Source organism: Helianthus annuus, chromosome 15, assembly GCF_002127325.2.
Source record: "Helianthus annuus cultivar XRQ/B chromosome 15, HanXRQr2.0-SUNRISE, whole genome shotgun sequence".
In the NCBI taxonomy this organism is placed as follows: domain Eukaryota; kingdom Viridiplantae; phylum Streptophyta; class Magnoliopsida; order Asterales; family Asteraceae; genus Helianthus; species Helianthus annuus.
The window spans coordinates 93,922,440-93,994,528 of NC_035447.2; the positions used below are offsets into that span (position 1 = coordinate 93,922,440).

Here is a 72,089-nt window from a genome sequence, read left to right on the forward strand (position 1 = left end):
TAGACTACCGTAAACTCAACAAGGTGACCGTGAAGAATCGCTATCCTCTTCCACGCATTGACGATTTGTTCGATAAGCTGCAAGGGTCAAGCTATTACTCGAAGATTGATCTGAGGTCAGGTTACCATCAACTGAGAGTTCGTGACGAGGACGTCTCCAAAACAGCATTCAGAACTCGCTATGGCCACTACGAGTTCCTGGTCATGCCATTCGGGTTAACAAACGCGCCTGCAGTTTTCATCGAACTTATGAAGAGAGTGTGCAAGCCTTATTTGGATAAGTTTGTTATTGTATTCATCGATGACATCCTGATCTATTCTAAGAGTCAGGAAGAACACGAGCAGCATTTACAACTCATTTTGGAACTCCTTCGATCAGAACAGCTGTACGCCAAGTTTTCAAAATGCGACTTCTGGCTTCGTGAAGTCCACTTTCTAGGCCACGTGGTAAACAAGGATGGGATTCATGTTGATCCATCCAAGGTAGACTCGATTAAGAACTAGCCTGCACCTCTCACACCAACGGAAATACGCCAATTCTTGGGTTTGGCGGGTTATTACAGAAGGTTCATCAAAGACTTCTCGAAGATTTCACAGCCGCTTACTCTATTGACTCAGAAAGGGGTCACCTATCGTTGGGGTGATGCTCAAGAATAAGCGTTTCAACATTTGAAGAATAGACTTTGTAGCGCACCTATTCTCTCATTGCCTGAAGGCACGGACGATTTCGTAGTTTATTGCGACGCATCAATTCAGGGTCTGGGTTGTGTTTTGAGGCAACGGGATAAAGTCATTGCGTACGCCTCACGCCAGCTTAAAGTTCATGAAAGAAACTACACTACACATGATTTGGAGCTGGGAGCTGTTGTCTTCGCACTTAAGATATGGAGACATTACCTGTACGGTACCAAGTGCACTATCTACACCGATCACAGGAGTCTCGAGCATATCTTCAAACAGAAGGAATTAAACATGCGTCAACGACGATGGGTCGAGCTTTTGAACGATTACGAATGCACAATAAAGTACCATCCGGGTAAGCCAATGTTGTGGCCGACGCTCTTAGTCGAAAGGATACTGCACTGAAACGCGTGCGAGCGTTGCAACCTACCATCGAGTCTAGTCTTCCTGCACAGATACGAGATGCTCAGATAGAAGCACTGAAACCAGAAAACGTCAGGGCAGAAGCCTTACGCGGCTCAAGGCAATGGTTAGAACAAAAGGAAGACGGCGCATACTATGTAACAGGACGCATTTGGGTCCCATATTATGGAAACTTACGCGAGCTAGTGATGGATGAAGCACATAAGTCTCGCTACTCAGTACATCCAGTTTCGGATAAGATGTACCACGATCTCAGAACTACGTATTGGTGGCCTAGCATGAAATCTCACATAGCAACTTACGTCAGCAAGTGTTTAACTTGTGCGAGAATCAAGACAGAATATCAGAAACCATCAGGCCTACTCCAACAACCAAAGATACCACAATGGAAATGGGAGGAAATTTCCATGGATTTTGTTACTGGCCTACCAGATCTCAACGTGGGAATGATACTATTTGGGTGATCGTAGATCGACTCAAAAAGTCTGCATACTTCTTGGCTATCAAGGAAACAGACAAGTTCTCTACCTTAGCAGACATTTACTTAAAGGAAGTGGTTTCGAGGCACGGGGTGCCAACCTCCATTATCTCCGATCGTGATGCACATTTTACTTCGGAATTATGGCAAGCAATGCACAAATCTTTTGGCTCATGATTAGACATGAGCACAACTTATCACCCTCAGACGGATGGGCAGTCTGAGCGCACTATTCAAACTCTACAAGACATGCTTCGGGCATGTGTGATTGATTTTGGCAACGGCTGGGAAAAACATCTCCCGTTAGTGGAGTTTTCGTATAACAACAGTTACCACACCAGCATCCAAGCCGCTCCATTCAAGGCATTGTACGGGCGTAAATGCCGATCACCTCTTTGTTGGGCAGAGGTGGGTGATAGTCAGATCACGGGTCCAGAACTTGTAGTAGACGCAACAGAAAGAATTGCTCAGATATGACAACGAATGGCGGCAGCTCGTGACCGTCAGAAAAGCTATGCTGATAAGCGCAGGAAACCATTCGATTTCCAGGTTGGGGATCGAGTGTTACTCAAAGTCTCACCTTGGAAAGGTGTAGTTCGTTTTGGCAAACGAGGTAAACTTAACCCACATTACGTTGGACCGTTTGAAATCATCGAGAAAATAGGCAAGGTGGCCTACAAGCTGAACCTACCAGCAGAACTTGGTGGAGTTCACAATGTTTTTCACGTGTCAAATCTGAAGAAGTGTCTGTCAGATGAGACCCTTATAGTTCCCTTGAAGGAGCTCACTATCGACGATCAGTTGCGATTCGTCGAGGAACCAGTTGAAATCACGGACCATGATGTCAAGGTCCTCAAGCACACCAGAATACCTCTTGTTCGAGTTCGTTGGAACTCCCGTCGTGGCCCAAAGTTCACCTGGGAATGAGAAGACCAAATGAAACTCAAGTATCCCCAGTTGTTCAAGGACAATGCAACTACTACTAAGGCTGAAGCTACTACAGAATTTCGGGACGAAACTCCAAATCAACGGGGGATGATGTGACACCCCAGGAAAACCAATAAACTACACGACACAACTAGCTTCTTCAGTAACCGCATGCTAAATTTCGGGATGAAATTTCTTTCAAGTTGGCGATAATGTGACAACTCGGGTTTCCAAGATTCCATCTTCGCATTAATTGCGCATTAACTATTTAGTTGTTTGATTGTTTGACTTGTAACTGTACACTGGATTATAAGTTGAGATGGTTGTTTGATATGTTATCTGTTTAATATGAGTAAAGTGTTTGGTTGCTTGAACATGAACTTGTAAACTATTTAAGATTAGAACTACCCGACGAAACAAAGAGTTTCGCCATCAACCACTTCGATGAAACAGGAGTGTTTCACCATAAGTCACCTCGATGAAACAGGCGTGTTTCGTCACACACACCTCGACGAAACGAGGTGTTTCGCCGGCCCATGATTCGCCGAAGCCCATTAGGGCCAGTACGTTGCGTCATATGTTTTTATTGGGAATCATTGTTCCACTTGCCACACTTTAACAAATAAGAAACCCTAGAACTCCCTCTCCCTATTGTCGGCGACTGTGTGTGTCCTCGAAGCCCCTGAGTCGATCAAGTTATTATTCTGTTCATCGCGGTTAGTGTTTAAACCTTGCCTGATTGTATAATTGTTATCATTGTCATCTGTTAAATTGAAATCAATAGAGATTGATGTTAAATTATACGTATGTTCATGTTTAGATGATGAATTGGTTAGTAGGAACCAATTATCGATTACGGTTTCATGTGTTGCTTGATTGATGATCTACTAAATAGATAGAGTTGATGTCTTGGTTAGATTAGGGCTTGATGTTCTGTGTTCTGTCTTGAATCATTTGGAATGATATTGTAATGCCACCGTCTAGGTTTGATTTGATATTTGTACACATGATCATCACTGGATTGTATGAATGCATATATTAGCCTTGAGGGTATCAATGATTTCTGGGTTGTATGTTTCTGCATGATTGAATGAATTCTGTAAACAGTTAATCGGCGGATTAGGGTTTTTGTGTAAATAGTTAATGACGTAACTGGCATTGTTGACGAAACGCAACTCACGGCGAAACGGGGGGTGTTTCGCCGAGAATTCATACGACGAAACAAAGGATGTTTCGCCAGGGGGATCACGACGAAACACCTATTGTGTTTCGTCGAAGGGTTACACGATGAAACGTATGTTTCGTCGAAGGTTTAAACTGCACAGTGACTAAGTTTACTTCTATTAAGGGTTAACTGGGTTAGCTAACTGATGTTAAATGATAAGCATGATTTGTATGAGTTTGAATACGTGCTTTGTGCTATTTAGTGATCACTGATTCAATGCCCATTGTGATTGTACTTATACGTGAACTTCGTGAATACAAACTGATTATGTACACATGTATACCATAGGCCTTGACTGATTATTTGTGAGCACATACCTTAGCATACCGAGCAAACCAAGGTGAGTTCACACTCTTCCAAGGCATGGGATTCCCAGTGGGTTGGGAATGAGATTGTATGACTACCTGTACTTTCATCACTACTAGACTACCTACTTACCACGATCCTCGGTTTGGGAAGGACGCCAGTGCTAGAACCTACGTAAAACCTACGTACTATTGTCCTCGGTTTGGGAAGGACACCAGTGTTAGAACCTACGTAAAACCTACGTACTATTGTCCTCGGTTAGGGAAGGGCACTAGCGCTAAACCTGCGTACTTGATACGTACTACTGTCGTCGGTTAGGGAAGGGCACTTACGTAAAACCTACAGAAACTCATACTTACCATTGTCCTCGGATTGGGAAGGACACCTATAGATACGACTAGTGTAGTACATACAACATGGGAAGCCCCCACTTACTATTGTAAAGGTTTGGGAAATAAGGGTACTGGGTAACGCATGTGTTGGTGCACTACATCTGTCGACTTCGTCTTGTATCGAGTCTTAGTCTTAGAATGTTAGATTAGGGCACATTGTACGAGATTTCCCGAGAAAGTTGATTTCACATATATGGACATGTCCATATGTGGGAAACCACAGGTTCATATGTGGGAAACCACATGTCCATATGTGGGAAACCACATGTCCGTATGTGGGAAACCTAGAAGGGGGTTTCGTTTTTATGGACATGTCCGTATGTGGAAAACCTAGAAGGGGGTTTCGCTTATATGTACAATAGGGGTTCCGCTTATATGTACAATAGGGGTTTCGCTTTTATGGACATCATGTCCATATGAGCGAAACCTATTCCCTATATATACCCTAGGAGCGAAATCATTAGTAACAGTTGTGTAATTCCATACCGAGGTGCTGCCGGTGTGAAGACTGAGTTGTAATTGTTTTCCAATCAATACAATCAGTAGTTAATAGTGAAATCAAGCTAAACAAGGACTGAATCTATGAATTCTGCCTCTGATTCAGTCTGAGCGCTCTTCTGATCGACTCGTTAGGTCGTCTCACGATCCTATAATTGGTATCAAAGCTAGGAGCTCGATTGCACTGATCAAACACATTGATTCGTACCGGATTTCAGCGATTTCAGATCCGAATTTCTTCATCTTCTACACATTCTTTCACGTTTTTTTACTGTTTTTCGTCAAATTGAACGGGATTTTACGGTCCGAATCGGGTGATTTTTTGATATGTTGTGTGAAAACACCTGATCTATAACCCTACCAAGTTTCAGATCCAAACTCCTAGCCGTTTAGGAGAAATTTCAGTTTTTTTGTTCCGATTTTACGTTATCAGAGATGAGGTTTCGCTCATAGTGCAATCACCTGATTTCGCTCTTGTGACAGCTGATTTCGCTTTTGAAAACACCCTGATTTCGCTCTTGTGACAGCTGATTTCGCTTTTGCAAACACACTGATTTCGCTCTTGTGGTTTCGCTCCAACGGTCCAATTATTTGATCAATTCTATACTGTAGGCCTAATCAGTTTCAAACACAAGTTAAAATTGTTAGTATATGTGTTAAATAGTTGCGGTCAAATCAAAGAGTTTAATACCTGTAAATTTGTGGACTTTGAGGTCAAATAGAATTGGAACAGATTGCTTTATCATCAGTGTTGTCGGCCAGATTCAGTATAATATCAACCCATGTGATAAATTGTCGGCCATTAGCTTAATTGAAAAGGTTGCATGTGAAGTTTACACTGATCGATATTCATATTAACTGTCCAATTAATTCAATAGCCCAATAGAAGAGATGTTTGCATGTGAAACATCAAAAAGATGTCAGGACAAGATAACTCATATTAACCGACCCATGTGATTCATATATCGGAAAAATTAATTGTCAACAGCTCATTAATTTGAACGTCCCAATCAGCTGAATTTGTTTTGAATTTGTGGTCCAATCAAAATTTTTTGAAGTTTAATTGATTTGTTGTCGGTTCAATGGATACGTGAAGATTAAATCGGTATTCGGCCCAATTTAATAACAATTCAATAATATCTAGTTTGAAATGTTAAAACCGGGCACATGAAATACTGAATTTACATTGGAAGGCCTAATAGCATTAAAGAGTAGATTAAAAATCATCGACCACCATTTCAAGTTTGCATGTAGATTTCATTTGTGGTCCAATAGGAATTGTGTTGTGAATTGCTAGTTGTCGGCCCTATAGGAGTGTTTTGGTATTCAATTGAATAATAATAATTTGTGAACATTGATTGTTGTCAGTCCTTCAAACGGCCAAATCATATGTCTTGCATAAACTTTAGTGGCCCAATCAGACCCATTTAATTGAATGAGCATGTGATACAACAGTAGTTGAGATAATCATGTGTGCATGCAAGATATTAACGTTTGTCGGCTAGATAAAGTGACCATAGTAGTTTGTGATATCATTTAAAACAGTTATAGATTTAGTGGTCATTTTGTCAACCCAATACAAAGTAATTCATTAAACATTGTCAGCCCAATCAAAGGAATTTGTATGTTTGGCTAATATGTTGCAGCCCATGTGATCACATTGCTTGAATATATATCGGGTCAATAAAATCATATTCTAATCTGTTGTTGTCGGCCCATGTGTTGTTAAAGGTGATTTGTCAAGCATCGGATACTCGCCCGAGAGAATCCCCACTCGATCCGTTGTTGCCTAATCTTTGATATTCAATCGGATAGTCATTTGATTGTTTGAAATTTTTGTATTGTTTGAAAATCTGTCTTTGTGAATCTTTCAATACTGAAACATGGATTCTGAGATTTATATTGCACTGAACAAGTTTGATAGTTTTAAAGGTATTAAGGGAGAGTCTACAAAAGAATTGATCGATAGGTATGTCGAGTTGTATTTAGAGATGAGGCGTTTGAACATTAACCAAATGGATGAGACATGGGTTGATAAGTTGGCGAATGCTTTACCAATTGATGTGTGGGGAACGTATTTGTTAGCTTGGAAGAAGAGCGGAGAATATTATAGTTTCAATTTGAGCGATTTCGTCGAGAAGATTCAAGTTCAAGAACTTGAATTTCAAAAGATTAGAAAATTGAAGTCTGATTTAGGAGAGAAGAATCATGAAGTAGCAACTGATGAAGTAAAAGACAAATCTGAGGAAAATGTTCAAGAAGTAGAGGAGCAGGTTAAAGAAATTTCAGCTATCAAGACTGAGAAGAAAGCTGAAGCTGGAATGATGTCTGGGAAGTGCTCAAATTGTGAAAATCTGAAATATGAAAATGCCAAACTCTTGAGGGATTTAGAGAGTTTGTCATTAGAAAATGAAAATCTTAAAAAATCAGAAAATGTTTTGAAAAATCAAAAACAAAATTTAGAAAATGAAAAAGTAAAAATTGAGAAAGATTTTCAAAATCAAATAAAGATTTTAGAAGATGAGAAAGATATTTTTGGTAAAAGTAATCTTGAAAAACAAATTGCAATAAATTCTCATCTTGCTAAAATCATTCAGCTTGAAAAAGAAGCTGAAAGTGATCGGAATAAAATTGATGAGTTAGAAAATAAGTTGAAAGGTTTTGTGACTTCTGCACCATATGTATGTCCAGAACCGATCAATGATGTTCCAATAAGTGACAGTGTCACAAATTTTGACAAAGTCAAAATTGAGGATTGTGATGATAAAACTGATGATGAAAATGAGAAAAATGAGAAAAGAAAAATATTTTTAGAATTAAAAGAAAAATTCAAAAATACTGTTTTTCAATCTACTGAAATAGGCGAATGCTCAAAGCAAAAACCTGTTAAGAAGATTGTAGAACAGAAACAAAAAATTCAAATTTCAAAAAATTTTCAAAACGAAAATAAAAGCTCATCAGTTCAGTCATCCAATCATTATGCAAAATCACAAAAATCCGAAAACAAAAACTCACAAAAAGTTGGTAATAAGTGGTGCAGGTTTGACCACAGTGCTCAAGCATCAAATCAAGCTTATAGGAGAAGTCATGAGTACTACAAATCAAATCAATGTAATGATTTGAGTTTTTGGATTGATGGAGGAGATTGGTACAATAACAGGGTGTGTTACAACTGTGGTTTTCAAGGACACCTTGTTGTTAACTGCCAGAGACAGAGATTTGAGACAAGAAGATGTTATGAATGCCAAATCAAAGGTCACATTGCCAGAGATTGCCCAATGAGATCAAAGGAAAGATCGAGGGCTGAATCTAAGAAAAAGATAAAGAAATCAGTCAAAGTCGAAGTAAAGCCCAAAGAACAGAAACTTCAAGAACCTAAAGTTCAAGAAAAGAAAGTGAAGCTTTCTCAGGGGCAGAAAGACAGACTGCGAAAGAAGAGGAAGAAGGCGAGAGAGTATCTCGAAAGGATTTTGTCCTCGGATACAATAAGAAAAACAGATAAAAGTTCTGATAAATCGTCTTGCTCACCAAAGAACGACAAATCAAACAAAACGAATTCATCAGATACAAATCTGAGGACAGAAGAGAAAAAGGAGAAAAAGAAAGTTGTCGGTGATGAATCTAGCTCATCAAAGTCAGACAAGCCACACTCCGGCAATGATTCTGGTGCGTCAAAACCAGAAGATCCATTTGTTGAGGTAAAAGTAGAGAATTCTGGTTTAACAATGGATGATGCAAATTTTCCACCATTGTTGAACAAGAATTCAAAATCACCCAAGGACCGTCAGGCTTGGGTGAATCTGTTCAAATGAAAAACCTGACTTGCCGGAACTCCCAAGTTGGTAATTGGGGAGTAGGAATCGGCATCTTTCTTGAGAAATTCACAGGTTGGTAACCGTGATATTTCGACTTACAAGTGATTAATCAAGGACATTAAGTTGTACTTGATTTAACTATCTTACAAGTGGTATGATTATTGGAAATTGTTTTTTGTGATAAACCTACAAGTGGTTGAAAACAATGTGATGATAAAACCCCATGTTTGTGAAATGGCAGACAAGACTAATTTTCCAGAAAAAACCATTTTGATTAAAACAAACTTAAGTGTTTTGAAATCATAATGGGAAAATAGTTTGTTGTCAGGGGGAGTTCTGATTGTTTATGCCAAAGTGGATGGCGAATTGAAGCGATTCAATATCATGTTGTCACTTTATCTGTATAGTTTGTTTTCAAATTTTCCTTGAAATTCAAAATTGAAACATATTTTGATTTTAGGGGGAGAAAAATTTTAAAAAAATTAGAAAATTTGAAAATGTCAAAAACATTGAAAAATTCAAAACGAGTTTTGTTGTGAAAAAAGAGGAAATGATAGTACATCAGTGGACTATCACAGCATGCTAAAGAAATGAAATGTAAAATGTGATAAACGGTCTCACTAAAGATGTGACGATAGGCTCAGCTAGACTAGTAGATTTGCGATAACGATACAAACTTAAATGAAAAAGCGTAGTTCTAGTGGGAAAAACGGTTGAAAGCATAGTACTTAGTTTTTTCCTTCTTGACTATGTGCCTGCTCAGTAATCGCTGAATGCTAAAAGAGCATAAAAACCGGTCAGTTTGTGAACTTTCACAACTTGCTGAAAAAGTCATTATGATTGTGCATTTCATTTTGCAAAGATTTAAACTTGTTTTATTTCTTTATTTTGTTTAAGCATTGGACATCCTCTGCGTATACGTGAGTATCGACCTGGATGTTAGTGCCTAAATGTTCTGCTTTATTTTCTTTGGTGTTTCGTTTAAGCTTTGGATCACCTCTACGTATACGGGAGTATCGACCTGGTGGTTAAAGCCTAAACAATTTCAACTTGTTTTATTTTCTTATTTTGTTTAAACATTGGACTTTCTCTGCGTATACGGAAGTATCGACCTGATTGTTAATGTTTAAACATTCTGCGTTGTTTTCGCACATATCACAGTTGATGAAAGTTTAAAGGCATTACTTGAGTTAGTGTATTGCATGATGAGGGGATATGCTGAGATCGTGGGGTCCATAAGAATTTAGTGCAAAATTAATATACCTTAACGTATCGGTAAGCATTTCGAAAGCTTTTAGATTGAGCTTAAGAGGACAACTATATCGTCAATCAACGTGAATCGTTTAGAACTTAATATGTTTAAAGCTTAATGGTGCTAGTGATTTATCTTAAAAACTGATATGATCCTCTTTCACAAACTCACAAAAATAGTGTTTGTATATATTTTATTTCTGCATTTAAATTTTGTTTTTGCACTTATGTTTCATATTATTAAAAAAAAATCCAAAAAGATTTTCGACAACTGATGTTGAAAAGCTGATATTCAAAATCTCAAAGGCTAAACAAGATGAACAATTGGTTTGGTTAAGATGATGAGAAGTTGGAAGATAATCCTCAAATGTTTAGATGATTCATTAATTTGAATCACAATATTGTGTGTTATATGTTTGAGAATTTTGAGTGAATTCTTTTAGAGTCAAAATTATTTTTGTCTTACGAGAGGTTGAGATGTGTAGGTTTCTGATTCTGTTGCTACGGAAAGCCAGGCGTCGATCCTAAAAGCACGGAAGCTTGACAAAAGGGGGAGCCTGAAGAAAGAGACTACCAAGTAGGGGAGCAACTGAAGCTGAATACAGATCCACGGGGATTCTGTTTGAAAAAGAGAAAGACAAGTCGCTACGAGATTGACTGCGGCAATATCCAAGGGGGAGATTGTTAGTGCAGTAATGTCTATCGCCTTCGTCAATCCGAGCCGTAGCGAGAAACCGAAGAAATCAAGCTTTTATTGTAATATTTAGATAGAGTTAGCAAGGTGACATTTTGGTAATTAATGAGAAGTCTCATTAATTCCAAGGGATATAAATAGGAGAGTTATGACATAAGTTGTAAGACTTTTGCTCATTTTGGTGATTTAGAAGATTCAAGTCTAGAGAGAGAAAGTCTAGAGAGAGAAAGTACTCTCTACGTGATTCTTGTATTGTACACGTCATATTTGTCAATAGAATCACAGTTCTAGTACGTTATTGTGTGTTCGGTCACGCACGTTCACGGATTCCGCACGTCGAACGTTCGTTACGCAATCGAACGGTGTCAAAACCGGTCTTAGTTCTGATTGTTTATGCCAAAGTGGATGGCGAATTGAAGCAGTTCTCATCAAGTTGTCATTTTACTTTGTACAGTTTACTGCTTTGTTTTTCAAATTTTCCTAGAAAATCAAAATTGAAACAAATTTTGATTTTAGGGGGAGAAAAATTTTAAAAAAATTAGAAAATTTGAAAAAGTAAAAAACATTGAAAAATCAAAAATGAGTTTTGTTGCGAATAAGAGGAAATGATAGTAAATCAGTGGACTATCACAGCATGCTAAAGAAATGAAATGTAAAATGTGATAAACGGTCTCACTAAAGATGTGACTATAGGCTCAGCTAGACTAGTAGATTTGCGATAACGATACAAACTTAAATGAAAAAGCCTAGTTCTAGTGGGAAACACGGTTGAAAGCATAGTACTTAGTTTTGTCCTTCTTGACTGTGTGCCTGCTCAGTAATCGCTGAATGCTAAAAGAGCATAAAAACGGTCAGTTTGTGAACTTTCACAACTTGCTGAAAAAGTCACTGTGATTGTGCATTTCATTTTGCAAAGATTTAAACTTGTTTTATTTCTTTATTTTGTTTAAGCATTGGACATCCTCTGCGTATACGTGAGTATCGACCTGGATGTTAGTGCCTAAACGTTCTGCTTTATTTTCTTTGGTGTTTCGTTTAAGCTTTGGATCACCTCTGCGTATACGGGAGTATCGACCTGGTGGTTAAAGCCTAAACAATTTCAACTTGTTTTATTTTCTTATTTTGTTTAAACATTGGACTTTCTCTGCGTATACGGAAGTATCGACCTGATTGTTAATGTTTAAACATTCTGCGTTGTTTTCGCACATATCACAGTTGATGAAAGTTTAAAGGCATTACTTGAGTTAGTGTATTGCATGATGAGGGGATATGCTGAGATCGTGGGGTCCATAAGAATTTAGTGCAAAATTAATATACCTTAAACGTATCGGTAAGCATTTCGAAAGTTTTTAGATTGAGTTTAAGAGGACAACTATATCGTCAATCTATGTGAATCGTTTAGAACTTAAAATGTCTAAAAGCTTAACGGTGCTTGTGATTTGTCTCAAAAACTGATATGATCCTCTTTCACAAACTCACAAAAATATGTTTGTACATATGTTATTTCTGCAATTAAATTCTGCTTTTGCATTTGTGTTTCATATTTTGAAAAATCCAAAAAGATTTTTGACAACTGATGTTGGAAAGCTGATATTCAAAATCTCAAAGGCTAAACATGATGAACAGATGGTTTGGTTAATTGTTTTGAAATGTTGAATCAGAGTTTGAAATGTTTCAAATTTTGATAAATTTTAAATGTGAAAATTTCTCAAATGTTTAGTTGATTCATTAAGTTGAATCACAACTTTGTTAGTTTGTAATAGAGTGTTTGAGATGTGTAGGTTTCTGATCCTGCTGCTACGGAAAGCCAGGAGATACATCAGAACCTGAGAAGAGCTTAAACTGAAAAAGCCAGGATTTGATTTCAAAGGTGATAACAAATTCCAGACGGCGATCCCAGCTTGATGATAGGGGGAGGCTGACGAGAGTTAGAGCCAGAGAAAGATCTGGGTACATGATTCCAGGAAAGTTCCTGAAGAAGACCGATCAAGATTGAAGAGTAGATTCGTCATGTTGAAGACTCACACTGAAGATTCCGTCAACATTCAAGGGGGAGTCTGTTGGTGCAGTTGTCTGTCGGATACATCTTCGTTTGAGTCTTAGATAGAGAGAGAAAAGCCCAGAGACTGATCAAGACTAAAGAAGTGAAGACACAGCATTGTCGTGACTCAATAGTCGACTCGTCAACATCTGAGGGGGAGTCTGTTGGTGCACTACATCTGTCGACTTCGTCTTGTATCGAGTCTTAGTCTTAGAATGTTAGATTAGGGCACATTGTACGAGATTTCCCGAGAAAGTTGATTTCACATATATGGACATGTCCATATGTGGCAAACCACAGGTTCATATGTGGGAAACCACATGTCCATATGTGGGAAACCACATGTCCGTATGTGGGAAACCTAGAAGGGGGTTTCGCTTTTATGGACATGTCCGTATGTGGGAAACCTAGAAGGGGGTTTCGCTTATATGTACAATAGGGGTTCCGCTTATATGTACAATAGGGGTTTCGCTTTTATGGACATCATGTCCATATGAGCGAAACCTAGTCCCTATATATACCCTAGGAGCGAAATCATTAGTAAAAGTTGTGTAATTCCATACCGAGGTGCTGCCGGTGTGAAGACCGAGTTGTAATTATTTTCCAATCAATACAATCAGTAGTTAATAGTGAAATCAAGCTAAACAAAGATTGAATCAATGAATTCCGCCTCTGATTTAGTCTGAGCACTCTTCTGATCGACTCGTTAGGTCGTCTCACGATCCTACAGCATGATTATGAAACGAACTTACGATTACTGAAACTAACTCTTTAACTGAACAACCAACTGTGAACTCGCTCAACTTTGTTGTTGACACTCTGTTACATGCCTTGCAGGTCGATAGGTACTCATGGAGCTTGCACTGGGAGGCACAGTCGTTGTGGGACATGGACAGTGGATGCCATGTTAAAACATTATAACATTTTCGAACTTAATACTTATGTTGGGTTTTCATATTATGCTTCCGCTACTTAAACTATGTATTGTTTTGAACACCAATTGTATTGAGATGGATTTCATAAACTACTTTTGATTATATGCTATGTTCAATATGATTGGTGGCTTGATCCTGGTCAGTAACGCCTCCAAGTGGTTATACTCCGCGGGTGGATTTTGGGGGTGTGACAATAAATGACAGTAAGATCATGGAGGTTTACCACGCCAGAACTATCACGTTGTTGACATAGGGAGTTGCTAAGGACCCGGTGGATGTAGCGGTAGAAGGGGTCCCGCAACTGGGAGCTCTTTGTGCAGCTTGGATCATACGACCCTTCTCCAATTTGAGCCCATGCCGTTTGGCACATATTGTTCGGTGAATAAACCCAGAGTCACCCCAAATTGGACTATGGAGATTGAAAGTAGCTCCCCAACACATCTGAACTGAACCCCTTCTTCGTCAAATGGTTCTACTTTGGATTTGAACTTGAAAGTGCTGTAAAACTCCATGTTATATTCATAAACTGAATGGAGTTTTGTGCCAAGAGCCACCCGGAGTGGTCCCGTGACTAGCGTGTCATACCGTCCTGTTGCCCCACGGCTTCGAGAGTTTCATAACATGTTTGTTTCGGTGCTTCTTCTGGCCTAGTTTGGAATATGTCATATCGAGCTTGGTACTCCCATTCTGCTTGTTTGAACTTGCGAAACTTGCTGGCCATTTCTACAAAAGAGAATCATAAAACAATCAGTGCGTTATGATAAAATTTTGGAGAAAACTAAAAACAAGGAGCTGGACACGGCCCCGTGGTCACCGGCTACGCACTGTGTTCATCAAAGTCCCTGGCCACGCCCCCGTGCTCGCTGCCCACAACCCGTGGTCAGGCGTCTGTTTCTGCAAATTTTCATTTTTTGACCCGATTTTGGAAGCTTGAAAATTTTTTGGTTGAGTAGGGGCGGTTTTCCCCGAAAATGAAACCCCAAGTGTCGTTTTTCCAAAAACAAACTGTTTACCCCATCAATTTTAACTTTTTCGGATCAAGAACATGGGTTTATGGTTTTTACTTGAAATCAGGCAAATCTATGAACAATAATGGTTGATTTACTTCCTATAACAAGCATCTAAACTAGAACTACTAGATCTAAACAAAAATTTGAGGTTCGGTTCGGTTCAAGTTCAAAAACCCTAGATTTTCCCCCAAATTTTTGGTGTTAAAGTACATGCAAATCGTTAAACTATCTATAGAAGATGTTAGAATCATACCTTGTTGATGTTGAACGGAAGGAAAACGTAGAAAATTGCAGAAAATCGCGAAGGAACCAGAGAGTTTTCGGGGAAACGGGTCGTGTTGAAGTGAAGAAATGAAGAAAACAAGGGTTTTATTCCCATCTGTAGGCCGACGACGCCCCCGTGGCCAGCGGCCACGGCCCAGTGGGCGGCTATATTTTTCTTTATTATTTTTTATAGTGCACGTGTGAGTGACCTGTTTTCCAAAACTGGTTTTAGTTACCTTACCGATTTTTGAAGTTTTCCCGATGTCCATTACCTACAAGACATGATGTTAATTTACATATATATACCAACCTTCGTTTAATCATACCTCGACTTCTTGTAGCGAGATCACTTCCTCATCATCCTCAATGAATCCTTGATAGAGCTTAAGCCGTTGTCCATTGACTTTGAATGGCATACCATTATGAGATTTTATCTCGATTGCACCGTGTGGAAAGATATAGGTGATGGAAAAAGGTCCCGACCACCTAGACTTTAATTTTCCAGGAAATAATCGAAGTCGTAAATTAAACAATAGTACTTGATCTCCTACTCGAAATTCTTTAGGTTTAATATGTTTGTCATGTAAGTTTTTCATATGTTCCTTATAAATTTCGGAGTTAGAGTATGCTTGATTTCTTAATTCATCCAATTCGTGTAATTGATAAAATCGATTCTTTCCGGCGGTTTCATGGTCTGAGTTTACACTTTTTAATGCCTAGTAAGCCCTATGTGTTATTTCTACCGGCAAATGACAACTTTTTCCAGAGACAAGCTTATATGGAGTGGTTCCTATTGTTGTTTTATACGTGGTTGAAAAGCCCATAAAGCGTCGTCTAATTTATCAGCCCATTCTTTGTTATTTAACCCTATGGTTTTTTCAAGTATTCTTTTTAAACCTCGATTAGTTACTTCGGCTTGTCCATTTGTTTGAGGGTGATACGGGTTGAGATCCAATGATAGACCCCATATCTTGTTAAAAAAAAATTCAAGTTGGTGATTGCAAAAATGGGTAGCTCTATCACTTATTAATGCTTTTGAAGTACCGAAACGAGAAAATAGTCGTTTCAAGAATCTTACCATAACTCTTCCATCATTTGTTGGGAGAGCATCGGCTTCGGCCCATTTTAACAAGTAATCCACGGCCACAAATATATATTTGTTTCCTTTTGATGGTGGAAAAGGTCTCATAAAGTCTAGTCCCCACACATTAAAAATTTCACAAACAAGAATGCCATTTTGTGGCATTTCGTTTTTTGGAAGAAATATTACCTGATCGTTGGCATGCATCACATATCTTGATAAGACTTTGGGAGTCTTTATAAATGGTCAGCCAATAGAATCCTGAATCAAATACCTTTCGTGCGGTGCTAGTGGCTCCATGATGTCCACCGTATGGACCTTTATAACAATGGCAGAGAATCTTCCTTGCTTCGCTACCATATACGTATCGTCGGATAAGTTGGTCGGCACATATTTTGAAAAGATAAGGATCTTCCCAAAAATAATGCTTTAGATGGGCAAGAATTTTTTTCTTTGATGATGTGACCATCCTTTCGCGACTATCCCACTAGCTAGGTAGTTAGCGTAGTCGGTGTACCATGGTTCTTCTCGGTATTCTACCATTTCTAAGGATTCCGTTGGGAATTTTTCATTGATGAGCTCGTCCCTAGTTTCCTCCAAAGCTGGATCTTCCAAGCGAGATAGATGATCGGCAACGGTGTTTTCAGCTCCTCTTTTGTCTTTGATTTCTATGTCAAACTCTTGGAGGAGTAGAATCCATCTGATTAAACGTGGCTTGGCATCCTGTTTTTTAAAGAGATAATGAATGGATGCATGGTCTGTATAAACTATCGTTTTAGAAAGAACAAGATAAGAACGAAATTTATCAAAAGCAAATACTACAGTTAGTAACTCTTTTTCAGTTGTTGTGTAATTTTCTTGTGCATCATTGAGTGTTTTACTAGCATAGTATATTGGGTGAAAATGTTTATCTTTTCGTGACAGCTCCAACCGCAAAGTCACTTGCATCGCACATGATTTCGAAAGGTAATTTCCAATCAGGCGCTATCATGATTGGTGCATTGACTAGCATTTCTTTTAATGTTAAAAATGCTTGGTTGCAATCCTTGTCAAAGATGAATGGTGCATTTTTTCAAGTAATTTTGTTAGAGGTCTTGAAATTTTCAAAAAGTCTTTGATAAATTGTCTATAGAATCCGACATGCCCTAGGAAACTTCTGACAGCTCTAACGGAGGATGGAGGTGGTAATCGGGAGATTGTGTCTATTTTAGCCCGATCAACCTCCATTCCTTCGCTTGAGATTTTGTGAACGAGTACTATTCCCTCCGTTACCATAAAATGGCATTTTTCCCAATTAAGAGCAATGTTAGTTTCCTCACATCGGGATAGCATTTGTTCAAGGTTATCGAGGCATTGGTCATATGAATCTCCAAAGATAGAAAAGTCATCCGTGAAAACTTCCATGGTTTTTTCTATCATATTATGGAAGATGGCCACCATGCAACGTTGGAAGGTTGCGGGGGCATTACATAGACCAAAAGACATGAGTCGATAAGCAAAAGTTCCGTAGGGGCATGTAAATGTTGTTTTTTTCTTCGGGAGCTATCGGTATTTGAAAGTAACCTGAAAAACCATCTAAAAAACAATAAAATTTATGACCGGATAATCTTTCTAACATTTGATCAATAAAAGGTAAGGGAAGTGGTCTTTCCTCGTTGCCTCATTTAATCTACGATAGTCTATGCAAACTCTCCATCCGGTGACGATTCTTGTTGGTATTAGTTCATTTTTTTTCATTAGTGACTACTGTTATACCTCCTTTTTTGGGAACTACTTGAACGGGACTCACCCAAGGGCTATCGGAGATTGGGTAGATGAGTCCTGTGACAACTCGAATTTCCAAGATTTCTATTTGCATTTATTGCACGATCATGTATTGTTTAGTCGTTTACTTGCACAATTAGTTTGCTGTGAAACTGTATATGTTTTGAAATAATAGAAGTGTTTTGTGGTTGTGCATGGTTATGTGTTACTTGTGAAGGATTTGACAAATAATGGAATGTGGTGTTGAAACTGTAATAAATAATACTTAAGGGTGTTTAGGGTGGATAGTGAAACCTTAACAACTCATAACCCTAATTCCCTTCCCTAATCATTCACTAATCATTCACAAAGAATCAAAACACGTACTTTCACCTCCCCAAATCCTCTCTACAACCATCTTTTCATCAATCTTGGATTCACAAGTCTTTTGCATCAAAGTTTGATCCTTCAATCCATTTAGAATCAATCAAGGTAATTGCTTAATCATTGTTTATTGATTGTTTGATTGTCATCTATTCTTGATTCTTGTAGTATGTGTAAACCTTAGTTCTTCTTATGCTATTCTTGGTTTAATTGATTCTGATTATTGAAATATGATGATGATTAGTTGTGTAATGGGTTGATTATTGTCAAGATACAGGATATGCTAGAATTGTGATTGATAATTGGATTGCAATGGTTGCCAGTGTTTGTAATTAGGGTTTTCTGTTCGCATGAAAATAAGAACGTAACTGATTTGATTCTTTTGACTCTGTGCAATAATTGAAATTCACGCATGATTGATTTGTCTGAGTTTTGTGAATGATGCTAGTCAGAGTTTTATTGAACACTCTTATCTGAGTTTTATTATAGCATGTTAGTCCGAAGTTTTAAACAAGTTATCATGCCATCCGAGTTTTATAGAGATACCTCAAAAGTCTGAGTTTTGATATCATGTGATCCGAGTTTGTTATGATGTACCTTGTCCGAACTATGTAAACATATAGTTGTCTGAGTTTGTAATGGAAAACAATTAGATCCGAGTTCATGATATAAACATAGAGTCCGAGTATCTCACTTGTATCTTGTCCGAGTTTCATTTAATGCTTGTCCGAGTTTTAAGGGCAAAACTCATAGTCCGACTTTGTTAAGGAATGGATGAGGGGTCCGAGTTTTAACCCCCTCCCCATGTCCGAGTTTTAGTCCATCCACACATGGTCCGAGTTTAAGAAGGCTCACATGGTCCGAGTTTAAGAAGGCTCACATGGTCCGAGTTTTCTTAGCATAAGTCCGAGTTCTTTTGGTGAGAGTCTTGGTCCGATCTTTCATTTATACTTATGTCCGAGTTTTGTGGACACATGTAGTCCAAGTTTCATGGCTTTAAACCCCCCCCCCCCACACTGATCTGTCCGAGTTTGTAATAGAGCAAGGCCCTGTCCGATTAGTGTGTTGTTAAAAATGGAACTGCGATTATATGTTAAGTTGTTATATGTTATATGACTATGTAAATCGTTAACTTTGCTAAGTCACGTGCATGACTATGTAAGTGGTTAACTGTTGATAACCCAATTAGTATATCCTGCTAGTTAATTAACGGTGTGACCGTATCATTCCTGTTATGTTTGTAAACTTTGATAAGTTACTAACATCGTTAAGATTTCGACCCTCCCAAGAATGTGAATTAATAATCATGTTAGTACAAACTGTGATGGACATTTGTGTGAAACATAGATTACATGTGAAATATTGCGAATTCGAAACTGATTATTATACGTGCGTACAATAGGATTTGATTGATTACTTGTGAGTGCATAATCTAGCATACCGAGCAAACCAAGGTGAGTTCACACCCTTACTAAGGCATGGGATTCCCAAGGACTTGGGAATGGGATTAAAGGATTGTGATTGACTAGATTCGTATATACACTGTTACTAGACTACCATACCATCGTCCTCGGTTGTGCAGGACACATACGTAAAACCTACGTATACTTCTACTTACTACTATCCTCGGTTGTGAAGGATACTCACGTAAAACCTACGTGTACTTATACTTATTACTATCCTCGGTTGTGAAGGATACTGTCACACCCCCAAAATCCACCTGCGAAGTATCACCGCTTGGGAGCGTGACTGACCAGGATCAAGCCACCAATCATACAGAACAATACGTATAATAAAAGTAATTGCAATATAATCCAAATCAATTCCATACGAAAGGTGTTCCAAATCATAAGAAAGTTATCATTGTTTAGCGGAAGCGTATAATCAAAACCCATCGTAATATAGTATCAAATGTTATAAGTGTTTAAAGAAACAATCACGATCCAAGCCCACAACGACCAGCTCCTCCATGTGCAAGCTCCATATACCTAACGACCTGCAAGGCATGTAACAGAGGATCAACAACTAGTTGAGCGAGTTCACAGAAAGTAAATGCGTAATGGTAAGTTCGTATGTAACAGGTGGCTCTACTGGGCCGTTAGTACGTTCTATTGGTGGGGGCTTCCCATGTTGTATAACCACTAGACTATTCGTAACTATAAGTATCCTTCACAACCGAGGATAGTGATCAGTATAAGTATCCTGCACATCCGAGGATAGTGATCAGTATAAGTATCCTTCACATCCGAGGATAGTGATCAGTATAGGTATCCTTCACATCCGAGGATAGTGATCAGTATAATTATCCTTCACAACCGAGGATAGTGATCAGTATAGGTATCCTTCACATCCGAGGATAGTGATCAGTATAATTATCCTTCACAACCGAGGATAGTGATCAGTATAATTATCCTTCACAACCGAGGATAGTGATCAGTATAATTATCCTTCACAACCGAGGATAGTGATCAGTATAAGTATCCTTCACAACCGAGGATAGTGATCAGCATAAGTATCCTTCACATCCGAGGATAGTAATATGGTAGTCTAGTCATAGTGTCAGTAGTGTATCTATTCAACCTTATCCTTTCAATCCCATTCCCAACACCCCGGGAATCCCATGCCTTGGTAAGAGTGTGAACTCACCTTGGTTTGCTCGGTATGCTATGCTCTAGGGTTTAACAATTGCCTAAGTCCGTTACACACGACCTAGGATATATTGCACATGATATAGTGTAAGTGTTTGAAATCAATTATCAATTAGGGTTTACAAGTCTTGGCGTTCAATCAACTGTGTATGATAATCGATTACTGACTCAACTAACATGATTTGCACATAAGCGCAGTAATATACCACAATTACAGCAACATAGATATCACATCATGCAGAACAGAACATGCTGTTATTGTATCACACAGTTCATTGTTTCAATTTGAATATCACATAATATCAGACAAGACAGGGCCTTGCCCTTCTAAAACTCAGACAGTATGGGGGGTCTCCCCTGTTCAAAACTCGGATAGCACATGTAATCATCATACAACCTCGGACATACATGAAGCACACAAACTCGGTCACATTAACTTAATATACTCGGACCACTTGATTTTCATCAAATAAACTCGGCCCAACACATAACATAAACTCGGTCCAATCAAAGTATTATATTCGGACCATATGATAAACTCGGTCCAATGGGAATTTAATAAACTCGGACATATAAGAATCACTAAACTCGGTCCAATATAAGATCACTAAACTCGGACCCAAACATCATTAGATAAACTCGGACATCACTTATACATTGCATAAAGTCGGACCATTAACAAGATCAATAAACTCGGTCCAAAGATGGTACATTAAACTCGGACCATTTACAAGATCAATAAACTCGGACAACCTTTCATTAATATACTCGGACCAAACTAATTTCCTTAAACTCGGACAACCTTTCATTAACATACTCGGACCAAACTAAATTCATTAAACTCGGGCAACATTTCATTAACATACTCGGACCATATATGTTTTTAATAAACTCAGACATTCAACTATGCGTGTATTCCAAACATTCCACATACTCAACAAGATCAAAGCAGTTACGTTCTGATGTTCATACAATCAACCCTACTTACATACGTTCACAACAGAAATCAATTAAACGATTCACATGCTCATCACATCAAACGGATTGGCATTAGGCAGTCGATCAATCATACAACCATAATCATTTCATAATAAATCAGAATAACAAGAATCAATCAAAGCTCAGAACAATCACATAAAGAATTAGGGTTTTTATGAAACACATAATCAAGACTTGATACAATCAACAATCAATTAACAATGATTACACAATTACCTTGAATGGTTCTAGAGAAAGAGGAATCAAGTATGATGATTATCTAGTGCCAATGATGATGGTGATGATTGCTAGGGAGCCAAAGAAATAAGAGTACGTGCTTGAATTCTTGTGTGTGTGGTTTAGTGAATGATTTAGGGTTAAGTATAGTTTAAGTTTACTAATGGCCCTCTACACCCTTAACTATTATATTTTACAATAGTACACCATCTCAAATAGTTTCACAGTTTCACCACCAAGTTTATGCATTAGACAAGTTTATCACAATTAACACATAATCATGCATAATCACATAATCACACAACACACTTCATTGAATCAAAACATATACAAATTCCATAACAACTAATCGTGATATCAACCAACTAAATAATACAAGAACGTGCATTAAATGCGAAATAGAAATCTTGAAATTTCGAGTTGTCACATTATCCCCAACTTAAAAGAAATTTCGTCCCGAAATTTGGTACTCACTCACTGAGGAAGCTAGGAAGTTATATCGTTCACTGGTTTTCCTGGGGTGTCACAGATACTCACGTAAAGCCTACATGTATTTATACTTACTACTATCCTCGGTTGTGAAGGATACTTATGGTTACGAATAGTCTAGTGGTTATATAACATGGGAAGCCCCCACCAATAGAACGTACTATCGGCCCAGTAGAGCCACATGTTACATACGAACTTACTATTACACATTTACCTTCTGTGAACTCGCTCAACTAGTTGTTGATCCTCTGTTACATGCCTTGCAGGTCGTTAGATACATGGAGCTTGCACATGGAGGAGCTGGTCGTTGTGGGATTGGATCGTGATTGTTTATTCGACACTCTATGACATTACATACTTATTTACATTGGGTTTTACTTATGCGCTTCCGCTAAACAATGATAACTTACTTATGTTTTGGAACACCATTCATATGGATTTGGTTTGGGTTTAGTGGCAATTACTTTTACTATATATATTGTTCTATATGATTGGTGGCTTGATCCTGGTCAGTCACGCTCCCAAGCGGTGATACTCCGCACGTGGATTTTGGGGGTGTGACAGATTGGTATCAGAGCCATTGGTTATAGAGAACTTGGTTTTAATATGGGAAAACGTTTTTATTAAAACCAGACTATAACCAGAACAGTGCCCTCAACGATCCACAACGACGCTTCGCTCCACGTGCAAGACTCAACATCCTAGGTAATAAGGTTTATGTTTATTGCCTACATGCTAGAATTGCATAGAACTTTGCTCGTATTATGCTTAGATTACATTGCTCACTACCTGTTATTACTTGACCACACTTGTGTGCTTACACTCTTCTGTCATCGCACTATTCGCGAACCTCTCTCACCTATGTTGCTTTTGATGTGAAGATCAATGGTCGGACGTATTAACATGACTCAAGCCCAGCTAGAGGCTCTCGTTCAAGCTCAAGTTGCTGCGGCACTTGCAGCTGCTCAAGCAGGTAGTATACCCTGCAGTATAGACACACACTAGGATCTTTAGATCCTACATTAATTCTCGTATTTAACTTTGTCCTATTCGTACACAATAGGTCAACACGCGCAGCAGCCTGTCTGCACTTTCAAGAATTTCATGGATTGCCGCCCTAGCACGTTCAGCGGCACTGAAGGAGCGGTTGGACTCCTCCACTGGTTTGAAAAGCTCGAGTCTGTGTTCGAGATGTGTGAATGCCCTGAGGCTCGCAGGGTCAAGTATGCCACTGGTACTTTGGAAGGGATCGCGTTAACTTGGTGGAACGCGCAAGTGCAGATCCTAGGGTTGGCAGCTGCTAACGCCACCCCTTGGAATGACTTCAAGGAACTGATCAAAAGGGAATACTGTACTCGGGAAGACATCCACAAGCTGGAGGATGAGTTTTATCATTTGAAGATGACTGGGTCAGAAATCGAGACTTATACCAAGAGGTCGAACGAGTTGGCTGTGCTGTGTCCAACTATGGTGGACCCTCCATACAAGCGTATTGAGTTGTATCTCAAGGGTTTGGCGCAAGAAATTCAGAGCCATGTGACATCGGCTAATCTCGACAACATTCAGGCTATTCAGCGCCTTGCTCACCGCATCACAGATCAGGCAGTGGATTAGAACAGACTGCCAAAACGTATCAGCGCTACTGCTACCGCTACTGCTTCTACTACACTTGCTACTCCCAGTGACAATAAGAGAAAATGGGATGGGGATTCTAGCAAGGGATCAGCTTCAGTTCAGTCACAGGTTCAGCAGCGAAAGACTGACAGTTACCAGAGTCCCAACCAGCATTCTTCAGGTAGCCACAGGCAGGGGGGATATCGAGGAAACCTCCCAAAGTGTAACAACTGCAACAGACACCACAGTGGCCAGTGTAACAAGGGTCGCTGTCAGAGATGCCTCAAGATGGGTCATGAGGCCAAAGATTGTAGAAGCCCTCGACCTGCGAATCAGAATCAGCAGCAGCCACCAGCACAGCAGAATCAACAGCAGGGCAACAAAGGGTGTTTTCAGTGCGGTGCAGAGGGTCACTTCAAAAGGCACTGTCCTCAGCTGAACAGGAACCAGAATAACAACAACCATAACAACAATCAGGGCAATGGCAACAACAACAACGGTGGAAACAACAACGGCAATGAGGCGAGGGGTCGTGCGTTTGTGTTGGGGCAGGGTGATGCCAGAAATGATCCCAACGTCGTTATGGGTAAGTTTCTTCTCGACGATATTTATGTTACCGTTTTGTTTGATTCGGGTGCGGATACGAGTTATATGTCTTTGAAAATGAGTAAATTGTTAAAACGTACACCAACACCCCTAAACACCAAACATGTCGTAGAACTAGCAAATGGTAAAAGTGTAGAAGCCACACATGTAGTCAAGGGTTGTAACATCGTTCTAGCGGGTCATATTTTCTCCATCGATCTCATTCCTATAGTTCTGGGAAGTTTCGACATCGTCGTGGGTATGGATTGGTTGTCTAAGCAGCAAGCAGAGATCCTATGTAAGGAGAAGATCATTCGTATTCCTCGTTCGGGTAAAGAACCTCTAGAAGTTCAAGGCGACAAGAGTGGTGCAGTGGTTGGCATCATCTCTTTCTTGAAGGCTCAGAAATGTTTACGAAAGGGGCATACTGCCATGTTGGCACTTGTTACTGATGCAGCATCGAAAGAGAAAAGAGTGGAGGATATTCCAGTTGTACGCGAATTCCCTCAAGTGTTTCCTGAGGATTTACCTGGTCTACCGCCTCATCGCCAGGTCGAGTTTCAAGTTGAACTAGCTCCAGGAGCAGCACCAATAGCCCGCGCACCGTATCGTTTAGCTCCAACCGAACTGGATGAACTGTCAAAGCAACTACAAGAGCTCTTGGATAAAGGTTTTATTCGTCCAAGCTCTTCGCCTTGGGGAGCTCCAGTACTATTCGTGAAAAAGAAGGATGGCACTTTCAGGATGTGCATAGACTACCGCGAATTGAACAAAGTCACAGTGAAGAACCGCTATCCTCTTCCACGCATTGACGACTTATTCGACCAGTTGCAAGGGTCGAGTTACTATTCCAAGATTGATTTAAGGTCAGGGTATCATCAGCTGAGAGTCCGGGATGAGGACGTCTCCAAAACAGCATTCAGAACCCGCTATGGTCACTACGAGTTCCTAGTCATGCCATTTGGGCTTACGAACGCGCCTGCAGTCTTCATGGATCTTATGAACAGGGTGTGCAAACCCTATCTTGACAAGTTCTTCATTGTCTTCATCGAAGACATTCTGATCTACTCCAAGAGTCAGGAGGAACACGAGCAGCACTTACGACTTATCTTGGAACTTCTTCGAAAGGAGCAACTGTACGCAAAGTTTTCAAAATGCAACTTCTGGCTTCGTGAAGTCCACTTCTTAGGCCATGTGGTGAACAGGGATGGGATTCATGTCGATCCATCCAAGGTAGATTCGATACGGAACTGGCCTGCACCGCGTACACCAACAGAAATACGCCAATTCTTGGGTTTGGCAGGTTACTACAGGCGATTCATCAAAGACTTTTCAAAGATCGCACAGCCGCTTACCATGTTGACACAGAAAGGTGTTACCTACCGTTGGGGTAATACACAAGAAACTGCTTTTCAGTACCTAAAGGATAGGCTTTGCAGCGCGCCTATTCTCTCATTGCCGGAGGGCATGGATGACTTCGTGGTTTATTGTGACGCATCGATACAGGGTCTTGGTTGGTATTGATGCAGTGAGATAAAGTTATTGCCTACGCTTCTCGTCAACTCAAAGTTCATGAACGGAATTATACAACGCACGATTTAGAGCTGGGAGCTGTTGTTTTCGCGCTTAAGATATGGCGACACTACCTGTACGGTACCAAGTGCACAATTTACACCGATCACAGGAGTCTCGAACATATCTTCAAGCAGAAGGAATTGAACATGCGTCAACGGAGATGGGTCGAGTTACTTAACGATTACGAATGCGCTATCAAGTACCATCCAGGCAAAGCCAATGTTGTGGCTGACGCTCTCAGTCGGAAAGACACTCTACCTAGGCGTGTACGAGATTTGCAGCTCACTATTCAGTCCAGTCTTCCTGCACAGATACGAACTGCTCAGATCGAAGCATTGAAACCCGAAAACGTCAAAGCTGAAGCCTTACGCGGCTCAAGGCAACGAATGGAACAAAAGGATGACAGCGCATACTATGTAACGGGGCGTATATGGGTCCCACTATATGGCGGTTTACGAGAGCTTGTGATGGATGAAGCTCATAAGTCTCGCTACTCGATACATACAGGTTCGGATAAAATGTACCACGATCTCAAAACAACATACTGGTGGCCTAGCATGAAAGCCCACATCGCTACTTACGTCGGCAAGTGTTTGACATGTGCAAAGGTCAAAGTAGAGTATCAGAAACCAGCAGGCCTACTACAGCAACCCAAGATACCGCAATGGAAATGGGAAGAAATTTCCATGGATTTCGTTACAGGCCTACCTAGATCCCAGCGTGGGAATGATACTATCTGGGTAATCGTAGATCGACTCACAAAGTCTGCTCATTTCCTGGCCATTAAGGAAACAGATAAGTTCTCTACCTTAGCAGACGTCTACTTGAAAGAAGTTGTTTCGAGGCACAGAGTGCCAACCTCTATCATTTCGGATCGGGATGCACGATTCACGTCAGAGCTATGGCAAGCGATGCACAAATCTTTCGGCTCACGGTTAGACATGAGCACAGCGTATCATCCTCAGACGGATGGGCAGTCTGAGCGAACGATCCAAACTCTTGAAGACATGCTTCGGGCATGTGTTATTGATTTCGGCAACGGCTGGGAAAAGCACCTCCCTTTGGTGGAGTTCTCATACAATAACGGCTATCACACCAGCATACAAGCCGCTCCATTCGAGGCATTGTACGGACGTAAATGCCGGTCACCTCTCTGTTGGGCAGAGGTGGGAGATAGTCAGATCACGGGTCCAGAGATTGTAGTGGACGCCACGGAAAAGATTGCACAGATACGACAACGCATGGCGGCAGCACGCGACCGTCAGAAAGCCTACGCGGACAAGCGTAGGAAGCCTTTGGAATTTCAGGTCGGGGACCGGGTTTTACTAAAAGTCTCACCCTGGAAGGGTGTGGTTCGTTTTGGCAAAAGAGGCAAACTAAATCCGCGGTATGTCGGACCGTTCGAGATCATTGAGAAAATAGGCAAAGTGGCCTACAAGCTAAACCTACCAGCTAAACTCGGTGCAGTTCACAATGTTTTTCACGTGTCGAATCTGAAGAAGTGCCTGTCAGATGAGACCCTCATAGTTCCTTTCAAGGAACTCACTATCGACGAGCGGTTGCAGTTCGTCGAGGAGCCAGTTGAAATCACGGACCGGGATGTTAAGGTCCTCAAAAGCAAGAGAATCCCTCTTGTTCGAGTTCGTTGGAACTCCCGACGTGGCCCAGAGTACACCTGGGAACGCGAAGACCAGATGACAGAAAAGTACCCCCAGTTATTCGGAACCAATGCAACCACTACTGAGACTGAAGCTACTACTGCGGAATTTCGGGACGAAATTCCAAATCAACGGGGGGATGATGTGACACCCCAGGAAAACCAGTGAACACTACAGCTTACCTAGCTTCCTCAGTGAGTGCGTACCAAATTTCGGGACGAAATTTCTTTTAAGTTGGGGATAATGTGACAACTCGAATTTCCAAGATTTCTATTTGCATTTATTGCACGATCATGTATTGTTTAGTCGTTTACTTGCACAATTAGTTTGCTGTGAAACTGTATATGTTTTGAAATAATAGAAGTGTTTTGTGGTTGTGCATGGTTATGTGTTACTTGTGAAGGATTTGACAAATAATGGAATGTGGTGTTGAAACTGTAATAAATAATACTTAAGGGTGTTTAGGGTGGATAGTGAAACCTTAACAACTCATAACCCTAATTCCCTTCCCTAATCATCCACTAATCATTTACAAAGAATCAAAACACGTACTTTCACCTCCCCAAATCCTCTCTACAACCATCTTTTCGTCAATCTTGGATTCACAAGTCTTTTGCATCAAAGTTTGATCCTTCAATCCATTTAGAATCAATCAAGGTAATTGCTTAATCATTGTTTATTGATTGTTTGATTGTCATCTATTCTTGATTCTTGTAGTATGTGTAAACCTTAGTTCTTCTTATGCTATTCTTGGTTTAATTGATTCTGATTATTGAAATATGATGATGATTAGTTGTGTAATGGGTTGATTATTGTCAAGATACAGGATATGCTAGAATTGTGATTGATAATTGGATTGCAATGGTTGCCAGTGTTTGTAATTAGGGTTTTCTGTTCGCATGAAAATAAGAACGTAACTGATTTGATTCTTTTGACTCTGTGCAATAATTGAAATTCACGCATGATTGATTTGTCTGAGTTTTGTGAATGATGCTAGTCAGAGTTTTATTGAACACTCTTATCTGAGTTTTATTATAGCATGTTAGTCCGAAGTTTTAAACAAGTTATCATGCCATCCGAGTTTTATAGAGATACCTCAAAAGTCTGAGTTTTGTTATCATGTGATCCGAGTTTGTTATGATGTACCTTGTCCGAACTATGTAAACATATAGTTGTCTGAGTTTGTAATGGAAAACAATTAGATCCGAGTTCATGATATAAACATAGAGTCCGAGTATCTCACTTGTATCTTGTCCGAGTTTCATTTAATGCTTGTCCGAGTTTTAAGGGCAAAACTCATAGTCCGACTTTGTTAAGGAATGGATGAGGGGTCCGAGTTTTAACCCCTTCCCCATGTCCGAGTTTTAGTCCATCCACACATGGTCCGAGTTTAAGAAGGCTCACATGGTCCGAGTTTAAGAAGGCTCACATGGTCCGAGTTTTCTTAGCATAAGTCCGAGTTCTTTTGGTGAGAGTCTTGGTCCGATCTTTCATTTATACTTATGTCCGAGTTTTGTGGACAAATGTAGTCCGAGTTTCATGGCTTTAAACCCCCCCCCCCACACTGATCTGTCCGAGTTTGTAATAGAGCAAGGCCCTGTCCGATTAGTGTGTTGTTAAAAATGGAACTGCGATTATATGTTAAGTTGTTATATGTTATATGACTATGTAAATCGTTAACTTTGCTAAGTCACGTGCATGACTATGTAAGTGGTTAACTGTTGATAACCCAATTAGTATATCCTGCTAGTTAATTAACGGTGTGACCGTATCATTCCTGTTATGTTTGTAAACTTTGATAAGTTACTAACATCGTTAAGATTTCGACCCTCCCAAGAATGTGAATTAATAATCATGTTAGTACAAACTGTGATGGACATTTGTGTGAAACATAGATTACATGTGAAATATTGCAAATTCGAAACTGATTATTATACGTGCGTACAATAGGATTTGATTGATTACTTGTGAGTGCATAATCTAGCATACCGAGCAAACCAAGGTGAGTTCACACCCTTACTAAGGCATGGGATTCCCAAGGACTTGGGAATGGGATTAAAGGATTGTGATTGACTAGATTCGTATATACACTGTTACTAGACTACCATACCATCGTCCTCGGTTGTGCAGGACACATACGTAAAACCTACGTATACTTCTACTTACTACTATCCTCGGTTGTGAAGGATACTCACGTAAAACCTACGTGTACTTATACTTATTACTATCCTCGGTTGTGAAGGATACTCACGTAAAGCCTACGTGTATTTATACTTACTACTATCCTCGGTTGTGAAGGATACTTATGGTTACGAATAGTCTAGTGGTTATATAACATGGGAAGCCCCCACCAATAGAACGTACTATCGGCCCAGTAGAGCCACATGTTACATACGAACTTACTATTACGCATTTACCTTCTGTGAACTCGCTCAACTAGTTGTTGATCCTCTGTTACATGCCTTGCAGGTCGTTAGATACATGGAGCTTGCACATGGAGGAGCTGGTCGTTGTGGGATTGGATCGTGATTGTTTATTCGACACTCTATGACATTACATACTTATTTACATTGGGTTTTACTTATGCGCTTCCGCTAAACAATGATAACTTACTTATGTTTTGGAACACCATTCATATGGATTTGGTTTGGGTTTAGTGGCAATTACTTTTACTATATATATTGTTCTATATGATTGGTGGCTTGATCCTGGTCAGTCACGCTCCCAAGCGGTGATACTCCGCACGTGGATTTTGGGGGTGTGACAAGTCCGACGTCAAGTAGTTTGATGACTTCGTTTTTAACCACTTCTTGAACATTTGGATTTACTCTACGTTGTGCTTGTATTACTGATTTAGAGTCATCGTTCATTAAAACTTTGTGCGTGCACATGGAAGGATTTATTCCTTTAATATCTACAAGATTCCATGCGATCGCGTTTTTGTGTTTTTTCAAAAGTGTGATTAATTTTTCTTTTTCTAAACTAGTTAATTTTGAAGAAATAATTACAGGTAACTTAACATCATTGTCAAGAAAAGCATATTGCAAACCTTTTGGGAGTTCTTTGAGCTCAAGTGGTGGGTCTTTAGGAGACTCCTTATTTGGTTGCTCATTATTTTGGTCAAGAACCAAAAAGGTTTGTTCAATGGCGACCTCTTCTTCGACAAGTTGGTCGGTTTCGCCTTTCGTATTGGGTAGTTCAGCTTCATCTTCAATTAAGGGGTCGTCATTGCCGATTGGATATTTGATTGATTGGTCAAGATCGACATACCTTTTGTCGGCCCCTAATTGAATGGGTAGGTTGTTTTGCTTCCGATTGATCAATGCTTGATGGGTTTTCACAAAAGGTTGTCCCAACACAAGTGGAGCATCATCAAGAATGACGAAGTCGGTTGGGACTACCGTTTGCTTTGTTTGCACTAAAACATCCTCAACTAATCCCGTTGATTTTATTACCTTTCGATTAGAAAGAAAAATGGGGATTTGAAGTGGAGAAAAATCACTAATACTTAATTTTTCGAAAATATAGTTTGACATTATATTAACACAAAGATCTTTATCAATTGTAATATTACTAATAAATGTGTTTTGAAAGAAACATGGAATCGGTGTAATGTTAATTTCAAATTGATCATCTTTTATTAGCATAGTTTGATCGTTTGTTAAATTAATGCTAACCATTTCATCAACTTTAGTGTCAGTGTTTAACTCTTTTAAAAACTTAGCATGAGTAGGTACCAAACAATGATTTTCGAAAGAAGGTGGTAAAAGGTTAATTTCTTGAAAAATTGGCTCTTTTTGAAAATTATCGTTTTCGGACTTACCTCTTTCGTCGTTTGGTTCATGCGTCGGTTTTTCACTTAGTTGTTCTTTCATTTTTACTTCTTCTATTATTACTTACTAATGTGAACCTTTTTTGAGACGTTATAGTCGACGTTGAAGAATCCAGGGTTTCCTACGAACAGAGTAAAGCCATTTATAGAGGATCTTTGTGTTTCTAGATCTTAAAATCTACTTGGATCTTTGTTTTTCACCTTGCGGTTCTTGACATTAAACCCTAGAGCTGCCAATCGACTTGGATCTTTGTTTTTCACCTTGCGGTTCTTGACATCGAACCCTAGAGCCGCCAATGAGAGTAAAATCGGAATAGATCTGGTGAAATCTTCATCGTTTGCCTTGGTCATATTGAATCGCTAGAGAGAGAGAGTAGATGGAGGCAGATAAGGATGAGAGAGATCCTGAAACCCTGTTCCCAATTGTATCTGTGTCTTTTTTCTTTTCTTTTAAGCATATTAGGCTTGTACAACAAGCTTTAAAGGCCAGTATTGTTTAAAAAAATGGCAAATGACCATTATTGCCCTTCGAATATGCATAATATATATAGTATAGATATAAATATATCCTTACGTAGGGATCATAAACATTTACTCGCGAAGATATTTGCAAAAACCAACGTTGTATGATATCTAACGCAGATACGAGGTTCACGGTGAAAAACATGGTTTTCCCGGAATGCTCGGTAGGCTCGGCTGTACGCATGTTGGATGGGCTATGTGTTCTACGAGCTACGACTTGGCGAGGTCAGTTCCATCGAAGTGATCACAACGGCTCAACAATTATACTTGAAGTGGTGGCCTCGCATGATCTTTGGTTTTTTGGAGTTGCTGGGTCAAATAATGACCTAAATGTTATCGATCAATCCCAATATTCGATAACCTTAACGACGAGGTTGAGCCATCACAATCATTTTATGCAAACGGGAAACATTTCAAGTACGGCTACTACCTGGTTGACAATATCTACAATGAGTGGTTGACACTTGTTCAAGCTTTTCGTCTACAATTGATGAAAAACGAAAGTGCTTTAAAAGAAGCAAGAATCAGCAATAAAGGATATTGAAAGAGTGTTTGGAGTTCTAAAGAAAAGATATCATTTGATTATCAACCCAATACGGTTAATGAACGTCGTCTACACTTGTCTAATTCTACATAAAATTATTCTGGAGGACCAAGGTAATGACTATATGTCAAAACTACCAAGGTGATGTCCCATAGGGTAAATCAACAATCAGTGATGTTCAAAAACTCCAAAAACAATATCAAGAACCGTGAGACGCACGGAAACCTTCGTCATGAGTTGGTTGAGCATTTATGGGCTAGACGACCCGATGATCTTGTATTAGCTTCCGCAGTGATTTATCCAGTGTTCGACTGTTCGGCTAGCAACAGGTGAAACAATATCAGAAGATAAATCCTCCGGTTCACTTGGGCTAACTTTAGCCACAACGGGTAAGCTTAGATCCAAACCCGAGTCCAAGATTATATAAAAACACGTGTCAGACAACTTTCACCCTGATCCTACACGTTATCACTCTGATTCACCACAAAACGAGCCTGATTCTTTGTTCTTCCTGCAATTATTCAGTCCCTCCATGTTAGAGATGCGAAGTATTTGCTGGCGCATACTCTGCAACCGATCCTTCAGTTCTTCTGTCACACCAAATTGCTTCCCCCTTGTATCCCTAGACCGCCCTCATGATATCTGGCATCCTCCTCCAACACCTCACTGTAAGAATTCCACAAACATTTTCCATTTTATACAGAAATTAGGGTTTAATTGGACCCATTTATTATGTAGCTTTCAAATTGTTTTGGGGATGCAGTATCGGTTGATTTGTTATTATTGATTTTGAAATCTGCTGTGGAAAGTGTGTAGTATTTTGTTTTTAGATCTCACAAATAGCCAGGGTAGTTTCTTTTTGTGTTTAACAGCAATTCATACCTTGCTGGATTTGAACTCACTCCCAACCTTTGGGATGTTGAGCACAGAGTCGAATTTCGAGTTATTCGAATTTGAAGTTTTAAAATATGTATTCGACTTCGACTCGAATTCGCCTGACGGGTTGGTTCCGGTACAAACCATATTTATCCTAAAAACCGTGAGAACAAATCCTAGCACTTAAAAAAGTTAAATTAGCACATACTAAAACAATACATACATAAAAGTAACACTTTTGAATTATATTAGCACATGATTAATTGATATTATTTAGGTTCATTTTACCATTCCTCTATAATTGATTAGATGCCTCATGACACTTTTTTAAATGGTTCTTACGGTTTGTATACGAAATGTGGTTTGTATTTGATCCTACTCCTTCGCCTGACATTCGATTTGAATAAGCTTATGTGAATTTGAGTCGAATTCAGGTTTATGCGACTTATTCAGATTGGGAAAACTACTCAGAAAAATTAAAAAGTACAAAAAAAAAAAAACAAACAAATCACTATTTTCCTTGACATTAATAACAATATAACATAGTAACACATACATATCAAGGCAACATTAAATCAGAGCTAAAAAAACAACCCTAAAGCAGAGTTAAAAATCAGCCCCAAACATTATCAAGGCAACATTAAAAATCAGCAGCACTTAAACAGCAGATGGAGTGGAATGACCGTATGCGATTATCGTTTACCGATATTAGGCTAACAGGTTAAAGTCTTTTTTTGGGCCATTAAATGGAATAGACATTTAGTTAAAGCACAAAAGCCCAAAGACGATCCAAGCCCAAAAAGATAAATCTTTATATATAATACAGACTATATGCATCTTACTCGGGTTATTCAAATAACAGAAACTCGTATTCGAATTTGACTTATGTATGCGAATCAAATAATTACGCCCCGCTTGCGGTATGCGCATATAATGTATATATGTGTGGGCCATCGGGGGGCAAAAGTGAAAGTGGAATAATTTTAACGTTATTTTACTAATTTCGTGAAAATAATGTTAAATGCCGAGGACGGTTAATCATGCATCATGTGGTGGCGTTGATAGCTAAAAGGCAAAAGGGTACATGCACTAATAGGTCTTTTGTCCTGATTGCTGAGTGTTATGTGCCTTATGTCCAAGGCTTGATGCAAAGCTACTATCGACCCGGGGGTCTCACTGGAAGCAGCCTCTCTATTCCTACGAGGTAGAGGTAAGGCTGTCTACATCTTACCCTCCTCAGACCCTACCTTAGCTTTGCTATTGGTGGAATTTACTGAGTATGAGTATGAGTATGAGTATGAGGATGACGATGGCGATGCCGATGACGATGACGATGGCGATGGCGATGGCGATGACGGAGACGGAGCACGCCACTTAACCACTAGGATGTCCCTTGAGGACAATCTGGTAGCTTATTGTTTATATATATAACACTGTATGTGTTTATTTATTATCTTATATTGACGCGTTTAAAGACTAATATGGTAGAATATATTATCTTACATTGCTGACTCTTTTGCAATGCTGGCCTGTATAAATAACAGATAACACTCATAAAAAAACAGTAGAAATCGACGGGAAGTCGATCGCAAACGATATCAAAGCTACTCTGGCCACTGAAGTTAATCATATGAAAAATTCAATCAAGAAAGCACCTGGATTAGGCGTAATATTAGTGGGCGAAAGAAAGGATTCCCGATCTTTTGTTCGTATCAAGAAAAAAGCTTGTGAGGAAGTCGGGATCACCTCAGTAGTAGTAAACCTTCCTGAAAACTGTACAGAAACCGAAGTTCTTGATGCTGTTTCAGCGCTAAATAACCAGGAATCAGTTCATGGCATTCTTGTCCAACTTCCATTACCCTGTGTAATTACTCATTTACCCTTGAATCTATTGTTTGACCAAATTGACCTCATTGTAATTTGTTTGTTTTTCAGCATTTGAGTGAGCAGAAGATTATAAACGCTGTGAACGTCGAAAAAGACGTGGACGGATTTCATCCCGTAAACGTAGGAAATCTCGCAATGACGGGAAGGGAGCCTTTATTCATTCCGTGTGCATCGAGAGGGTGTATCGAGTTGCTTCACCGATACGGTGTCGAAATCATAGGTAGAAAAGCAGTCGTAATCGGGAGAAGCAATATTACTGGATTACCCACCTCCTTGTTATTGCAGGTAACTATTTATTTAAATTTTAAACGCGATTAACATTTAGATAGTCTTGTTCTTAATTTGTGTTTCTACATGCAGAGGCATCACGCTACAGTGAGTGTAGTACACAAGTTTACTAAGAATCCGGAGGAAATAACACGCGAAGCGGATATTTTGGTTTCGGATGTAGGAGTTCCGAATCTGGTTCGAGGTCATTGGTTGAAACCAGGGGTCGTTGTAATTGACATGGGGTCCACGTTGGTTGCGGTGGATTTTTTTATTTGATTTTATTTGTTGGGTTGTTTTAGTATATTCTCAACTCTATAAAAATTTAACTAAGAATAAAGTACACGGATGGTCCATATGGTTGACCAAAATTTTGGATTTGGTCCCTAGCTTTCCAAAGGTACACAGATGGTCCCTATGGTTTGCACTTTATAACGCATTTAGTCCCCAACTTTTGCCAAAAGTACATGGATGGTCTTTAGTCCCCAACTTTTGCCAAAAGTACATGGATGGTCCCTGTGGTTTGCACTTTGTAACACATTTAGTCCCTAACTTGGACCTTCTAAAACCTTTAGATTTGTTGGATGGGGACTAAATGTGCTACAAAGTGCAAACCATAGGGACCATCCGTATACTTTTGAAAAGCTAGGGACCAAATCCAAATATTTGGGTAACCACAGGGACCATCCGTGTGGTTTACTCTTAAATTAACCATGATAACTGAGATCTGGCTTCTTGGGCAACAAAATTTAAGAACTTCTGGTCAGTGATCTGTCAAGAACGGGTCATTTTTAGTACGAGATGAAATGGACCGGGTCGGGTCAAATGCAAACTTTCTGTTTTATGTATGTGATTGCTTTGTGCTCTGATGATACACAGGACAGCAAAGGTTCCCATGTGACTGGAGATGTTTGCTACGAAGAGGCGATAGTTAAAGCATCCCTACTTACTCCTGTCCCAGGGGGTGTTGGACCCGTTACCATCTCCATGCTACTTTGTAACACAGTTGAAGCCGCTAAGCGCTCATATCAGTGGACTGAAAACTCATAATAATTTGTTATGAGACTAGGTTCTGGCGTTATGTTGCTATGTGGTGCCAAGAGGGTTCAACTTACACTATGTAGATTGGAAACTAATTCAGGTATTTTAAACAAATCTGAAGGCATTAATTTGATTTTTACTGGTATAAAAGCTAAAAACAATTGAGTTTAGCATTGTTTGTCGTCCACATTTGTATTTATCGATGTAGATTATGGAATAAGAAATTGTCTTCGGGGATCATTTTGTTTTGGTTCTTGCAGAAATCAAACTCCACACGTGTGGTGTCGAAATGTGAATATCTGATGTCGAAAAGCTTAGCGCATAGGGTCCATGACGAAGGCTGAAGAAAAATGAAAAGGGAAGCCAAGTATTGGGGATGTTCTATGAGCCATACAAATGTACACGAGTAAGAGAAGAACGCCTTTCCCTTATATTTGATTATTGGCACATTAATGATGATACTTGGTGTAATATCACGTGTGACTAAGGCTACTGATGATCTATGCGTTCATCCTACTCGAGTTCAAGATTGTTTGGATCAAGCTTGAACACGAGTGGTGTTTGTTTGTTTCCCGAGTTGGGATCCACTCGTAAAGTATTATACTTTGGGATATATATTAGAACTTGTTTGTGTAGATTTTACAAATATATCTGTTATTCTAGAATACCTTCATAAATAGTTGAATACCGAGCCGCTGACTTAAACAACATCCATTTCATTGAAATAACTTTCCGACAGTCCAACCTTGTGACTGGCGACATCGCTGCTAATATATTTGTTCTTCGGCGATGTATAGGGCAGAAGAGTGAGTGAGGTCTGGATGCCGCTGTTAATGAGCAGAGAGTGGGGAGCTGTAACGAAGACATGCAAAGCTGGTTGACATGGTTCACTTTAAAGGCTCTTAATTTCGGCAAAGCTTGTCGACTGGGTTTTCATGTACTCTCACCAGATCCGACTGTACTCTGGTCATTGAGTACAATCCCATTTGATCACCTCAACCCTTAATCCACGTCCCATAACAATCATAAGTAGAGTGGGAGGACGAGGATTACGTGATCCATCACAATATTTTATGACTACCGGTGATACATCTCGTCTTTTGATAATTTTTAAGGAATTGGCCATTTCTCGAATTCACATTTTTTGTTGATCGTTTAAATGTTGATACGCTTGACGCTTCACTCGATACACTAATCATGGTAACCGTCACTTATGACTGAAATGAACCTCCCGAGCCATGGAAGCTGATGGAGGTTCTTCATGGTTGTTGGATGTGATTTCCGTACTCGAACGTATAGGCGGGTGGGGTCGTCTAATTCGGGTTATGGATAAGTACGGTTATTTGGTTAAGTTACTTAGGGGTAAACTAAATGAGTTATATTTTATTTATTCTATTAGAGTAAACTGCCATTTTGGTCCCTGTGGTTTGGCCAGTTTTGCCACTTTAGTCCAAATCTCAAACTTATTACATCCAGGGCCCTGTGGTTTGCATTTTGTTGCCATTTTAGTCCAAAATCCAAAAAATACCCTTTTTGACTGTTGAGAGCTGCCTATTTTGTCCTTTAGTGCAGGAGTATTTTGGTCATTTATCTTTTCATTTAATACATTAGTCCAGATTATTCAACACATTAAAAAATATGCATCTCATCTTGATATGCAGATGTTCATCATCATCAACACCACCACCATCACTCTCTCTTTCTTTCTCTCTCCAAGCACCACCATCACCGCCACTGCCGTCGTCAAACACCACCACCACTGTCAGAACACCACCGTCATCGCCGCCGCTGACCCCGTCTCTCTCCTCTCACCCCGTCGCTCTCCTCTCTTTCTCCGTTTATTTGGTCACATTAGCTCTCTCTCTCTCTCTCTCTCTCTCTCTCTCTTCTCTCTCTCTCTCTAGCAAAAAAAAGATGAAAATAACATATCTTGATATGCAGATGTTGATGAGCACATCGCAGATCTGAAAACAAATCATATGATTTGTTGTATCAGATCTGTAAATAACGATTGACTTGTTGAACACACACCCTGAGCACATACGATTTATGTTTCAGATCTGAACGGTGGTGTTTGTGGTGGTGACAGAGTGAAACTTGCATGTGGACGATGAAGGTGGTCGGAGATGATTGAGGTTTTACGGTGGTCGTAGGTGGTTGTCGGAGTATTGTGATTGCAGGTTGGTTGTTCACAGGTGAGGATCGGTGTGAAGTTCAGGTAGGTAATCATTTTTGGATTTCTTGATTTCGTTGCATTTTGGATCTGTTTAGATTGGATTATTTGAATCTAAACGCTGGTTTTGATGTACATGTAATCATTTTTGTGATTATTAGTTAGTGAGAGAGAGAAACAATTGTGGTTGTATGATTGATATTAAACTGGAATATTCAGAATCTGGTGAGAATTTAGGGTTTGGAATTGGAGAATTGAAAAAATTGTGGTTTTTGGGGGTGAATTTGGAGAACTAGGGTTACACAAACACAAAGGTTTCGTGTTTGTGAAAGCGCTTGTCACGGATTCGTTAATCGAAAATAGGGGGTTTGGCTGTGCCGCCGGACTGGGTGCTTGTTGAATGGGTGGTGATGGTGGAAACAGGTGGTTGTGGAAGGAGGTTATGGCGTTGGTGGTGGTGGTGCTAGAGAGAGAGAAGAGAGAGAGAGGGAGGAGGTGGTGGTGGTGGTGGTGGTGCTATATAGAGAGAGAGAAGAGAGAGAGAGAGAGAGCTGATTATTTTTGGGGATGATGATGATGATCAGTTTATAATAAAACATAAATGACGAAAATACCCCTGCACTAAAGGACAAAATAGACAGCTCTCAACAGTCAAAAAGGGGATTTTTTGGATTTTGGACTAAAATGGCAACAAAATGCAAACCACAGGGCCCTGGATGTAATAAGTTTGAGATTTGGACTAAAGTGGCCAAACCACAGGGACCAAAATGGCAGTTTACTCATTCTATTATTATCTAATTAGGAAAGTCATGTCAAAGGGTAAAATAGTCATTTTCTCCACGTTTATCACTATCTGCTAACACACATTCACAGGTGGCCACACCTGCACAAGAATAACAGAACTCAAGTTATTTTAACTGGTCCGTCAGATAAAAAAGGGAAAAGGGTCAAGCGGGTTGAAAGTCGTATAAACTCTATTTTTAAAAGTTTACAACCTCCTAAATAGATTTATTCAATATGGTAGATTATTATTACTATAACGATATTGTTTCAATAATCACACCATCATCTCATGTTGTAGCAACCATGCGTTAGTTCGACCATCCTTTCACACAACTGACGACGCCTCCATTTTCTGTTCTTAAAGGCCACCATTTCTTTGTACACTGGTTACATTTTGATGTTAACACACACTCTAGAATCAAGATATACACAAAATGGTAATCACATAAACCATCATGTTAAAAACCAAAATAACTACAAAATGCCACACCCCTCTATCTCTTTAGGCTTACTGTCTCATTGTCTAAAAATACACCGCGCTAATATATTTTTCACCAAAACCCAATTATAAATTTTGCAGACCATTTATAAAGCACTAATAGAATAACATAACTAGCATTCCAAGTTAAGTTCAATAGGCTAATTAATGATGTACCTATTTTCATCACACACATATGCATACTTGTACACACTACAGAGTACAACAATTCTCTGCTTCTTCTAACTACCATGGCTGCCCTTTCTTACCAATCCGCCGTGCCAACTCCCAATCCTTTTTCACTGCAGAAATAACAAAAACGTGAGTTCAGGTTGAGTTGACCCGTAAACACTTTTTTGTCCAAATTTTAAACTATTATATAAAAAAGTATCAGGATCTAGGAGTTCGTATGCATTGAAGTAGACCCATTGGGCAAATTACAACATGTTTCCATTTTAGCTATTTTTTTGACCCGTTTTAAGATAAAACACAACCTAAATCGACCCGTTCGTTCATACGTAATTGGGTTGAGAAGAGTTTTGTGAAACTTACTGAGGGTAACGCGCTTTGCATGAATCGCACATAGCATTGAGTCTTCAAACAACTGAATTAGGTAATCTTCTGCTGCCTGATAAAAAAATGATGAGACTACTTGGTTAAAAGTTCACCAGAAATCGGTCTAAGATATGCTTTTCCAGTATTAAGAATGCTACAAAACCTTAATTTTGTGGAACAGTTGATTTTTACGAGTATGAAGCTAAATTTTTATGATTTATTTACCTCTTGAAGGGCTTGTAGAGCTTCGGCTTGCCAGCGAGTGATTTCAGGGGCCATGTAGTTGCTTATCTCCTTTACCTGCAAGATGTTATTCTCTAGTTAACATCAACAAATACAAAAAAAAGAGCAAAAAAAGTATTTAATCTGAGATGTAACAGTAACACAAGAGTATACCAAGTTATTATTGATCAATGATTATACAAGTAGGGGTGGCAATCACATCGGGTTGACTATTTGATATGTTTTGGGTTGGTGGTTGAACAATTGAACCGGAACACGATCCATATATGTGTTCATCTCAGAACCATGACTCTAACCGGGACACACTTAACATCATGTAACACGAACACGACCCGTTAACCCATTATTCTAACCAAGTCATATGACTTGACGGGGTGGGTTGTAATCATAAACGGGTTGACGGGTTGAGCTTATAAAATGAAAGGGTTAAACTGGTCAACCCAAAACAGCATGTTTATTAAACGGTTTAGACATTTCAAAGCATAACTTGATTGTTTTCATGTCGTGTCAAGAATTGCCACCCCTATATACAAGTAGTACTTCAAGAGTTGAGACCCGACAATTCTTAAATATTTCTGATGTTAACATTTGAGCTGAAAATCGGAAAAACATTTCCAAAACTAGATACTCATAAGTCCACTAACATTTCTTACTAGAAAGTCAACATGTGTAAGCAGGTAACATAGAATTCAACCAATCATGCACTTGCTATATTAGACAGTTCAAAAATAAAGAGGAAAGCTTACCTAAAACTGATGTATTTATCGCATGTTTTTTTTTTTTTTTTTTTTGCAAAAGATCTGGGATATGCAATAAAAGTGTATATAACAATCCCAGTTAAAGAAGTAGAAAAAAGAAACAACAATTAGTTGGAGATTTGTTTGTTATTTCCTAGTGATTGGAATATACTTTGCAGTTTAGCAAGTGCATAGTTGTTAATAGCGGTAAATAGCGACAACCTACCTATACGCTTCGTTGCGATAGCGAGCGCTATTTAATGTTTAGCGATAATGCATTAGAATTTTTTTAAAGAAAAATTAGTGTTTTATGCACAAATTTAAGGTTTTCTGATGCTATTAGTAAAGATTACAGCTGTTAGGTCGATTAAAATGCCTAAAAATTCGGTTTTTAAGATTTTTTAAAAAAAAAGAAAAATAAAACCGTAATTGTCGCTATTTCACACTATTGAGCGCTAAACATCAGATAGCAATGATCCAGCGCTACGGTATTCGCTATAGCGCTCGCTATCATCGCTATTAACAACTATGAGCAAGTGTATAGCTTGTTCGAGAAAAAACAATCATGCCTTAGAACTAATGCATTGATCTCACACGTCATTCAGACTTGATTAAATGCAGTTAATAGGGCTTGTCTAAAAATGGTACATTGAGCGTGAGTCGCTTTAGAAACAGTTGACGATGTATCATGCTGCACTAGAGGATGATCTGATCTGACCAAAGGAAGGAAAGACGACACTAGAAGAGGATGATCATCTGACTAGAGGATCTACCTAGTTGTTTCATCTCGTGTCATTAGTAAAATGGCAGTGTTTTGTTTGACCACTTAAACATTAATAACAAAAAGCCAACATAACTAAACCAGGCAGATAAAGGCATCTCACAGTTCGAATAAACGGAGCAGCCGGAATGATCAGTTCAACCGTCTTCTGCAAACGCCTAATCTCACGTAGCGCCTGTGTCCCAGGCTTAAACCTATGCGGCTTCCTGTTTTCTCCACCTACTGAATCACAAATCACTCCAATTCATCAAAACCAAAAACACACACATTCACACATTTTAACACTAAACACTCACTACCTCGATTCTTCCTCGGACTCTTTCTTGGCTGCCAAATTCAGAAAAAAAAATAACGAATTATATAAAAAAATATAAACAAATTAATAATAAACAACAGAGTGATAAAAATAGTATACTGTGTTTGTTGAAGTGGATGATCTACCTGCAAGTTTAAAAAAAGGGGGAAAATTAGGGTTTTGAACTAAATTTGAAGAAAAAAAAAACTAATAATAATGATAATCGGATGGGTGAGCAAGAGAGGAAGATATTCACCGTCTGCTGGTATGCCTGAACTGCGTTTAGCAGGGTGTTTGGTTCTCGCCATTGTTGAATCTTCTTCTTCCGGGAGTTTTGGGGTGATAACGGTCGACTGCAAGTGCACCGTGTGTTATAATTTTGAATTTGTTTGTGTGTGTGTGTGTGTGTTATAACGACTGCAAGTGCACTGTGTGTTATAATTACGTTACTGGGTCGGGTTTGACTTCTTGTTGAATTGGATCCCGGTTTACTACAATTTAGAGGTGATTAGCCGATGTGAAAGTGTGAAATTGCGTCTTATTAATTTTGTATTTGATTTTAATTATGTTAAAATTTAGAGTTAATTGCCCGGATAGTCTTTATGATTTATCATTTTTCACTTTTAGTACTCACCTTTTCAAAATAGAATGTATAGTCCATGTAGTTTAACAAAATGTTACTCGGATAGTCTCTGTAATGGATGGGCATTAAATAATTCAGTTAAGTGAGTATAAAATTATAAAAATACCTTTATAATTACAAAAGAAAAATAAAACAATAAAAAAAAATTGTAATTAAACTTAAGTGGGTCCATCTATTAGAAAACAAAATAAAATAATAACCCCACCCCACCCCTTTCTTCTTCACCCAAATTGCCGCCACCATGATTTTCCGGCGACCGCACCACCACCACCACCACCATTATTATTATTATTATTATTATTATTATTATTATTATTATTATTATTATTATTATTATTATTATTATTATTATTATTATTATTACAATTATAATGTAAACCCTCCGGGTGGAAATTCAGCAAGCGTTGACGTGCCCTTCCATCAAAGTTTTCGATAATCGCTTGCAATCTAGGACACTACTCATGGTCACAAACGCAAAGCCTCTGCTTGTTGTAAAGTACCTGGTGAATCCACAGATCAAATTCCCTCATTCTCTTTGTATTTTTTCCCAAAATGAGTCTATGTTCATAATTTATATAAAACTTCACTTCTCTAATGAATAAGTAATCAATAGGGTAACGGATCCATACCTCAACAAGCTCGGGGTTGCTGTAATCTTGAATTATGCCGGCGAGCTGAGTACTATCACAAAGATATGGTAGATTCCCAAAGTAAAGCTTTGTATTTACAGCGCTTTCGGTCGGTGTTTCATCTCCACCTTCACCGAAGACTTCCTCCTCATCGGTCATCGATACCTCCAGCGACCACCTCACCACCGCCATCGATACCTTTGCTGCTTATGAGATGAGGAAGAAGAGGTAGGACCTGAAGTATATAGCTCATTTGGATAAGCAGATTATGATTAACTGGTATGTAGATTATGATCTGAAAATCATTTTGTAAGAAATGCTAGAACAGTTGAAACAGGGTTAAAGTCCTTCTAAAGTTGTCTTACCTCTTATTCCTCATCTAATAAGCAGCAAAGGTATCGATGACGCTAGAACAGTTGAAACAAGGTTAAAGTCCTTCTAAAGTCGTCTCACCTCTTATTCCTCATCTAAATCTAATAAGCAGCAAAGGTATCAATGGCGGTGATGCGGTGGTCACTGGAAAATGGCGGTGGTGTGGTGGTCGCCAGAAAATGGCGGTGGTGCGGTGGTCGCCAGAAAATGGCGGTGGTGCGGTGGTCGCCGGAAAATGGTGGTGACGGCAGTTTGGGTGGAGAAGAAAGGGGTGGGGTGAGGGTGGGGTTGTTATTTTATTTTGTTTTTTAATAGGTGGGCCCATTTGAGTTTAATTACAATTTTTTTCTTTATTGTTTTATTTTTCTTTTGTAGTTATAAGGGTATTTCTGTAATTTTACACCCACTTAACTGAATTATTTAATGTCCATCCATTACAGGGACTATCCGAGTAATAGTTTGTTAAACCACAGGGACTATACATGCTCTTTTGAAAAGGTGGGAACTAAAGGTAAAAAAATGGCAAACTGTTGGTGCATACGTCTGTCGAGTTCGTCTTGTATCGAGTCTTGTATGTATATAGATAGATCAGGGCACGTTTTACGAGAAATATGTGTTTATAGGTATTTCGCACGAAATGACATTAGCTCATTTTATACGAAATCAATTGGGTATTTCGCACGAAATAGTGATTTCGTGTGAAACTGATTTCGCTTGGAGTGTTTCGTGCGAAAGACAGTTTAAAGTGAACTGCAAGCTGAATTACCTCAATACGTTTGTTTCCGCCTTTCGTATTGAGCAAAAACTCTTCTTAATGACTCGTTTGGTCGGTAAAACGATCCTGCAAGTGGTATCAGAGCTCAGGAGGAAGAGTTCTTACCGAATCAGCTCAAAATTCTGATTTCTACACCTTCTTTTCGAAATTAAACTTGATTTCATGGTCAAAATATCTTGAATTTCTCACATTATAAGCGAAACAGTGTTTATCAAAGCCTTGAAAGAATCAGACCTAAAATCAGCTTAAAACTTGATCAATTTGACAAAAATATGGCTGAGATGATGACATTAGGAGCATTTCGCACGAAATGAGGTTTTCATTTCGCACGGAATAACATTTTCAGGCTCATTTCGCACGAAATCACCATAAATTGTCATTTCGTTTGAAAAAGTGCTTCATTTCGTACGAAATCATCTATTTCGTACGAAATCACTTCATTTCGCTTGAAAGTTCAGCTATTTCGTACGAAATCACTTATTTCACACGAAACCAGCTCATTTCGTACGAAACCAACCTATTTCGTACGAAATCAATTCATTTCGTTTCAAAGTGTTCATTTCGTTTGAGATTGTCATTTCACATCAAACAGGATCTCATTTCGTACGAATCAAATATTTCATTTGAACAGGGCATTTCGCTTGAAATAGTGTATTTCGTTTGAAAGTAAAAGTTTGTGAGATTTTGAAACCGAATCATGGAAGAGGAATTTTACAACGCCTTTGCTACTCCGATTACCATTGCACAACACACAATGTTAGAAAATAAAGCGAGTACCGTGCAAAAACCGCCAAAGCTCATGAATATCGAGGAGTATAAAGGATGGGAGGAGCGATTTGAAAATTGGGTTCAAGCAAATTACTTGGATGCTTGGGAATGTGTTGAAACAAAATATGTTAGACCGATGAATGATGATGAGGAGATTATAGCAATTAAAGATCTTAGTGCTGAAGAGAAAAAGAAATATAAAGATGAAAAAATAATGACGAGTTTATTGCATCAAGCTGTTAAGGAAGATATCTTGGTATTGTTGCAACACAATAGAACTGCATATTCAATCTGGAAAGCTTTAAAATCAAAGTTTGTTGGAAGCAAAGAAATGATCAAGAACAAAAAATCACTTTTGAAAAAGGAATTTGATCTATTTCGTGGTTTGAGAACTGAAAGCACTAAGCAGATCATCAAAAGATATTGCAATCTGCTAGTTAACATGAAGAGGGTGAGCATTACAAAAGATAATGAAGAATTGATTAAGAAGTTGGCTGATGCGTTGCCATATGAAACTTGGGGCACGTATCTCATGATGTTAAGAAATAAAAAAAAAATTGGGAATCTAACACTGAGTAAGTTTATTGAAAAGCTTGAAGCTTAAGAGATGGAACAAAGGAAGATATCAAGAATGAAAGATTTTGATGGTGAACAAGATATTAGCCTTTATTACAAAGGAGGTATCAGTGATAAGACCAACATGTCACCAAAGGTTGAGACTGCATTCAATGCTAAGAGTTCGTCTGGAGGGTCATCTAAAGGATCAAATAGTAAAACAGGATTTTCTTCATATCCATCATTTGATCCAAACTTGTCAACAACAAAGAATGGCAAAGTTCTTCAATGCAACATTGCATTAAACCTTGAAAATGATCAAAATTACTCAGAAGAAGTTGCAAAAAGTCATATGTCTTTGTTGGTAACTGTATTAGAATCATATGGAAGCTTAGTTGCAGGAAGGATCGGGAATCCAATGTTGACAAAAGAGGATTACGATCAAATTGATGCTGAGGAGATGGAATTGATGGATATAAAGTGGTGTTTGGCGAGTGTGTTAAGAAGAGCTTAAAAGTTTAAACAAATTACGGGAAGAGATGATTTCCGTGATGCTAATGTTTCTACTTTAGGTTTTGATAAATCTAAAGTTACTTGTTTTCGTTGCAGGGAAAAAGGACACTTCAAGAGAGAGTGCACAAACCGCGAAGCAAGTGGAGCTCAAAATCCGTTCAACAACAATGACTACTATAGAAAAGCGATTTATCATCAAGTTGCTCAACAATCGCATCAACAAGAACCACAAACTGCACATGCTAAGAAGGCGATCGAATAGTCATCAAAGAAAGCTTATTTGATGAGTAAAATAATAGATCAAGATGATGAAAAATTACCAGAAGGGTTTAGCTGGGAAAATTTCAGTTGGGATGACTATGATCCTAACAAAACTCCAAATCACAAAGCTTTTGTTGCTCGAGTTGTAGAAGACAGTGATAACGATGATGATTATTATGCAAACAGAATGAAAGAGCACTTGAGAGTGCTAGAAGAAAGTGATTGTGATAATGGAAAAGCTCGAAAGAAAAAGAAGAAAGTTAAAAAAACAAGTTAGCAGTGATGATGAAGAAGTCCAAGTGATCAAGAGAAAAGTAAAAGAAGTTCCAGCTTTCAAAGTTGATGAAGAAGCTAATGCACAAAAGATTCCTGTGATATGTTAAAATTGTGAAGCAGTGAAGAAGCAAAACAGTACTTTGATCCACAACATGAACAGATTGAAAGAATCCTATGATGTTCTAAACAAAGCAATGAATCAGTACAATCAATCAAGCAGTGAACAAGCAACAGCCATGAAAACACTTCAAGGAGCTTTCATGACTAAGCAGAAAGTTGTCAACAATTACATTGAGAAGTGTGCTATTCTGGAACAGAAATTGGAAACCCAGAGGATTGAAACAGAAAGAGTTAATAGATTGTTAAAAAGTTACTCATGTACTTCTTATGTTATTGACATGATTTATCCAACAGTTGAAGGCATGAAGGTTTTTGAAGAAGAAACATCTGAAGAGAAAAAGTCTGAAAAGAAGAATGGTACTGAAGTAAAAAATTCTGGTAAGAAACAGAGTATCAGTTACAACAAGTGTCCACCCCCGCTTGAAAATGGATATTCTCCACGGAATCCAAATTCAGAAAGAGTCGAAAAGGAAACCAACTTAAAGTGGGAATCTGAACCATCAGATAATTTGCCAGAAAACACTGATGTCATTTTCACATCGTGTGACACTGATCAACAATCTCAATTGATGAAGAAAGTGGTGGATCATGTGTTAGATAACGATGAAATGGAGGAGTCTAAATCAGAGTCAAAGTCTGAGTCCGGCACTCTAAGTCAAACCGTTAAAAAGGGCAAACGGGTTTACAATAAAGAATTTCTATTATCAAAATCTAATTTGAATGATGAAACATTCAATGTGGCATATACTTTGAATGATTCTGACAAATTTATATTCTGATGAAGAATTTCCAATAAGAGGTGTCAAAACTGAAATGATTAAAAAGGTTTTCAAACTAACAGAAATTAATATTTCTGAAATAAAAGATGTAAATCTTTCTGAAAAACCTAAAAAATACACCTTAAGAGTACAACAAAGAGAAAACAAGAAAAAGGGTTACAGTTCTGGTTCAAGTTATCGAAAGAAACCAAACCATAACGGTAATTTCAAAAAGAAAGGATTGGGTTTTATTCCACCTGAAAATTATAAAAATGAGAAAATTTCTAAAACAAAAACAGTATTTGTTTCAGGAGCAAACTCGAAAGAAGAGGAGAAAAGTTCATTCTGGAAGCAATCAAACAAGGAGTTCTTTGCTAGAAAGAAGCAAGAAGAAATGAAGAATGAAGCTGTTCAAAAGAAAGAGCCGAGAACCTGTTTTCAATGCAAAACAGTTGGTCATATTGCAAAGAATTGTCTTAAAGCAATTCAATCAAAACAGGAAGTGTCTCGTAAACTGAAAGAGAAGATAGTTGAAAATGAACTGCCAACCAAACCAAACCTTTTATAGTTTTCAAAAATTCAAAATTCGAGGTTGGTGAATGTTCAAAAAGGTTTTACAAGAGAAAAGCAAATCTTGACAATCAAAAGTGGGTTGTTAAGAAATCTGATGACAGTTCAAGCAATGATTCTGATTCATCAAAATCAGAGGAGCTATGTTCTGGCGATGAATCTGATTCCACAAAGTCAGAGGAGCCACAAATTGAATCAAAAGGTGAAAAATCAGTTCCTACAATGGATGATGCAAATTTTCCACCATTGAGGGCTGAAAATTTTAAACAAAAAGTTGGCAAAGTTGAAATTTCAAATCAATTCTTTTCTGAAAAGAAAGAATTTGATGTTGAAAAAACTTTTAACCCCAAAGTGAAACATATTTTTGGAAAAATGATTGATGTGAAAGCCAAAGGGGTTAAAGAATTCTATGAGAAGAAGATGAAAGGAAAGAAACCGAGTATTAATGACTCAGAATCTCCCAAGATCTGTCAGGCTTGGGAGAGTCTTTCTAACTGAAAAACCTGACTTGCCGGAGCTCCCAAGTGGGTAATCGTGGAGCATGAATTGGCATCTTTCTTAAGATTTGTATTTGAGAAAAATCTAAAATTGTTAAATTCTACAGGTTGTGGAATTGTCGGAACTCCTAAGTTGGTAAGTGTGGAGTAGGAATCGGCATTTTCCTACAAAGTGGTATTTCAAATTTCAAGTCAAGGGGTTATGATCGATTAGTGAGTTTACAAGTGGTTAATCAAGGTCATTAAGTTGAACATGATTTAACTATCATTCAAATGTTTTGGAAAACAAAGTGATGAATGAATCCCCAACCTATAAGTGGTAAAATCAACAAAACTTATTTTCCGGAAAAACCATTTTGATTAAAACAAACTTAAGTGTTTTGAGATCATAATGGGAAAATAGTTTGTTGTAAGGGGGAGTTCTGATTGTTTATGCGAAATGGATGGCGATTTGAAGCAATTCATATTAGTTTGTCACATTCTTGTACAGTTTATTTTCAAATTTTCCCAGAAAATCAAAATTGAAACATATTTTGTGTGACAACCTGAACTTTCAAGGTTAGTTACGTTTAAATCTTATGATCTTAACTCCGTTAATTATTGGTAATCCTGTTATCTATTATGTTTGGGCCTTGGGCCGCAATAACTGTTTCTGATCACATTTGGGCCTACTAAGATTGGACCCATTGGGGCCATCCGAATTTCTATGTAACCGATTGCTAAACCACTCTAAACTTCGGACCAAGAACTAGTCTACCTGAGCCCAACCTTGCACTCCTAGATTTGGGCAGCCTATTTGCCTTGTAGCCCAATTTGTAACCGGCCCACTTATCCTCAATGATATAAGAATAGTATTGTACTTATAACTGATTAGCACATGTACGTAAACCCCTCTTATGTGACACCTGTGTCACCGCGGCCATCAAACAAATACCAAGCCGATGAAATATTGTATTTCATACTTGGGATCTTGTATAAATATGTGTATGTTTTGCACATATCAATTATTGTTCAATTTCAAACTCTACATTGCTTTCTAGAGCATTATACGCAAACTGGTGCGTAAACGTACTCAGTTTAATGCGAAAAATACTCCGGAACATCAACATATACTCAACATACCTTAAATAACCTTTACATAACTTAGAAATAAGTTTTGAAGGCTTGGGTATAGCAAAAACAAGTTAATTCGCTTACAGGGACTAAACTTGACAAACTGCGAAAGTATGCCAATTTAAACTGTAACGAACATTCCGGAACATGTTCATAAGTTAAACATACCCTAAATATCCTCTACATAGCTTAGAAATAGGCTTTGAGGTGTTTGGTATGCTAAAACAAACTTTTGGATCATTCAGGGACTAAAAGTGTCAAAAAGTGCACAAGTTTGCACTTTCGCGCATAACTTACGTTCTGAATACATCCGGACATCCAAAAATTTATGTAAGCATCCTTATATTATGCCTTAGTGTTTGGCATGAGAAAAATCCATTCGTCGCGTCATTTGGATCGTCTTTCGCGCTTATGCGCATTCCGTCGTAATTAAGCGAACATCGCGATCGTACGGCCAAACGAACCGACATCCGAAATATTTTTGAGCATATTTCAAGTCCCCTACACTTTAACTTCATCTTAGAGCCTTGAAATGAGGTTAACGGGGCTTAAACGTGCCAAAAATGGGCCAAAATACGTGTTTCTGAAGTGCAGGGACCAAAATTGTAAATTCTGATCTGGGAACCTTAGGCGGGGCGCGTAAGGATTTACCAAATCCTTACGCGGGGCGCGTGAGACTGTCAGACAGATTCAATGTATCTATTTAATGCAGTTGGCCTTTCGTTTGATCAAGAGGCAATGCCCTTTCACCTAATCAAGAGCCAAGGGGCAATTTCTGACTTACCACAAGAATTTGACAAGTGTACGCTCGAGATCGCGGCACGATATTCGATAAACGATCCTAACGGTTCCACTTTTCCTATAAATACCCCCCCCCCTTTTGTGTAAAAACCCACAAGAATCAGATCTAAAGCTCTAAGTTGGAACCATTGTTTCATACCTGAGCTATTTGATCTAGATTAGCACTCGGGGACCCTCCGTAAGTCTTCTTTCGCTCTTTTATTCGCTTTTCGAGTCCGAAAGTCAACGTTTTGTTGACTTTCTGCATTGACCAGCTTATGGTCGATGCGAAGTTCATGGAACTTCATAACGTGAGCGTGATCACGATGGTTATGGTCCGTAGTGACCATACCTACTGATTACCCCGTTATCTAGGCTCAGTGACGAGTCGTAGTTTCGGCCAAAATGCGCATTCTTGCGTATTTTGTAACCAAACTACTCGTGAGCATCAAAGCCGTTTGTTTTGATGCCAAACCTGTTTTCTAAACTTAGTTAAGCATGTTCTAACATGCTTAGCTCGTCACGTTTAGTATAGTGCTTATATAGGGTCGTAAGGTAAGCGATCTAAACCATCGCTTATACTTTCAAACCCGACCCATTTGGTCGATCTTTAGGATCCGACCAAACATATTAGGTGACCATAGCTATAACCTTCCGAGGTTATACCTTGTGGTCGCAATGTTAGGCGTTCCATACGCGTTCTACGCGAATGACGCGTTAGGGTGGCATAAGCTACCTCAACGGGTCGTGATGGACCGTAAGCACTTAGGTTAAGTTTCATTTTAGTATGTAGGCTTTGTTAAACCATATTACACGAGTCTCCATACTCGTTTGGTTTTCGAACCCGCGTACTGTCCGATCCTTCCGATTTGGTCCGGTATATTAATATAAGCTACCTATTAGGTGCCGTTGGTATTCCGTGATCTTTAGCATTATCTGGTTATTATACAAGGAACTCAAAGCAATCTTAGGTGAGTACATTGAACCCCTCTTTTACTGTTTTCCAAACTGTTTTGGGGTGAAACACATGTGCCTACTTGCGACTTTCATGCTTTCCTGTTTTCACATCATATACTTGCTATGTTCGATAGTACATATATAGTACATGATTTCATTGTGTTTATGCTATGTATGCCCATTGTGTGCGTACTTAGTACATTGCTTTACATCACATTTCATGCTACGTACGCCCATTGTGTGCATACGTAGTACATTGTTTCACATTGCATTTCTGTTGCATATGCTCATCCAGCATATGAACACGTTATACTACATTTTGAACCGTTGTACTCTACAATACATTTCATGCTACGTACGCCCATTGTGTGCATACGTAGTACATTGTTTCACATTGCATTTCTGTTGCATATGCTCATCCAGCATATGAACACGTTATACTACATTTTGAACCGTTGTACTCTACAATACATTTCATGCTACGTACGCCCATTGTGTGCATACGTAGTACATTGTTTCACATTGCATTTCTGTTGCATATGCTCATCCAGCATATGAACACATTATTCTACATTTTGAACCGTTGTACTCTACAATACATTTCATGCTACGTACGCCCATTGTGTGCATACGTAGTACATTGTTTCACATTGCATTTCTGTTGCATATGCTCATCCAGCATATGAACACATTACACTACATTTTGAACCGTTGTAACCATTTGACTATGTGAACCGTCTTACCCCTTTAATTTCATGAACCGTCTGTAACCATTGAACCGTGTAAACCAGTTGTATCCGTTGACATGGATTACATTTGACAATAGACATTTGACTATACATGAACATTTCTACCGTTGTTAAACATTTCATCTTGATGGTTTGGTTTGAGTAAGTGATTAAGTAACGAGGCGTGTGTAATATGATACAAGCATGGTGGATACGCCGCTGGTACTTCCTATATATAAGTGTTTGTATGGTATGGTATTACATATCGTAGCGTTATTTGAATCATTTCAATTTGAGACATATGACATTTTATACAAATAACACACTTTTCACGAGACGTTGTTTTACAAACGACTTATCTTATACAAACTCATTTTACATGGTTATCCGTTTAAACATACAGTGTTCTCTTATTTATACATACCATTTGATCTTACCGTTTTTCAAATGATTTACAAGACAAAGCAAATTACAAGGTTCATGACTAAACATTTTCTCAAACATAAGTCATGAATTCCGTTTTCACAAAACCAATGTATCTCACAGGCATTTTTATGCTGACGTACCTATTTTCACATGTGTTTTCAGGAGATGATGCATAGGACTTATCAAGACATACTTAGGCGGACCTGTGCCTTAGTGACTTAAAACGAGACAAGAACTAGTTAATTTATGTTATGTACACTTTGATTCTTGTTTAGACAATGTAAACTTTCATGTTTGATTTATAAAACGAAACTTCATTTGCCATGGATTTGAAACAATTGATTCTGTTACAACACTCCCCGACGTTTCCGCCACGTTTTGTATGTTCTACGTGGTCGGGGTGTGACAGAAAAGATGGTATCAGAGCCAATGGTTATAGGGAATTAGGTTATTAGTAATGCTTTGACCTAGTCTATAACCTTCCTAGGACCCTAACGCGAGTTCACTTGCGTTTAGTCATAAAACAATACCGTCACCTATCCTTAGGCGACGACCACAACAAGAACATAAATTTCAAAACCGCCTTGAAAACTAATCATCTGTTCTAGGATGATTGATTACTAGGTTTTGAACCCTCTATTGTAAGGTTTTGAACCCTTTGTTATAAGGTTTTGAACCCCTTTGAATTTTCAAAACTCTCGTCAAAGTTTTGGGTCCTAAATAGTGTGAACACGTGCAAACTGGAAGAGTGAATGCCTGTACCCTAGGTTTTCTGTCTAAGGTTAGAGTGTTCGTACAAATCCACATAATCGGACCAGTCACTCTTACCTGGGAACTCTTGGGGTGAGTGTCCACTTATAGGTGAGCATGTCTTCGCGGTACACTATGAGGATCTATTTGCTTTGATTTAGCCTTGGTGTTGTTTGTTTGCTTCATGATTCAAACAAATGACCATCAACCGTGATTATGGTCGGTGATTGTAACATCCTATTCTTACCCAATACCATTTTATTTGTTTCCTTTCATGTTTTCCTCTTTTAGAATGCCTCCTCGACGCGAACACCAGATAGCAACTGCCGAGCTGGCAGAAATTATTGCGCAGCAGATGGCTGCTCAATTCCCAAATCTCTTTGCTCAATGGAACCAAGCCAACAACAACAACAATGGTACATGCAATTTCAAGAACTTTAACTCGGCTAAACCACTCCAGTTTAGTGGTTCTGAGGGAGCAACTGGGCTTCTCCAATGGTTCGAGAGCATCGAGAATACCTTTCGCCACGTGCAGTGTCCGGAAAATCGCAAGGTCGAGTTTTCTTCGAGTGTGTTTCAGAAGAGGGCTCTTACATGGTGGAACGGGGTAATGAGAGACCGTGGTGCAGATGTTGCTCTAGCACAAACATGGGCTGAACTGAGAGCTCTTATGATGAGAGAGTTTTGTCCTCGTCATAAACAACGAGCGTTGGAGAAGGAGTTTGATGATTTGAAACAAGATAGTGGCGAACACAGGGCATATACTGATAGGTTTGAGGAGTTGAGTCTACTTTGCCCGACTATGGTCGCCCCACTCGACAAGGCTATCGAAAGGTACATCGACGGCCTGCCTGACTCGGTACAAGACATTGTCACTGGTAGCAACCCTACCACACTCCGTCAGGCCATTGAGCTATCTGCAACCTTGACTGAATCGCAGATCAGAAAGCATAAACTTTTTCGAAAGAGTGACAAGAAGCCAATCGAGGAATCAAAGACCATGGATGAACAGACTGAATCTCCTAAGAAGTCAAAGAAGCGAAAGGCTTCTCAGAACTTCGCCGTGGTCGCTCACAATGGTCAAGCCATCCCCAACCAACCAGCTCAACCCCCTGCTAGAAAACCATACAATGGAACTGCACCTTTGTGCAACCAATGTGGCCTCCATCATCACGCCAATGTACAATGCCGCAAATGCCAAACTTGTGGACTTATAGGCCACACGGCAAGAGTCTGCCTAGCTGTAGTTACGCCAAACCAAGCTGGCAACAATCCTGCTCAAGGTCGTTTTCTACCAGGCCCTTGTTTCAACTGTGGCGAGATGGGTCATTTCCGAAGAAATTGCCCAAAGCTTGCTAATGCAAATCCAGCACAGGGATGAGCATCCGACTGACTAGAAGACAACATCGTTTGGAAATAATCACGTCTTATGTATTATTTTCTTTTGTTGTCAAAGTCCAAGAAACAGTTGTTATCATTGTTTATAAATAAATCTTTTATTTACATTACAATGTATTGCTGTGGTTGCATGCATAAACGACATATCCCTTACAATACCGACAATCGAGAAACCGTATTCCTTGGAGAACAAACTACCCCCAAAATTCTCCCATTCTATAATCGCTTGCGTCTTCCACGGAATTCCTAAATACCCGTTTATTCTAAGGAAACGAAGTACAAGGCGCAGGTTACAACACAAGACGAATACCCAAGGTACCACTATAAATCCTTAATAGGGTACCTAGGAATTTCCCGTAAGTCTTTAATTGTTGTATACCTTCATTCGAATGTGGTGATTCCTTGTAATCAAAAATTGAATTTTGGGAGATCTTTCTATCTTCTCAGATAGATTCCAGTGAACATTGAGATCCGTCGACAGGTTCCCATATCCGTATTCAATCGATAACAAGTTAATAACAAATTATTATCAAATTAAACAATTATGTGACTATGTGCTTATGTGTTTCCTTATGTATTGTTGTGTGATCCAAATTATGTTATCCAAATCTTCGTAGAATCTTACATATCCGTGTACAAGAGATTCATAGTAGGATGCCCAAAGGTATTACTTAAAATCCTCAATGGACTTCTATGTTATAGTTAAGTCCCTCGGATTATAAAGTACTACTTCATAATTAGACCCCTTGAGTGGTCTAGCTAAACAGATTCATCCAAAAATCTGGTTAGGGATATCATGTGATGATATAGCTGAAAGGACTCCTTGGTGGCCTAACCAAGAGGATCCCCTGTCGATCTAATTAAAAGGAACCGATGGAAGTCTAGTCACCCTCGTCACAAGTTTGATATCCTTCCCCAAAACATTACAAAACAAACTGTGCGGACTGTGCAAGGGATTACGTAATTATGGATGCATACATAATTATGGAATTTAGTGCACAGAAATCACAGCAAGTTCTGTCATGTGTCTAGAGTTAACCCTATTCATTTCCAATTCTGATGAAGCATCCGTTGAGGAAAAATGAACTAGCTATTCATTTTTCACTTCTGAAGAATATCCGTTGAGGAAATGAATATCCGTTTATCCTTCATTTCCAAATCTGAAGAATACCCGTCGAGGAAAATGACTCCGTTTGTTCATTTTCGTTCTGAAGATTTATCCGTTGAGGAAATGAATATCCGTTCATCCTTCATTTCCAAATCTGAAGAATACCCGTTGAAGATGACCCCGTTTGTTCATTTTCGTTTCTGAAGATTATCCGTTGAGGAAATGAATATCCGTTGTGTAATCCTTCATTTCCAACTCTGAGGAAGCAACCGTTGAAGATGACTCCGTTAGCTCATTTTCGTTTCTGAAGATTTATCCGTTGAGGAAATGAATATCCGTTGTGTAATCCTTCAATTCCAACTCTGAGGAAGCAACCGTTGAAGATGACTCCGTTAGTTCATTTTCGTTTCTGAAGATTATCCGTTGAGGAAATGAATATCCGTTGTGTAATCCTTCATTTCCAACTCTGAGGAAGCAACCGTTGAAGATGACCCCGTTTGTTCATTTTCGTTTCTGAAGATTATCCGTTGAGGAAATGAATATCCGTTGTGTAATCCTTCATTTCCAACTCTGAGGAAGCAACCGTTGAAGATGACTCCGTTAGCTCATTTTCGTTTCTGAAGATTTATCCGTTGAGGAAATGAATATCCGTTGTGTAATCCTTCATTTCCAACTCTGAGGAAGCAACCGTTGAAGATGACTCCGTTAGTTCATTTTCGTTTCTGAAGATTATCCGTTGAGGAAATGAATATCCGTTGTGTAATCCTTCATTTCCAACTCTGAGGAAGCAACCGTTGAAGATGACCCCGTTTGTTCATTTTCGTTTCTGAAGATTATCCGTTGAGGAAATGAATATCCGTTGTGTAATCCTTCATTTCCAATACTGATGAAGCAACCATTGAAAATGACCCGTCTGTTCATTTTCGTTTCGGAAGAATGACCATTAAGGAAATGACAAGATATTGCCTTACATATCATTGGTGGTTATTCACAAATAGACTCCTACGAATAAATTTCGGGACAAAATTTCCTAAAGTAGGGGAGACTGTGACACCTGTGTCACCGCGGCCATCAAACAAATACCAAGCCGATGAAATATTGTATTTCATACTTGGGATCTTGTATAAATATGTGTATGTTTTGCACATATCAATTATTGTTCAATTTCAAACTCTACATTGCTTTCTAGAGCATTATACGCAAACTGGTGCGTAAACGTACTCAGTTTAATGCGAAAAATACTCCGGAACATCAACATATACTCAACATACCTTAAATAACCTTTACATAACTTAGAAATAAGTTTTGAAGGCTTGGGTATAGCAAAAACAAGTTAATTCGCTTACAGGGACTAAACTTGACAAACCGCGAAAGTATGCCAATTTAAACTGTAACGAACATTCCGGAACATGTTCATAAGTTAAACATACCCTAAATATCCTCTACATAGCTTAGAAATAGGCTTTGAGGTGTTTGGTATGCTAAAACAAACTTTTGGATCATTCAGGGACTAAAAGTGTCAAAAAGTGCACAAGTTTGCACTTTCGCGCATAACTTACGTTCTGAATACATCCGGACATCCAAAAATTTATGTAAGCATCCTTATATTATGCCTTAGTGTTTGGCATGAGAAAAATCCATTCGTCGCGTCATTTGGATCGTCTTTCGCGCTTATGCGCATTCCGTCGTAATTAAGCGAACATCGCGATCGTACGGCCAAACGAACCGACATCCGAAATATTTTTGAGCATATTTCAAGTCCCCTACACTTTAACTTCATCTTAGAGCCTTGAAATGAGGTTAACGGGGCTTAAACGTGCCAAAAATGGGCCAAAATACGTGTTTCTGAAGTGCAGGGACCAAAATTGTAAATTCTGATCTGGGAACCTTAGGCGGGGCGCGTAAGGATTTACCAAATCCTTACGCGGGGCGCGTGAGACTGTCAGACAGATTCAATGTATCTATTTAATGCAGTTGGCCTTTCGTTTGATCAAGAGGCAATGCCCTTTCACCTAATCAAGAGCCAAGGGGCAATTTCTGACTTACCACAAGAATTTGACAAGTGTACGCTCGAGATCGCGGCACGATATTCGATAAACGATCCTAACGGTTCCACTTTTCCTATAAATACCCCCCCTTTTGTGTAAAAACCCACAAGAATCAGATCTAAAGCTCTAAGTTGGAACCATTGTTTCATACCTGAGCTATTTGATCTAGATTAGCACTCGGGGACCCTCCGTAAGTCTTCTTTCGCTCTTTTATTCGCTTTTCGAGTCCGAAAGTCAACGTTTTGTTGACTTTCTGCATTGACCAGCTTATGGTCGATGCGAAGTTCATGGAACTTCATAACGTGAGCGTGATCACGATGGTTATGGTCCGTAGTGACCATACCTACTGATTACCCCGTTATCTAGGCTCAGTGACGAGTCGTAGTTTCGGCCAAAATGCGCATTCTTGCGTATTTTGTAACCAAACTACTCGTGAGCATCAAAGCCGTTTGTTTTGATGCCAAACCTGTTTTCTAAACTTAGTTAAGCATGTTCTAACATGCTTAGCTCGTCACGTTTAGTATAGTGCTTATATAGGGTCGTAAGGTAAGCGATCTAAACCATCGCTTATACTTTCGAACCCGACCCATTTGGTCGATCTTTAGGATCCGACCAAACATATTAGGTGACCATAGCTATAACCTTCCGAGGTTATACCTTGTGGTCGCAATGTTAGGCATTCCATACGCGTTCTACGCGAATGACGCGTTAGGGTGGCATAAGCTACCTCAACGGGTCGTGATGGACCGTAAGCACTTAGGTTAAGTTTCATTTTAGTATGTAGGCTTTGTTAAACCATATTACACGAGTCTCCATACTCGTTTGGTTTTCGAACCCGCGTACTGTCCGATCCTTCCGATTTGGTCCGGTATATTAACATAAGCTACCTATTAGGTGCCGTTGGTATTCCGTGATCTTTAGCATTATCTGGTTATTATACAAGGAACTCAAAGCAATCTTAGGTGAGTACATTGAACCCCTCTTTTACTGTTTTCCAAACTGTTTTGGGGTGAAACACATGTGCCTACTTGCGACTTTCATGCTTTCCTGTTTTCACATCATATACTTGCTATGTTCGATAGTACATATATAGTACATGATTTCATTGTGTTTATGCTATGTATGCCCATTGTGTGCGTACTTAGTACATTGCTTTACATCACATTTCATGCTACGTACGCCCATTGTGTGCATACGTAGTACATTGTTTCACATTGCATTTCTGTTGCATATGCTCATCCAGCATATGAACACGTTATACTACATTTTGAACCGTTGTACTCTACAATACATTTCATGCTACGTACGCCCATTGTGTGCATACGTAGTACATTGTTTCACATTGCATTTCTGTTGCATATGCTCATCCAGCATATGAACACGTTATACTACATTTTGAACCGTTGTACTCTACAATACATTTCATGCTACGTACGCCCATTGTGTGCATACGTAGTACATTGTTTCACATTGCATTTCTGTTGCATATGCTCATCCAGCATATGAACACATTATTCTACATTTTGAACCGTTGTACTCTACAATACATTTCATGCTACGTACGCCCATTGTGTGCATACGTAGTACATTGTTTCACATTGCATTTCTGTTGCATATGCTCATCCAGCATATGAACACATTACACTACATTTTGAACCGTTGTAACCATTTGACTATGTGAACCGTCTTACCCCTTTAATTTCATGAACCGTCTGTAACCATTGAACCGTGTAAACCAGTTGTATCCGTTGACATGGATTACATTTGACAATAGACATTTGACTATACATGAACATTTCTACCGTTGTTAAACATTTCATCTTGATGGTTTGGTTTGAGTAAGTGATTAAGTAACGAGGCGTGTGTAATATGATACAAGCATGGTGGATACGCCGCTGGTACTTCCTATATATAAGTGTTTGTATGGTATGGTATTACATATCGTAGCGTTATTTGAATCATTTCAATTTGAGACATATGACATTTTATACAAATAACACACTTTTCACGAGACGTTGTTTTACAAACGACTTATCTTATACAAACTCATTTTACATGGTTATCCGTTTAAACATACAGTGTTCTCTTATTTATACATACCATTTGATCTTACCGTTTTTCAAATGATTTACAAGACAAAGCAAATTACAAGGTTCATGACTAAACATTTTCTCAAACATAAGTCATGAATTCCGTTTTCACAAAACCAATGTATCTCACAGGCATTTTTATGCTGACGTACCTATTTTCACATGTGTTTTCAGGAGATGATGCATAGGACTTATCAAGACATACTTAGGCGGACCTGTGCCTTAGTGACTTAAAACGAGACAAGAACTAGTTAATTTATGTTATGTACACTTTGATTCTTGTTTAGACAATGTAAACTTTCATGTTTGATTTATAAAACGAAACTTCATTTGCCATGGATTTGAAACAATTGATTCTGTTACAACACTCCCCGACGTTTCCGCCACGTTTTGTATGTTCTACGTGGTCGGGGTGTGACATCTTATTACTTTTCAGTTATCACATAACAAACCCTAGCCAGCTATTGTGTGACGGCAGTAGCATAACCCCCCTACATCGTGATCGAAGTCTATCCCTCTTAGGAATCATCCTTCTTGTCTGGTGAATATCAATCTCGGGTTAGTCCAATCATGTTTATTAAGTTCTTGATGTATTGTACTCGTTTGTTCATAACTTGATTGGAAACTGATTTGTGACAATAGGATAATTGTATGATTAATGCCGATTGATTTAATTATTAGTGCTGCATGATTAGATGGTATAGATATGTGATCTTGATCAACATGAGTGTCATTAATTGTGGTAGTCTTTTGATGATGCGTGTGTCATAATTTATATGTAATGATCGAGTAACAGTGGTGTGATATTGCTCATGCATGATGTATTAAGTTTGATATTATATAGTATGGTTATTGATGGATATATACATGTACTGATGTGCTATTAAACAATTGGGAGGTTCGACTTTAGTGATCTTCACATAAATTGATTGTATTGATGATAGTGCGATGCTGAGAAATTGTAACATGAGTTTGTAAAAAAAATATCGATTGATATAGAGGGTTGCGGGTAATAGGTCTGTTATGTCATTAGCCGATTAAATGGATCCTGTGCAATTTAGTATAGATTGTTATCGAATTATAGGTTATGCAATGAAAACCGGTTATGTGATGAAATAATGTGGGGATCTTGGGCTACATAAACAAAACAGAATCCTACAACCTTGTGATAAAATAATCTCATATGGACCGCATAGCTTAGATGTATTTGGCTGGTAACAAAACAAATTACAAACTGTTGATCCAATAGATAGACATTGGGCTGTGGTGCATAATTGGGCTGCACTACACATGGGTCGCACCCAGTAAACGAGTCATTGAGCTAAGGTGTTGCGGGCTGCATGGGCTCGGGACTAGGGGCAGTGATGAACTAGAAGTTATTACAGGCCAGGTTAAGTGTGGGCTGGGTAACAATACCGAGACATTAATCCATTGGGCCACATCGGGTCAGAAGGGTGAGTGCAATCTTATGAGCGGATGAACTGGGCCCAGATCTCGGGTGGCCCAGTATCACACAATTTCGGATGGGTTGGTTATTTGGTTTGGGTTAAAAGAGTAATGGGCCGTGTAACTCATTAATCCCACATAAAAACGTGTGGGGGACCACACACTTAACCCGGTTATTAGTTACTCGTTATAAGGTGATGAGGATTATTGAATGACCTTTTGTTATGGCATGCATAACGATGTATGTGGTATTTGTATGCAATGTATGAAATGTGTATGTCGAATACGTGACTTTGTGCGCATGAGATTGACTATATTCGGTAATCATAATAGGACTTGGTTGACTAACGGTGAAAGTAAACGAAAATCTAGTCTTACCGAGCAACCCTAAGGTGAGTTCACTACTTTTGAGCATGCGTCCCGGTGGTTGGGACAGTCAGTGGGTATCCTAGGGAGGGATAAGTCTTTTGGGTAAAAACTGGTACATATTGGATAATATTCTCATTCTATCATTCTTAAGTCCCATCTTTTGTTACCGGGGAGGTAACGGGGTATTAGTTGGTAGCGCTACTTAGGTTTGGCACCCTCACACCGTACCGGGGAGGACGGTTGTGAACTAATTACCCAGTCGGGCCCAGTGCTCTGATAGAGCACTGGGGAAAGGGCAAATCATACATCAGGAGCCGTCTTGTTCAGTATCGAGATATTATCAATATTACCTTTACATTTGTTAACGAACTGGAATAAACACTTGGTAACAAATGTTTTCTTAAACTGTGAACTCGCCAGCTTTGTCTGATACACTTGTTGCATGCTCGCAGGTCGTTAGGTATCTTGGTTTTGGAAACTTGCTGTCTGGAGGAGCAGGAGTGGTCATGGGGCGACTGGAGGGACTCATGTGATTATTGTTACTATTATACATTGGTTTTTGAATAGCTTAACTTTGGTTTATTACTTGCTTCCGCTGAACATACTGGTTTACATTTAAACTCGTGATTGGTGTTTTCTTTATTAAAACTTGAGAATTTTGTTTTGAAACTTTGTATGGTTCCTTGTAATTAGTGGCTCGTTGTCGGTACGTCACACGCCTATCAGGGACTTTCCCTAGGTGGTAATTTGGGGGTGTGACAGTTTGGTATCAGAACCACTGGTTATAGTGAACTTGGTTTTAAAACATTTTTTATAAAACCAAACTATAACCGAACAGATCCGAAATCGACCATGACACTCAGCTCCAGACTGCAAGGTTCGTTTCTTGTTTACTATGCATAGTATCTATAGTGTTTGCTTATAGACAACACCACACGTGAATACACACTTGGCACTACAGTATGAACTTATATGTTAACACACCATGTCATGTGTGACACTCCTTGAACTTTCATGCTCTATGTTGTGATGTCATTTGTCTTGTTGCTTGAATTAAGGGAAATCTTTTAACACGAGTTAGGAGGAACTGAGATAAACATGCAAACTGGGTTATTATTATGGGTGCACACATAATGATAATGTGGGGTGCATGTGCGTCCCAGTGAAACTTGACAAGTGTAAAAAGGGTTCCGCTCTGTTGGTAGATGTTATGTTAGAACTTAGAAACTTGTGGGGACCATAGTAATGCTTGACTCCTACATGAACTTGCATCTTAAATCCTTCCTTTTCTTGTATAGAATCATGAGTGGACGTGGTGGACGTGGTAGAGGCCGCGGAGGTGGATGTGGCCATATTGCTATGACTCAAGCTGAGTTAACCGATCTCATCAACACTCGCGTGGCTGAAGCCTTAGCGGCTTATCAGGCTGGTACGATATGTACCAAACACTCTTATCCCTTGTGTCGTATGCTTGAGTCTTACTTGTTTGTTATATGTACTTTCGTTGATAGGTTAACCGGTGCAGCAAAATCCGCACCATCCACCTGTTTGCACGTTCAAAACCTTTATGGATTGTAAGCCGCAGACCTTCAGTGGGACTGAAGGGGCTGTAGGACTCCTGTGTTGGTTCGAAAAGGCAGAGTCCGTATTCGCGATGTGTAACTGTCCTGTTGGGGACAGAGTGAAGTATGCTACGGGCACACTTGAGGATGGTGCCCTGACATGGTGGAATGCCCAGGTTCAGCTATTGGGCATCGAGGCGGTGAACGCCACTACTTGGGACGACTTTAAGGAGTTGACCAGGGAGGAGTATTGTCCACGCGATGAGATACAGAAACTGGAAAATGAGTATTATGATCGGAAGATGGTGGGATCCGAGATTGAAGCATACGTGAAGCGGTCTCATGAGTTGGCTATCATGTGTCCGAATTTATCCCGACCTCCACATCGAAGGATTGAATTGTTCATCAAGGGATTACCTTCACGAGTGAAGGGTTTGGTTACTGCAGCAAACCTCAATGACTTGACTCAGATTGTCCGTTTGGCTCGCAAGATCACCGATCAGGAGGTGGAGAGTGGGTCACTACCACCGCGTGTTTCTACTGCTACTACTACTTCTGCCGCTACTACAGCTACTACTCCCGCCACTGACAGCAAGCGTAATTGGAATGATGTGGACAAGGCGTCCAATTCAGTGCAGTCACAGAAAAGGCCGGACTCTGGCAGCAATCGTAGTTTCAGCCAGTCGTCTTCAGTGAATCAAAATCAGGGTAACAGTTCAGGACAGGGTTCTTATGTGGGAAAACTACCAAAGTGCAGTAAGTGCAACTATCATCATCAGGGGCAGTGTACTCGGGTATGTCACAGGTGCAACAGAGCAGGGCACCTGGCCAGGGATTGTATGGTTTCACTCCCGAACCCGCAGCAGCCGTCACAGCAGCAGGGTAGACAGCAGCCTCAGTAGAACCAGGGTATTCGTAAGGGTTGTTTTCAATGTGGAGCTGAGGGTCACATCAAGCAAGACTGTCCTCAACTGAATCAGAACGCTGGTGGTAATAACAATGGGAATAACAATGCTGGGAACAACAATGGGAACAATGGGGGAAACGATGCGCGTGGGCGCATGGGCGCGTGTTTACTATTGGAGTTGGGGAGGCTCGGAATGATGGCAACGTAGTGACTGGTACGTTTTCAGTAAATGGTATATTTGCTTCTATTTTATTCGACTCTGGTGCCGATTGGAGTTATGTATCTTTGGGGTTTAGTCATCAGCTAGGGTTGAGTCCTACACCACTTGTAACTAAACACATAGTAGAGATAGCTGATGGTAAAACAATTGAAGCTTCACACATTCTTGCTGGGTGCAAACTCGACCTCATGGGTCAAGTGTTCGATATTGATCTACTCCCTGTTACTCTTGGAAGTTTTGATGTGGTTATCGGCATGGACTGGTTGTCCAAGTATCAGGCGGAAATTCTCTGCAAGGAGAAAATCGTGCGTGTTCCTCTCTCTAGCGGAGAATCTTTATCGGTTCAGGGTCATCGTAGTGGTGCCGTGGTTAGCATTATTTCAGCGATGAAGGCTCAGAAGTGTCTGCGTAAGGGCTATCCTACTATTTTAGCTCTTGTTACTGATTCGCAGTCTGATGAAAGGAAGATCGAGGATCTTCCAGTTGTTCGCGAATTCCCTGACGTATTCCCTGAAGAACTTCCTGGTTTACCTCCACACCGCCAGGTGGAATTTCAGATTGAACTCACGCCAGGAGTAGCCCCGATTGCTCATGCTCCTTATCGTCTTGCGTCAGGGGAGCTATAGGAATTGTCTAACCAACTCCAAGAGCTGTTGGATAGGGGTTTTATCCGACCTAGCTCTTCACCTTGGGGAGCCCCAATACTGTTTGTGAAGAAAAAGGATTGGTCCTTTCGGATGTGTATAGATTATCGCGAGCTCAACAAGGTGATAGTCATGAACCGTTATCCTTTGCCACATATCGACGGCCTGTTTGACCAGCTGCAAGGCTCAAGTTTTTATTCCAAGATCGACTTAAGGTCGGGTTATCATCAGGTACGAGTTAGAGAGGAGGATGTTCCCAGAACAGCTTTTCGGACGCAGTATGGCCACTATGAGTTTTTGGTTATGCCGTTTGGGTTGACCAACGCACCAGCGGTCTTCATGGATCTCATGAACCGCGTGTGCAAGCCGTATCTTGACGACTTCGTTATTGTTTTCATCGACGACATCTTGATTTTCTCCAAGAGCAAGGAGGACCACGAGCGGCATCTACGTCTTGTCCTGGAGCTCCTGAGGAAGGAGCAGCTTTACGTGAAGTTTTCTAAGTGTGATTTCTGGATTCGTGAAGTACACTTTCTTGGGCATATTGTCAACGAGATGGGGATACATGTGGATCCTGCCAAGATTGAAGCTATCAGGAATTGGGCGACACCGAAGAATCCTTCGGAGGTGCGACAATTCCTGGGTCTGGCAGGGTACTACCGTCGGTTTATTCAGGATTTCTCAAAGATTGCCCTACCTCTCACCTCCTTGACATAGAAAAACGTTGTTTACTCTTGGGGAACGAAACAGGAGGATGCTTTCCAACTCTTGAAGCAGAAATTACGTAGCGCGCCGATTTTATCTCTACCTGAGGGTACCAAGGATTTTGTGGTTTATTGCGATGCTTCGATTCAGGGTCTCGGTTGCGTGTTGATGCAACACGAGAAGGTGATAGCTTATGCTTCTCGACAGCTGAAGGTACACGAGAGGAATTATACGACTCACGACTTGGAGTTAGGGGCTGTGGTATTTGCGTTAAAGATTTGGAGACATTATCTGTACGGTACCAAATGCACTATCTACACCGACCACAGGAGCCTCCAGCATATCTTTGACCAGAAGGAATTGAATATGCGGCAACGTCGTTGGATAGAGCTTTTGAATGATTATGAGTGTGCCATCAAGTATCATCCGGGGAAAGCTAATGTTGTGGCTGATGCACTTAGCCGAAAGGAGACGAAGCCTAAACGTGTTCGCGCTCTACAGCTTACTATTCATTCTGATTTACCTGCTCAGATTCGTTCCGCTCAGATCGAGGCCTTGAAAGAAGAGAACATTGAAGCCAAGTACTTGCGGGGCATGGAAAAACGACTGGTGGTGAGATCTGACGGTATTTATTATTTCATGGAGCGGGTATGGGTTCCTTTGTACGGTAATCTTCGAGACCTTGTGATGGATGAAGCGTACAAGTCTCGGTATTCTGTTCACCCGGGCTCAGACAAGATGTATCAGGATCTCAGGGTTATGTATTGGTGGCCAAAGATGAAGGCTCACATTGCGACGTACGTGAGTAAGTGTTTGACTTGTGCTAAAGTCAAAGCAGAGCATCAGAAACCCTCGGGTCTACTTCAGCAGCCAGAGATATCCACGTGGAAGTGGGAGCAGATTGCCATGGATTTCGTTACAGGGTTACCGAGAACTCAGGCCGGAAACGATACTATTTGGGTGATTGTTGATCGTCTCACGAAGTCAGCGCATTTTCTGGCAATCAAGGAAACAGATAAGTTCTCACAGCTTGCAGTAGTTTATCTTAAAGAGGTGGTTTCTAGGCACGGGGTGCCAACTTCTATCATATCAGACCGAGATCCGCGTTTCACTTCTGAATTATGGCAGTCAATGCATAAGTCGTTCGGTTCACAACTCGATATGAGTACCGCTTATCACCCATAGACGGATGGTCAGAGCGAGCGCACCATTCAGACACTTGAAGACATGTTGGGGGCATGTGTTATTGACTTTGGCAAGGGCTAGGAGAAACATCTGCCGTTGATAGAGTTCTCCTAAAACAACAGCTACCACACTAGTATTCGGGCAGCTCCATTCGAGGCACTGTACGGGCGAAGGTGCCGTTCTCCCCTCTGTTGGGCTGAAGTGGGTGACAGCCAGATCACAGGTCCTGAGCTTGTACTTGAAACTTCAGAAAAGATTTTTCAGATCAGGAATTGTATGGCAGCAGCGCATGATCATCAGAAAAGCTACGCTGATAACGTAGAAAACCTTTGGAATTCGAAGTTAATGATCGGGTTATGTTGAAAGTCTCACCGTGGAAGGGTGTCGTACGCTTTGGGAAACGTGGCAAGCTTAACCCACGTTACGTTGGGCCATTTAGAATTCTGGAGCGGATCGGTAAAGTCGCTTACAAGCTTGAGTTACCCGCTGAGTTGGGTAATGTTCACGATGTCTTTGATGTCTCACAGTTGAAGAAGTGTTTGTCTGATGAAGCATTGATTGTGCCGTTCCAAGAGTTGAAGATTGACGACAAGTTGCAGTTTGTCGAGGAACCTATTCAAATCATGGACTGGGAGGTTAAGGTGCGTAAACATAGTCGTTTCCGATTGTTAGAGTTCGTTGGAACTCAAGGCGTGGACCGGAGTTCACGTGGGAGCGTGAGGATCAGATGAAGCTCAAGTACCCTCAACTTTTCCCTAAAGACAAGTCTAAATCTGGTAAAGCTGGTGAATTTCGGGACGAAATTCCTCTTCAAGTTGGGGATGATGTAACACCGGAGCAAAATCCGCAATAATCTTGATTTATCACTTCACTCCCTGTGCTTACTTGTCAAATTTCTGGATGAAACTTCTTTCAAGTTGGGGATGATGTGACAACCTGAACTTTCAAGGTTAGTTACGTTTAAATCTTATGATCTTAACTCCGTTAATTATTGGTAATCCTGTTATCTATTATGTTTGGGCCTTGGGCCGCAATAACTGGTTATGATCACATTTGGGCCTGCTAAGATTGGACCCATTGGGGCCATCCGAATTTCTATGTAACCGATTGCTAAACCACTCTAAACTTCGGACCAAGAACTAGTCTACCTGAGCCCAACCTTGCACTCCTAGATTTGGGCAGCCTATTTGCCTTGTAGCCCAATTTGTAACCGGTCCACTTATCCTCAATGATATAAGAATAGTATTGTACTTATAACTAATTAGCACATGTACGTAAACCCCTCTTATTACTTCTCAGTTATCACATAACAAACCCTAGCCAGCTATTGTGTGACGGCAGTAGCATAACCCCCCCTACATCGTGATCGAAGTCTATCCCTCTTAGGAATCATCCTTCTTGTCTGGTGAATATCAATCTCGGGTTAGCCCAATCATGTTTATTAAGTTCTTGATGTATTGTACTCGTTTGTTCATAACTTGATTGGAAACTGATTTGTGACAATAGGATAATTGTATGATTAATGTCGATTGATTTAATTATTAGTGCTGCATGATTAGATGGTATGGATATGTGATCTTGATCAACATGAGTGTCATGAATTGTGGTAGTCTTTTGATGATGCGTGTGTCATAATTTATATGTAGTGATCGAGTAACAGTGGTGTGATATTGCTCATGCATGATGTATTAAGTTTGATATTATATAGTATGGTTATTGATGGATATATACATGTACTGATGTGCTATTAAACAATTGGGAGGTTCGACTTTAGTGATCTTCACATAAATTGATTGTATTGATGATAGTGCGATGCTGAGAAATTGTAACATGAGTTTGTAAAAAAAATATCGATTGATATAGAGGGTTGCGAGTAATAGGGCTGTTATGTCATTAGCCGATTAAATGGATCCTGTGCAATTTAGTATAGATTGTTATTGAATTACAGGTTATGCAATGAAATCCGGTTATGTGATGAAATAATGTGGGGATCTTGGGCTGCATAAACAAAACAGAATCCTACAACCTTGCAATAAAATAATCTCATATGGACCGCATAGCTTAGATGTATTTGGCTGGTAACTAAACAAATTACAAACTGTTGATCCAATAGATAGACATTGGGCTGTGGTGCATAATTGGGCTTCACTACACATAGGTCGCATCCAGTAAACGAGTCATTGAGCTAAGGTGTTACGGGCTGCATGGGCTCGGGACTAGGGGCAGTGATGAACTAGAAGTTATTACAGGCCAGGTTAAGTGTGGGCTGGGTAACAATACCGAGACATTAATCCATTTGGCCACATCAGGTCGGAAGGGTGAGGGCAATCTTATGAGCGGATGAACTGGGCCCAAATCTCGGGTGGCCCAGTATCACACAATTTCGGATGGGTTGGTTATTTGGTTAGGGTTACAAGAGTAATGGGCCGTGCAACTCATTAAACCGACATAAAAATGAGTGGGGGACCGCACACTTAACCCGGTTATTAGTTACTCGTTATAAGGTGATGAGGATTATTGAATGACCTTTTGTTATGGCGTGCATAACGATGTATGTGGTATTTGTATGCAATGTATGAAATGTGTATGTCAAATACGTGACTTTGTGCGCATGAGATTGACTATATTCGGTAATCATAATAGGACTTGGTTGACTAACGGTGTAAGTAAACGAAAATCTAGTCTTACTGAGCAACCCTAAGGCGAGTTCACTACTTTTGAGCATGCGTCCCGGTGGTTGGGATAGTCAGTGGGTATACTAGGGAGGGATAAGTCTTTTGTGTAAAAACTGGTACAAATTGGATAATATTCTCATTCTATCATTCTTAAGTCCCATCTTTTGTTACCGGGGAGGTAACGGGGTATTAGTTGGTAGCGCTACTTAGGTTTGGCACCCTCACGCCGTACCGGGGAGGACGGTTGTGAACTAATTACCCAGTCGGGCCCAGTGCTCTGATAGAGCACTGGGGAAAGGGCAAATCATACATCAGGAGCCGTCTTGTTCAGTATCGAGATATTATCAATATTACCTTTACATTTGTTAACCAACTAGAATAAACACTTGGTAACAAACGTTTTCTTAAACTGTGAACTCGCCAGCTTTGTCTGATACACTTGTTGCATGCTCGCAGGTCGTTAGGTATCTTAGTTTTGGAAACTTGCTGTCTGGAGGAGCAGGAGTGGTCATGGGGCGACTGGAGGGACTCATGTGATTATTGTTACTATTATACATTGGTTTTTGAATAACTTAACTTTGGTTTATTACTTGCTTCCGCTGAACATACTGGTTTACATTTAAACTCGTGATTGGTGTTTTCTTTATTAAAACTTGAGAATTTTGTTTTGAAACTTTGTATGGTTCCTTGTAATTAGTGGCTCGTTGTCGGTACGTCACACACCTATCAGGGACTTTCCCTAGGTGGTAATTTGGTGGTGTGACATTTTGATTTTAGGGGGAGTAAAAATTTTAGAAATTTTGAAAATTTGAAAATACAAAAACATGATAAAACCAGAAAAAGCCAAAAACATTGTAAATTTCAAAATTAGTTTGGTTGTGAAAAAGAGGAAATGATAGTACATCAGTGGACTATCACAACATGCTAAAGATTTGAAATGTCAAAAGTGATAAGTGATCTCACTGACGATATGCCAGTAGATTTTTATTCATCTAGTAGATTGTTTTCGAGATATAAACATAAATACGAATACTTACTTATATCATGGGGAACATCTCTCGGATATATGGGTAACCCCCGAAATCTTGTTTGAAAGATTTTCTATTTCTCACATACTAGGTCTTTGTGCGTGGTGATATCTGGGGTATTATACCATGACTTCTGATTTTGCGGGAGCAATAGCCTAGTCCTCGTATAATACTTTGCATAGCTTTGATCATAAAGCCAGCCCTCAGCATAAAAATGATGAAACATTAAAAAATGCTAATCATGTGCTGTTGAAGAAAAGATCACCAA

At 39.5% G+C, this 72,089-nt stretch overlaps 2 protein-coding genes across 7 annotated transcripts; one reads left to right on the plus strand and one right to left on the minus strand.

Moving 5' to 3' along the window:
- Window positions 1–33,197: 33,197 nt before the first annotated feature.
- Window positions 33,198–38,082, plus strand: LOC110911954 (bifunctional protein FolD 1, mitochondrial). Of its 4 annotated transcripts, none has more exons than XM_022156612.2 (7): window positions 33,199–33,497; window positions 35,250–35,569; window positions 35,641–35,877; window positions 35,953–36,120; window positions 36,739–37,000; window positions 37,161–37,306; window positions 37,698–38,082. In XM_022156612.2, exons 1-5 carry the CDS (start codon window positions 33,362–33,364, stop codon window positions 36,907–36,909), a joined length of 1,032 nt encoding a protein of 343 aa, XP_022012304.1. In that variant the 5' UTR covers window positions 33,199–33,361; the 3' UTR covers window positions 36,910–37,000; window positions 37,161–37,306; window positions 37,698–38,082. The 4 variants fall into 4 exon arrangements, with proteins under 4 accessions (XP_035840572.1, XP_022012304.1, XP_022012305.1 ...); XM_022156613.2 differs by having other exon boundaries at window positions 37,703–38,082; XM_022156615.2 differs by lacking the exon at window positions 33,199–33,497 and adding an exon at window positions 34,866–35,140.
- A 1,759-nt stretch (window positions 38,083–39,841) lies between these two features.
- Window positions 39,842–43,375, minus strand: LOC110911955 (histone H3-like centromeric protein HTR12). 3 transcript variants are annotated; one of them, XR_002577502.2, is made up of 8 exons: window positions 43,202–43,365; window positions 43,066–43,091; window positions 42,950–42,977; window positions 42,754–42,872; window positions 41,115–41,189; window positions 40,887–40,962; window positions 40,512–40,636; window positions 39,842–39,956 (listed from the first exon to the last, which is right to left on the minus strand). XR_002577502.2 is itself a non-coding variant. In XM_022156617.2 (7 exons), the coding sequence occupies exons 1-7, from the start codon at window positions 43,251–43,253 to the stop codon at window positions 40,581–40,583; spliced, it is 429 nt and encodes a 142-aa protein (XP_022012309.1). In that variant the 5' UTR covers window positions 43,254–43,375; the 3' UTR covers window positions 40,283–40,580. The 3 variants fall into 3 exon arrangements, 2 of the variants coding, with proteins under 2 accessions (XP_022012309.1, XP_022012308.1); XM_022156617.2 differs by lacking the exon at window positions 39,842–39,956 and having other exon boundaries at window positions 40,283–40,636; window positions 42,754–42,869; window positions 43,202–43,375; XM_022156616.2 differs by lacking the exon at window positions 39,842–39,956 and having other exon boundaries at window positions 40,283–40,636.
- Window positions 43,376–72,089: the final 28,714 nt, after the last annotated feature.

Excerpts from the sequence above, each read along its gene's own strand:
- LOC110911955 (XM_022156616.2), bottom strand. The coding sequence starts at position 43,253 with ATGGCGAGAACCAAACACCCTGCTAAACGCAGTTCAGGCATACCAGCA. Across the intron at positions 43,092-43,201 it reads TTCAGGCATACCAGCAGACG|GTAGATCATCCACTTCAACA; the intron begins GTGAATATCTTC and ends TTAAACTTGCAG. Across the intron at positions 40,637-40,886 it reads TGCAAAGCGCGTTACCCTCA|TGAAAAAGGATTGGGAGTTG; the intron begins GTAAGTTTCACA and ends TTATTTCTGCAG.
- LOC110911954 (XM_022156612.2), top strand. The coding sequence starts at position 33,362 with ATGTTAGAGATGCGAAGTATTTGCTGGCGCATACTCTGCAACCGATCC. Across the intron at positions 35,570-35,640 it reads TCCAACTTCCATTACCCTGT|CATTTGAGTGAGCAGAAGAT; the intron begins GTAATTACTCAT and ends TTTGTTTTTCAG. Across the intron at positions 36,121-36,738 it reads TGGGGTCCACGTTGGTTGCG|GACAGCAAAGGTTCCCATGT; the intron begins GTGGATTTTTTT and ends GATGATACACAG.